Source organism: Opisthocomus hoazin, chromosome 3 (assembly GCF_030867145.1).
Source record: "Opisthocomus hoazin isolate bOpiHoa1 chromosome 3, bOpiHoa1.hap1, whole genome shotgun sequence".
Taxonomy (NCBI): domain Eukaryota; kingdom Metazoa; phylum Chordata; class Aves; order Opisthocomiformes; family Opisthocomidae; genus Opisthocomus; species Opisthocomus hoazin.
The window spans coordinates 45,513,003-45,575,819 of NC_134416.1; the positions used below are offsets into that span (position 1 = coordinate 45,513,003).

At 43.9% G+C, this 62,817-nt stretch overlaps 2 protein-coding genes across 3 annotated transcripts; both read left to right on the top strand.

The window, feature by feature from the left end:
* Positions 1-3,775: 3,775 nt before the first annotated feature.
* LOC104332295 (DGAT1/2-independent enzyme synthesizing storage lipids) lies at positions 3,776-23,843 on the top strand. The gene is made up of 7 exons (XM_075415268.1): positions 3,776-3,844; positions 9,835-10,165; positions 11,724-11,888; positions 15,080-15,273; positions 20,181-20,241; positions 20,649-20,788; positions 22,647-23,843. The coding sequence occupies exons 2-7, from the start codon at positions 9,838-9,840 to the stop codon at positions 22,749-22,751; spliced, it is 993 nt and encodes a 330-aa protein (XP_075271383.1). The 5' UTR covers positions 3,776-3,844; positions 9,835-9,837; the 3' UTR covers positions 22,752-23,843.
* Positions 23,844-26,363: 2,520 nt separating this feature from the next.
* LOC104332294 (DGAT1/2-independent enzyme synthesizing storage lipids) lies at positions 26,364-48,193 on the top strand. Of its 2 annotated transcripts, none has more exons than XM_075416137.1 (7): positions 26,364-26,485; positions 30,865-31,195; positions 33,624-33,788; positions 39,688-39,881; positions 42,034-42,094; positions 43,818-43,957; positions 45,927-48,193. In XM_075416137.1, the coding sequence occupies exons 2-7, from the start codon at positions 30,868-30,870 to the stop codon at positions 46,029-46,031; spliced, it is 993 nt and encodes a 330-aa protein (XP_075272252.1). In that variant the 5' UTR covers positions 26,364-26,485; positions 30,865-30,867; the 3' UTR covers positions 46,032-48,193. The 2 variants fall into 2 exon arrangements, with proteins under 2 accessions (XP_075272252.1, XP_075272254.1); XM_075416139.1 differs by lacking the exon at positions 26,364-26,485 and adding an exon at positions 26,928-26,995.
* Positions 48,194-62,817: the final 14,624 nt, after the last annotated feature.

Below are 62,817 nucleotides of genomic sequence, written 5' to 3' on the forward strand. Positions count from 1 at the left end.
GCTTTCCAAGATTGTTATTGGGAGATGTTTCCTTCAGGATCTAAGGAAAAAGCAGTATCCTTTATCTGCTCCTTTTTCTTCATCTTCATCAGTGAAGCATCTCCGAGAAAATAAAAGGCAATTATTCTTTGTCTCAGTTCTCACCCCTACTGCTTGAAAGCCTGACTGCAAACAATCCTATAGCTGTGGTACTATCTTGATTCCCACATTTTAGCATTGGTGATTGAAATCTCTAGAATATCAATTCTGAAGGAAAAAAAAATGGGTTCAAGTTCAGCTTGTTGAGACTTGAGACCTCTAAGACAGCCATCTCTTCCCATCACTCTACAACATGACAGGCTGAAATAAGACCCAGTCCTAAGGACCCATGAAGGCCACCACTTGCTCCAGAATGGGTCAGTAGCAATTGCTAATAGTGTCTAGATCCTGGTGTTTATGCACATGCAAGTATCGAGACAGGAGCCAAGACTGAGGCCCTTTTTTTGAACCAGCACCAAGTAATCAGTTTCTTTTAGGTAAGAAACTTTCCAGCCTCCCAACCCAAATGGTCACTTTAGGCTAAGCATAGAACCATAGAATCATTTCAGTTGGAAAAGACACCTAAGATTACCGAATTGTACTGCAAACCTAACACTGCTGAGCCCACCACTAAACCGTGTCCCTAAGTGCCATATTATACGTCTCTTAAATACCTCCAGGGGTGGGGACTCCACCATTTCCTTGGGCAGCCTGTTCCTATAGTTGACAACCCTTTCGGTGAAAAAATTTTTCCTAATATCCAATCTAAATGTTCCCTGGTGCAACCTGAGGTGATTTCCTCTCACCCTATCACTAGTTACTTCGGACAAGGGACCGACACCTGCCTCACTACAACCTCCTTTCAGGTAGTTGTAGAAAGCAATAAGGTCTCCCCTCAGCCTCCTCTTCTCCAGACTAAACAGTCCCAGATCCCTCAGCCGCTCCTCATAAGATTTGTTCTCTAGACCCCTCACCAGCCTCGTTGCCCTTCTCTGGACATGCTCCAGAACCTCAATGTCCTTCTTGTAGTGAGGGGCCCAAAACTGAACACAGTACTCGAGGTGCGGCCTCACCAGTGCCAAGTACAGGGGCACGATCACCTCCCTACTCCTGCTGGCCACACTGTTCCTGATACAGGGCAGGATGTTGTTTGCCTTCTTGGCCACCTGGCTCATGTTCAGCCAGCTGTCGACCAGTCACCCCAAGGTCCTTTTCTGCCAGGCATCTTTCCAGCCTCTCCTCCTCAAGCCTGTAGCGTTGCATGGGGTTGTTGTGACTCAAGTGCAGGACGCGGCATTTGGCCTTGTTGAACCTCATACAGTTGGCCTTGTTGCATTGGTCCAGCCTGTCCAGATCTCTCTGCAGAGCCTTCCTAACCCTCAAGCAGATCAACACTCCCACCCAACTTGGTGTCATCTGCAAAATTCCCGAGGGAGCACTCAATCCCTTTGTCCAGATCATTGATAAAGATGTTAAACAGAACTGGCCCCAAAACAGAGTCCTGGGGAACACCACTTGTGACCGGCTGGATCAAACATTCCATGTTCTGCTGGAACTGTCCTTGGTGAAAGGGAGCCAGCTCCGAGCACAACTCATCTGCAGTGTTGTGCAACACCACACTGGGACCGCCAGCTTCCTGCAACCTATTTATTTCAACTTCCAAATAGCAGTAGAAACTCTATTACTTCTCTGGTACACAGATTCAGAACCTCTTTTTTCTTGCTAGAAATCTTATCTGAATATAAAATGATCTAAAGTTATAGACTGGCCATTGACACTCATTATTCTGTGCTTTGACTGACCTTTGAAGGAGTTACTTTTCTGCTTTCTTACCCCCAAAATTATTTAACAGCAACAGATATATCCCATTTGAAATTTCATTTTGCTAGGTTAAAAAAAAAGCCACATTCCTCTGTCTTATTCTCCTAAAAAGCGCTTGTGCATCTCTGTCATCCTTTGGACTCTTTTCTGTTGTTTTTTCTGTCTAAATCAATCACCTGTATAAACAAAAAAGAAATAGAATTAAATACAAAATTTCAAAGATGATCTCAGTAATGCCTTCTATGCTGGCTGTAACACTTCACTAATCGTAGCAGGAATTCTGTGAGACAGACCCTAATGTTATACTTACCCCTTCCATAGCTTCATCATGTTGGCGGGATTGCCTGGCAGGATTTAGTTAGAAAATGAAACATGAGTTTAGCATTTCTCCACATCTTGAACTACTATTTTCTTAACATGTGTTAGTCTGGAACACATTGTGAAGTGCAGAATACAGGAGACTCCTAATTGTTCTTACTTTCTCAAATATAGGTGCTACACCTACAACTCATTTTCTATCTGCACTGACCATCTAAATCTATTTTTGCCGCTTAAGGACATTATATCTGCATTCTGTTGACCTCTCTACTAGCAAAAGCACTTTTCCAATGATCTTGCTGCTTCACGCTAGGCAAGGAATATGAAGTTTTTCCTAAATGTCTTCCCTCATGAGAAAAGCTGTTACTGAACAAGCCCGCCTTGAGCAGTAAAAGCCAGCAGCCAGCAGGAAGGCATCACTGGTGGATGCTTTTTTGCAGGTTTGTGACTACCTCCCCTAAACCACACCTACAGCACAACGTGTGTGCGGGAAGAAATGTACTGCAGCCACGCATTTTATTTCATGGGAGCCATGCAAGGGCTGCAACTAGGATGAGTGTGGCTATAGGAGGAGATGCTCAGACTGGAGCGCTGCTTGCTAGCTTCCCCATCTTCTGAAGAGCAGGGGGCAAGCCCAATCTGCTCGTGTCAGCTGAATCGACTCTCAAAAGTTTGGAGGGAGTCCAGCTGTTGAAGAATCCTCTTTGGGTATAAATCCTGCCAGGCAATCACTGCGAGTCCCCTTTACGGTGGTGTTGAATCGGCTCTCTTAGTCCTCTGAGCATTGCCAAGTTTGGGTGAATCTCTCCTAGAGCGGAGTCACACTGTGAACAGCGGCTGGTGGACAAATCTGCCTTCCCTCAGGGCCTGTTGCAGCCCTGGACCAGCACGCTGTATCCCAGAAGAGACAAACTCCGAGTTCTCTCTCTCAGAAGCGGTTTCACCCTTACGAAGTTGCCTCTAACCAGGCACACATTTTTTTCTGGTGTTCACCTCCGAAGCTAGATTCTAGATTCCTCTCCTCTTTGCTTGCAAGTCACTTCTTCCTCAATTTCTTGTTCCGTATCAGATCAAATCAATGAAATTCTATCACCCGTCTTACACAGACCAGATGATTAACCCTTTCCTGAACTTAAAAATTGGTACCTGTTGGTCTTCTTAGTTAAAATCTGACCTCTGCCATACTAGCCATAGGGCGAACAGCAGTGCAGCACCAGGGCACTGCGTTTCTGGTCTCCTCCACTGCATTTAGCCGTGACAGCACGGCCTGGCTGCCTTCTGGTTAACAACGCCCCGGGTCTGTGTGACACCCTGCTCTCCTCAGCTTTTTAAACGGCTCCTGTCTCCCGGGCAGGGAGCGGGTCCGGCCTCACGGGCAGCGCTGGGAAGCGGTGCGGGGGCCGCAGCCCGCTGCCTGCCGCCGCTGGAGATCCCGTCTGCCCGCAGGACACGGTCCCTTCGCGGAGGGCTGCGACGCCCCCGCCCCGCGGCCCCCCGGGCCCGGCCACCGCCGCCCGTCCCGAGGTTTGTCCTCGCCGGGGACCCGAACCCGCAGCCCCGGGCGCGGACCCGCTGGGGCTGCCGAGCCCAGCCCCGCCCCCTCGGGCCCGGGCGCGGGGGCGGCCGCGCGCTTATCCCGGGACGGGCCCCACCCGCGGGGTCCTCGCGAGGCCGCCGCCGCGCGCAGGTGAGCGGGGCCGGGGCGGCCGCGACGAGAGGGGCTCGGTGCGCCGGGCCGGGTGCCCGCGGCGCGGGGGAAGCGGGGGGCCGGGCCGGGCCGGGCCGGGCGCCGGGGCTGCGGGCAGCTCCTGGTCTGGGGGGGCCCTTGGGTTTGGGGGTGGGCGTGCTGACAGCCCGCGGAGGTGGGGGGGCGGTGGAAGCCTGGCAGCGTCCGAGGCAGGGGGGTGTGGAGGCGGGCAGCCGCTGCCGGGACCAGCGAGAGCGTCGTTCTCCGTGGGGCTGCCGCGGAAAACTCTGGGAAAGGTAAAGCTGGGGTTTGGCGCGGAGCGGTGGCTGCGGGCCCGCTCCCCAGCGGCGCTGGACAGGGGGGAGGGCAGGGGCCCGCCACAAGGCAGCGGGCGTGACAGAACGCTCTGCAGAAGGGCCTCCGGCCGCTTTGCGCTCATCTTCCCGCCGCGCCCTGCTAAACCCTCTGCCAGGAGCGGACTGGTGGGCAGCAGCACCAAGATGGTCCATCCGCTCTGTAGCCACGGCTGGAAGCCGGCCGCAAGGTGTGGATTCTGACGTCTTGCAACAGCTTTGCTGTTGCGCTTCCCTTCCCGGGGTTTACAGCGTTGGGAAGATCATCCTTCTCCAGAAGCGGTGCCTCAGCAAGAGCTCGGGATCTGAGTGGCTGTGGCAGAGGAGACTTTTGTTGGAAGGGGAGCTCCCCTTGACGGAGGGGGATGTTAGTTCTGCCTCCCTCTGATGTCACCTGTGATTTCACACTGTAGATACAGCTATTACTCCGGAATCTGGTATGCGTTATAGGTGGAGCCCAAACAAACATCTCGTGTGTCGACACAGGTGTTCTTCTCTGGAAGATCACTCAGCGACACTGCAAGTCCATCACTAGATGAGATGTGAAAAATACAGGCGATTTAAAAAATGTTTGTTTGCAAAACACTATGCCTGCTTGGTAACCTTTCGTGGGATGTTCAGTACTGAAGAACGTGGGAGCTGCTCCTGGCTCAGATTTGATAAAAGCAGAGTAGAAGTTTCTCTCTTAAACTTTGAGACTTGGGGCAAACCAGAGCAGTTATGAGTAAACATGTTGCGGTAACACTCTTGCATTGTTTTCCAGTGCATAGTCAAGCAGGTCTTTAGTAATAGCCTGCCAGTAGGCACTCAGGTAGCTATGTAATAATTTCCTATATGGTGTTTGATAGAAAGGATGCTTCAAAACTGTATTTGTGGTCTCAACAAGGGGCTGGTGAGAGATAACCAGCAGAACATGGCAAAAATAGAAGTTCTGTCCCATTGTAGTCCTTTGATGTTGTCCTGACAGCACAAAGAGATGCATTTATGCTGTTGGACTCACATCACATGGCCCAAAATCCAGGGTTACAGTTCAATGATCAGAGTCCCCTTTTTCCTTAGAAACTGCTGGTGGTAGATGTACAATTCAACTGTGGGAACAGGAACTGACACCTGGTTGAGCACCCTACCTACCTGAAAAATCCATGCTGCTGTGATTTTTTTTTTTTTCTCAGTCTTTTAGCTTTTTCTCTAATCATTTATTCTTTCTCCACTCTGGCTTGGATTCAACTGGCATGATGTTGAAATTAGCTTTTATTGCACCCATTCAGCTAGCTGTGTAAAGTGAACTCACTCCATGTGTACCCAACTACTTTCATATGTCCTCAGTCAAATCTGTAGTGTTAATACCTGTTTTGTAGGTTTTATAAAAAATACTTTTGGACATTTAGGTATTTAAATTTCTTTCTGAACTGGGTTTTTTTTTTTAGTGTTTATATTGAACTTAAAATCAGAAATTAGTAAGTTACTACATTCATTTGTACTGTAGTCTGTGAGCAAACAAGGTAAAACGTAGTGGTCTTCCAGCCAGCAAATAATTTTCTGTTACATAAATACTGGGATGGAGGAAGAGGAATTGGTGGGGTGTTACATTGTTTACATTGATCAATGTAACATCCCATTCATATTAGGAGAAGACCCTGAAAATGCTGAATAACATAGGACATAGACTCAGTTCTCATTTGATGGGGATTCCACCACTGATGGATACTTTTTTGTCATGTCAGTTGATGACATCATTCATTTTATATGTTCTCCATTATAAAAGCTCTATTCTTTAATCAAAATGTCAAGTGGCATTGGTAACATACTTTCATAATCCCCACAGTCCAACTTAAGTCTGGGCTGTTCCCAAGAGTGGTTTTCTTGTGCCAGCATTTTCAGTCATCTTGTTAGCAGGGACACCAGGCTGGTGGTGAGAACGTATGGTGAGGGTCTGGTGGAAGGGCGAGTTCCAGGTAGCAGCTCACGTGTGGCTTACAGTGACTCTTTAACAAGACCCTAGTAAAACTGTATGTGCACGACACTTGCACAAGCTACTAAACCTCCAATTTCCTCAAAGAATGGAGGTGCACTTGTTTACAGAATTATAATAGGTGGCATCAGTTACCTTCATCACATACCACTGCTTCAGTAATCTTGCGTCATGAAGTTCAGCAAGGCCAAGTGTAAGGTCCTGCACCTGGGTTGGGGCAATCTGAAACATGGATACAGGCTGGGGGATGAAGGGATTGAGAGCAGCCCTGCCGAGAAGGACTTGGGGATACTGGTGGGTGAAAAGCTGAACATGAGTCACCAATGTGCACTTGCAGCCCAGAAAGCCAGCCATATCCTGGGCTGCACCAAAAGCAGCGTGGCCAGCAGGTCGAGAGAGGGGATTCTGCCCCTCTGCTCTGCACTGGTGAGATCCCACCTGGAGTCCTGTGTCCAGCTCTGGAGCCCTCAGCACCAGAAAGACATGGAACTGTTGGAGTGGGTCCAGAGGAGGGCCACAAAGAAGATCTGAGGGCTGGAGCACCTCTGCTATGAGGAAAGGCTGGGAGAGTTGGGGCTGTTCAGCCTGGAGAAGAGAAGGCTCTAGGGAGACCTTACTGTGGCCTTACAGCATCTTTATCACCAGGTTCCAGTCAGTGATCAATACATCCAAATTAACCCCCATATCATATAGGGGTTACTGTTGGTACATTTCCTATCAGTATGGACATTTTATCTGCAATTGTAAGCCACTTTTGCTACTGGCTGTAGTAGCCTGTGTTCCCAGTCTGAAGGTCCAATAACAACACAACATCCACTCCCTTCCTTCACCCCGTGTTTCAGGCTGAATGAGTTATTCTAAGGACTGCTCAGTATTTCTGATTCAGTAGCCTGAGGCAAGGCTATAACATGGCCTTCTCCCAGGCTCTGTCAGCACAGCATGCTTCGCAGGCATTGAGGATTTGTAGATCTTATCAGACCTCTCATCAGAAACTTTAAACAATTAATAACTTCTTTACTATACAGTAGCACCACACCATCAGCTTTATCCTTCTTAAACGTCTTCAATGCAAAGATTTTAATACCCACGTCATGCAGACTATTCCTTTTATTTCTTTTGTGTTATTCGTAAAATCTCTTTTCAGTGGGAACTTCCAGATATGCCTATATCTTAGTCACGCACCAGTCACCAGGATATAAACAATTCCATATTAATTCTTGTCAGGTTCTTTGCCACATTGGTTTTGTTTGTTTGTGCCATGCTGAGCATCATTGAATACAACGTTTGCTTCCTTTGAGCTCCTAGGTTACTATCCTTCCAGCCTGTTCTCTACCTGTTACGCTGTCTCTATCTCAATCCTTGAGTTTTTGCACTTTTACCCTTCCGATTCTCTCCCCCATCCCTCTGCAGAGGGGAGTGAGTGAGAGGCTATGTGGGGCTCAGCCACCTACTGGGGTTAAACCACGACAGTCCTTTTTGGTGCCCAACGTAGAGTTCAAAGGGTTTAAGATGAGGATAGATTTGATTGGAGTGTGTGCAAGACCAAATTTATAGGTGTTACAGCTGCTCATTGGCAGGGCTTGCCACAGGGCTTGCTTGCCCTACTGCGTGTTAGTCTGGTGCTTGGTTGTGGCTGCTCTTTGATTTGGCTGTCTGCTGTGCTCCGTGTCATCCATAACTCTGAACGGAGCTCTGCTTTAGGCCAGCCCACCCCTATATTCTACCCAAGGCTTCAAGGAAGAAAAACAAAAGTGGAGTGGATGGGTGTAATGGTTCAGTTCAGTTCACAGGGTGGCAGTGAGCAGAGCGGCAGATGCGCTCTGTCCACCTCTGCTCACCACCGTGGGAGGGGAAGGAGGAGAACAAGGGAGAGAGGCTTACAAATTGGATATTAAAACAGCTTTACTAATAACACTAATAATGTTAGTAATCAGAGAAATGAAACGAAACACACAAGGCCGAAACGGATCTCCCCGGGGCTGGGTGCCGCGGGCTCCCGCCAGCAGCTGCCGGGCAGCACCAGGCAGTCCCGGACTGGCCCCAGCAACAGACAGGGACTGGACTCAGGGATGCACGGATCAGGATCAGCATCAGGATCGCAGGCAGGACAAGGAGCAGGGCCCTCTTCAGAAGGCGGCCATGGACGAAGACAGCGAGCCCGTCATCATCCCCCAGCTTTAATCAGAGTGTGACGTGGGTGGCATGGCACACCGCGCTGGTCATATCGGGTCCCCTGTCCTGTCCGCCCCTCCCTGCAAGTGTGGCCCTTTACGACTCCTCGCTTGTGGAACTTAAAAGGTCTATCGGTGACCTTGGATGCTGTAGTGATAATTATAAAGAAGGGCCTTTTTCTGTATTCCTTCCCTACCGTTAGCTCAGTGTAACTATAAACATTAGGTGTTATCAGCTTTGGAGTGGACACTGTCTGTAAAATATGCAGCCAGCTTCAGAAAAATGCAGTTATTTAGAAGAACTTTGCTGTAAGGAAGATTCAGTGAAAGGGAATTGGTTCTGTTTTAACCAAAACCAGGGCAGCAGCGTATAACTGGTTTGCTTATATAGGTATGCAGCTGAAGACATAAAGTCAGAAAAGTCTGGACTTGCTGTACTTTATGATCTTGGCACTGACTGTGGCAATTGTGATTTGTTTCTTGTAGGTACTTGTTCTGGTGTTGGAGCAGAAAAATTTATTCATTAAACAAGTAGTAACCTGGTTGAGACAAATAAAAGCTGTATTCAGTTATGGATTACTGAACCTGATTGCAATGTTTAAATCTCTGGCTAATGCTCAAGAATCATAAAATCAGCCAGCGATGCTGGAGTGCTCTTATGTTCCAGAGAAACCACTACCTGCTGTCAGGCAGGCAGGGTCAGCTGTAGGAGCAGACTAAGCAGGGAGCTGCATGTGGCAAACCTATTGCTAGGGCCATGGAGCCCACTTGGCCTTTGCCAGGGCTGGAAAATCTGAAAGAAGGGTGTGTTGGCATGGTTGTGTGGATGAGGGGTGAAGAGCTGCTTGTCCTGGTGCTGCCAGCAGTACCAGACGCTGTCCCAGGCACCTCCAGGCCTCAGGAAGGAGCCACGGGTGCCCAGGTTTTGCCTACCGGCTCTTGGTCTAGGTCAGCTCCTCATGCCCCTGGTCATTCCCCTCGCTGCCAGCTGCTGCCAAACAGACAGGGACCTGGAGACCCGGCTGGACTCTCTGCAGGGGATTGGGAGAGTCCAGACATCTGGCAGCAGGCTTCTTGGCTAATGCTGCTGAGAACAATTATTGCTTGCTCTCTTTTTAGCTTCTAAAAAGTAAGCCATACTTCTGCAGTGAAATCATCTGATAAATGGCTTTGACAGTGAATGAGCTCTGCGTTGCATGGATGCTGAGGCTTCCCTGGACCCCAGCCCTCGTCCTTTCAGCCCCTATTATCTGGCTACATAAAAAAGCTCCATGAATACATAGGATAATCTCATCAGCCTTTACAGGCAGTAGTGGATGGCAATTGCCAGCAGCTATCTTAACATGACAGAGAGAGACAAAATGTTTGACACTGTGCTATACCGAAATAGGCATCAGGTATGTCTACAGAAAGCTTTTTTCCTAAACTGAGAAACTTCCATGATTAGAGAAATTAGAGCTGGTTTGTTTTGTTTTGTTTTTCTCTTCCATGCAGGGCATGATAGATAGAAAAGAATCCTGCACTTCAGGACGGATACTGATGACCGACCTAAGCTGCCTTGCCTATGTACTGGAAGAATGGACAGTTGTGGAGTACCTGAAGAAATACCTTTTTCATGTGCTCATCATCTCACTGGCAATTAGTGCAATATTAGTTTTTTTTATAGTTCCTTTAACAATTGTCTTTTTCATTTACCTTAGTAATATTTTGCTTTTAATATATCAGAGGAGTGGTGAGGTAAAAGCAGATCCCTTGAGTGATGTTTGGGATAGTGCAAGGAAAGCCATAGCAAGCTTTTGGGATGTATGTGCAAGAATATGGCATGGTGAGTATGACATAACTTGTCTGAAGGTTTGAATGACAATAAATAGTAAATACACATAAGTTTTATTTATTTTTTATTTCTTCCAAATGGATGCAAAGAAATGACATTTACTATACTTTGTATGGCCTCTAGCACAAAAATTTCTGCCGCAAAGATGGATTGCAATAATAAGCAGAATGAAAGGGAGAAATTATTTTTTGTAGGGTGAATTTCTCTTAAATGGATAGGCAGGTGCACTTCTCTGTATATGGTATCAGAGTGAAGTGCAGTGTTAATCTTAATTCTAGTAACGTCACTGCGAGGGAGATGTGTGATTTATTCTTTACCTTAGTAGCCGTTTAAAACCCACTTAATAAATGATCAAAACACAACAACTAGTTGGAAGTGTAATTAGTTTATTTTTAGTTGGCAAAAACAACTTTGTGTTATGACAATTGAAAATAATTTTAAGAGCTGTATGGTCAAAGAAATAATTAGATACCACACTTAAGTTTATACTGCGGTAGAATTTAAAATTAACCTGATTTTTCAGTTTCATTACACTCAACTTCATATACTTTCAACACACCCTGTTCCCTAGGAAAATCCTCAGCTGCACACTAGGCATTTCTTCTTCTCACAGATGTAGTTTAAGGCAATCAGCAAGGCTTAACTTTGCTGCCCTAAGGGTGAAGAATATCAGGTTGTTTTCTATGTTGCTGTCGTTCCTCACAGCTTTTTCCCTTAATCTTTGATCATCCTGCAGTATAAAACTTTCTCCCCTTCTTCCTAGGACTCTGCCTGCTCCATCCCCATCCTTCTCCCTCAGTGGCTCATGACAGGAGCAGGCAGGGATGGAGATGAAGGCTGAGGAAGTGGAATAGAGCTCTTAGTTGGCAGAAGCTTTCCCAAGCCTTTGTATACATTAGTCTCCTACTGTGGCTCCAACAAAAACCTAAATCAAAGGTGGGATTTACAGAAGTCCATGTCTGTGAGGAAATTTCACTTCCACTATGAAGCGAATATATTTAACTGTTGTGGAGAGAACCTCTCTTTGGAATTCTTATGGATTCTGGTCTGGACTTAAACATCTCAACCAGAGAAACTTTTTATTATGTAAAATCCCAAACCTTTAATTGTCTGACATAGAATGGAGATTCATACTTCCATGTTTCAGGAAAGCATCCTGACTGGTTGTTTGCCTCTCATTCTGCTGATGAAGCAGTTTCACACCAGTCTAGTAATTTTTTTTCTTAATTATTGTGCTTTGGACTGGGAAAAGTTCCTAATGGGAAATAATTAATTTAGTCCCCTCGCTGCGCAAAATGTCAGGTTTGGGTCTGATCTAGTGATTAAACTGACCAACAAATTATTCCACCAATGAACTGCAGTGTTTGAGGGACTTTGTCTTTGCTATTGACCAAAAGTTCCATCCAGAACTTAATTAATTTAAAAGCTACTGCAGAGGCTTTCACAACTCTCTGAAAGTCATTTAACCAAGGACAGTAAACAGTTTTCTTTAAATTGCTGGATGATTTACAGTTATAACTGTCAGTGTATTGCTTTCCATCCCAAACAGGTTATGAGCTTCATGGTGTGGAAAACCTACCAGAAGGACCGGGCATTCTTGTATATTACCATGGAGCTATTCCTATAGACTACCTTTACTTTTTGTCTAGGCTGTTTCTCCAGAAGAAAAGACTTTGTCTGTCAGTAGCTGATCATTTTGTCTTTCGTTTACCAGGTAAGAACTTGTTCTTTTGTATTTGAGCATCCTGGATTCACTCAACCTGTTGGTGGTTTTGGTGAAATTTAGATTTATTCCACTTTCAAGAGAGCTTTTAAATTGAAAGACTGCTTTTAGACTTTTAAACTAAAAGCCAGTAGATGCAGAAGGGCAAACAGGGTAGAATATCCTGTCTTCAGTGAAAGGTCAAAAAACCACTGGTAGACCCTCCAAAGCCAACAAAGAGACATTATATGGCCTGTCAGCAATGGGCTGTGAGTGCAGAAGACCCCAGTAAATGGTAGGGTATCAATTACCTCTTGTCCTCTACACTGAGTAGCCCTTGCAGGGGGGTATGACATCAAATCAATCTTTTGATCAAAGCCTGGAGCAGGGCACAAAGCTGGTTTGAAGATCTTGCTGTTGAACAGAGCGCTGTAATACTGACCACTGCAACACATTCAACACGTGGTAGACTGAGGGAGAAATAAATAATTCCATTGTGAGAAGGAGAAGGTACAGGAAAGCAAACCTCATTCATTTTTAGAAAAACAAGTCATAAAGAAGGAGCATTCAGAAGGAATAGCACGGAGATTATTTAAAGGCACCTTTATACCACTTATATTAAAAATTATTATAACACTAAGGAATAAAGGAAGCTATTTAAAGATAGAAGAGCGTTCTTCAGAAAAAGTAAGTTGTGTTCAAACACTGAAAACAAAGAGCATGCACTCAGGCAAGTTTAATGCAAGAACGTATTGAGGCATCTCTAGAAAGATGGTGAGGAAGAATTTGCTAAAGGCATACTTAGTAAATACTGCGTAGTATGAAACATGTCAGAAGCATGAAGTCATCAAGAGACGATTGGCTTTTGAGAGGACCCCTAAGGGAAGATAAAGCTTAGCAGAATGTTGCAAAGGAGACTTTTTTTTAAGGGATAAATGAGAGGGTACTGTTTCAAATTGAAGTGTCTGTAGCACAGATTTTTATTACAAATGTATAGTAAACTATTGTCAAGACCAAGCAACACTCTGTTCTGTGCAATTTCTGAACTTCTGATGTGTACAGACGACATTGCTTGAATTATGTTCATGCTAGAGGAACAGCAGGTGGCAAATATGGTATCAATCTATAAAAAGGCTCCCAAAAAAGGAATCTGGTAAAAAAGACCACAAATAATGGAGATTAGGCCCCCTCATTTGCTGCATTAGTAGAAAATGTGGCTGAAATTTTCTGCTACTAGACTGAGTGAAAATTTTCCCTAACCTCTTGCTCTACCATACTGACCTCCTTTTTGAAGAGAAACGTTACACTTCACAGATTGTTTCTTTAAAGAATGCTCATGACCGTATGCTGAACCTCAGTCTGTTGGATTAATTAATGGGAGAAGTCTTCTTGTGAATGAATAACTGGTTAAAAGGCAGGAAATAAAGGGTATAAATAAATGGCTCATTTTCACAAAGAAGCAGAATTCACTAGGTATATTTATGAAGATCAGTGCTGGCACCTATATTGTTCAAAATAATCATAATCTAGATTAGTAGTGAGGTGATAAAGCTTCATACTAGCCATTTTTTTCAAGACAGTGAAAGCCCACACAGAGAGTACGGTTATCTACCAGTACCGAATCACTGGCTGATTAAATGGCAGATGAAACTCAGTATTAGTTATAATGCAGTGCAGAAGCAAAGAAAAACATATAAACATGTAATTAGGCTTTATTTAGTCATTTTCTAGATGACTTTAGGAATATGTCAGCTTAAGTCTCAGCAATCGCCAAAAGGCAAACAGAATTTTAGGCTTATGATGGAAAAAAGAAGAAACAGGAAATACTGTTATGTACTCAAAATGCATATGGTGCCCACATCTTGAGTACTGCGTAGAATTCTGGTCTCCCTGTCTCAGAAAAGCTGCAAAGTAATAAAGATACAAAACGGGACAGGACGATCAGAGGCCTGGCACGGCTTCCTTTGAAGAGCCAGTACGTAGGCCGGAAATCTTGCATGACTGAGGGATATAAAATTCTGCGTGACCTAGAAAAGGGGAATAAGAAGTGATTCATGTGATACAGCGTAATTCTTAACAGGCAAAATTTTCAAAGCCAGCAAAGGAAGTACCTATCCACTTAATAAGGATATGGCATTCATGGCTGCAGGATAAAACAAGAATACATGAGAGTTCACAAAGGGATTAAACAAAGTCCAGCATCTGTTTTTGAGAGAAAGAACTATCAAACACGATGCCTTGAATAAGATGAAATACAGTTCAATTACAAGATGTGGCACTGTTTGCCACTGTCTTCCAAAATTTCTGTTGCAGACCTTTGTCAAAGTTGCAGTGCTAGGCACCGGTTCTGGCAGACCATAGTTGTTGTGTACGTTTATTAATAGAAACAATTTCTTTTCAAACTGTGCTGTTGGGACAGTGAATTTGAAGACTGGGGACACTCATTTGCTGAAGCTCTCTGTGGGAGGTCAAAACTGGTAGATTTAAAATGAGAGGATAATATGAGAAAGCATAGAGTGCTTCTATGGTTCTCACTTTGTCTTTTGGAGAAAGCCCAGTTATGGAAACAAAGGAAGGCGATTCATTGCACTGTTCACGCAGTGCTGAAACTGCCCTGCTAACTTCTGCCATTCATGCATCTTAAGAGTCATACAGCAGTCCAATTTGATCCATGTAGTTTGCAATTTAACCACAAAATATTCAATTTAACAACTCAAAACCCCAACATTTAAAATGTTAAACATCACATTTTAAAAGAACACTAAAAATAGTTGCTTGTCAGGCATTTATTTTTGTAGTAATCTTTATTGTACTGAAAATTTCTATTTTTTTACCTAAAATATTTAAAAAGGAGGAAGGAGGAATAGCTTTATATTTTCAGATTTCTAGCTATGATGCACAAGTTTAGGTTGCGTGGCTGGTGTTTTGATAATTATAGAAAATAGCATGTGGAGGCATTAGTTTACTTAGATGCTCCTGATAAGCTGGTGCTTCTTTGTAACATTTGGGCAAAAACACTGTCTCGTATTTGTCATTTTGCCAATATTTACTCTGTATGGGTTTTTACTTCCTTTGCACAAATTTGCCTTAGTCTAAATATGTAGCTATTAGATTTTAACTTAGCTGTAATCTTGTTCCTACATGCAAGCAGTATTTGTGATATATTGTTATAATAATATGTATTTGCTACTTATTTATTGCAGGCCTTAAATTATTATTGGAAGTGACAGGTATTATGCCAGGTACAAGGGAAGAGTGTCTCATTGCACTGAAGAATGGACACTTGGTGTCCATCTCACCAGGTGGAGTTAGAGAAGCACTATTCAGTGACGAAAGTTATCAACTCTTGTGGGGAAATCGAAAAGGGTTTGCTCAGGTCGCTCTAGATGCAAAAGTGGTGAGTGTTATATGTTACCAATCGCAGTTTATGCTTATTGCATACATACTTCATTATACAATGCAGCTTAGGAGTGTTTGTTGGAAAATCTTCCAGACAGAAGAAAAGGTTTGGGAGTAAAGATTTCTTTGCCTTTCCCACCACTTCCCTCAAGCACATTAATCCAGTAGGGAGCAAGGATTTCATGGAACTGTAAGGCTTTTTCTTGACTGTTGCAAGGCACCCATCTCTACGATTCCATGTCTACAGTTCTATCATGCAGGCATCCAATTTCTTGACTGTATTTCAGGAATCTTCATCGTGGTCCTTCTCCATATTGCCGTAAGGTTTCATTCTTTTTTTCTCATCCTACTGGACTTATGTCTTTATATTACTTCTACATATCCGGTCATTTTCTTATGGCTCTTTATTGTATTATCTTTCTTTCTTCTCATATATTCTGGGAGCGTCCAGGATTTTGTTCTTACGCTTACTTTTCTTGATGTTTGTGAAACATTGCATCAGCTAACACAAGGTGTGTCTACGTCAGTGTCTGAGTTTGAATCGTGTGCACTTTTGAAGTACTTTCTCCAACTCCCTCACCATGCTTTCATTCACATCATGGAACATGTTAGAATACCTGAGCTGCATTCCTTTTGGCTGAAAGTAGACCAGAAGTGGGACCTAATACTCTCCAGTTGCAAATGGACATTTGGTCAATGGTACCAGACAAGAATTAGTTCTACTGAGAACAGAGCACTGGAATGTGTTCAGTGTCGAAGACATATCCTCAGCATCCTCTAGAGATGTTCTTCTATTGGTTTGTACTCCACTAATGTACACATGGCCACAGTTTCAGTTACATTTTCCATATGGATGATGATCAACAAATACAAACTTCTACCACTGGCTCTGACCTGTTCCATTTAATTCCACATGTGAGACTGTTTCTTTGATATAGTCTCTGGGAAATAATTTTGAGATGGCCTGCAGCCGAGAGAGCTGCAACCCTGTCTTGTTCCTACCTGCCACTTATCATCATCACCACTAGAGATGAGTTTTCAGTCTTAATTTAGACTTGGCACACGTAGCGCTCTTTGTGTCTGACAATACTGGTACACATCCAGGCTTCATCTGTTCTGCCATGAGCTTTCTGCTGCTTTCTCATGAATTGCACAGCTGTCATTTTTCTTTGCATTCTTGTGAATATCTTATCAGTTGCTGTGCTCTTCTTTGCCTGCCACATAAACGTAATCCTTTTCTGTCTATATAGGAGAACCTCTACAAGGAGCTGAGTTCTTCCTAGGAAACTTGAATTTCTTACCACCCCTTTCAGGTTTTTTGTGCAGTTGTATCTCTTTCTCACCCCATCAATCTGTTCTTTTGCAAACTTTGCTTTGGTCTCTCATGCTAAAGCTCCTACTACAAAGTACCTAGGGTTGCAAAATGCATGATTTGGGTTAATATTTCTTCATAATTTTATTGTCTGTGAAATCCTGTGGGGAGATAACTGAACACTAGAATAAATTTAGGGGCATTTACCCAATGGATAAACTAATTTTAGGCTGGGAGTCCTATTTCCACCTCTTTGTTTGTTTTGCTATGTGGCCTTTTAAAAGTTGTGTTTTATGCGATTCTGTTCCTTCTCTTGTGCTTTTACTCAAAAGCGTGGGCTGGTAAATGTTAGTGACAATACTTCATATATGGCCTGTACACCACCACTACTAGGAAAATAACAGTGTGAATAGGATAAACCCAGTCAAATTCATATGGGCATTTTGAATTCCTTTATAGTCTTTCCTCTTGTGTATTAATTTAATAATATACTTGAGCAGTCATAAAGAGGTGTCACTTCAACAACTCGAGTTATTTCTAATCATTTTGCTTTCATATTTGCCTTTCAAGCTACTTCAAACATTTGAACAATCTTTTGCCAGATGTTTTCACTTCAGCTGAAACCTTATAGTGTAATTCTACAATGTAATAAAAGATTTTTTAAATAAAAATTGAATTAAAAAATCTGAGTGCCCCTAATACAGAGTGCCACCCTAATCAAAACTTATCACAAAAATCCTTGCTGGTAATCCTCTTAATCCTCCCAGTCTTCATAATTTAGAAACACACTGAAATAGCTGAACAGTAGTACCTAAAATTGCTAGCGCCTTCTATTGACAGGGTTTGTGGATTTTTTTTATTTAATGAGTTGGGTATTCATGGAGGATAAGTTTCTTGCAGTGTGAAAGGTTCTTGTGGTCATTTTTATAACGTTTGGTAAAACAGACACTACACAGGATTATCTGTTACCTGGAGGGCAGAGAGAATATTTTCTCCTCTGACATCTACTGGCCTGAGCTCACCTTTACAGTGCTCCTGGCTCTTGTGTCACTTATTGTTACACTCATTCAGGCTTGTGGGTTTTTTATGATCAGGAAGTCTGAATGGGTCCCAGTGCAGTGGGCATCACTGTAATTAGCTTGCAGGCTCCACTGAATTTTGAGCGTCTTTGATATTTTTCTGGAAATCTGTCATCAGACACAATATAAATAAAAGACTTAAAAAAAGAAATGCTGTGCATTTATCAGTATAGGGGGCAATATTAACTATATATACCTTTTCTTATCTAAAGTTAGGCCCATAGTAGTAACTGGATTCCATCTTTGACAAATTTAGAGTTTGATTGTTTCTGTTTGTTCTTGCTGCATCATTTTCAGTACTGGCCAAACCAGTCTTGTAGGTTGACTGAAGATTGGAGATAGACTCATCTAAACTATCAGAACTTGCTCTATAATGTAGCAATTCATGTATATGTTTTGCTAATACTTATTTGGATCCTGGGTGAAGGCAAGAGAGGACTGTAAGTGCCTTTTTTTGAATTTATGCTACTTGCAGTGTAGCCATGAACCAAAGAACCACACACTCTTTACAGTATTCAAAATGACTACATGGTGCTTCGTAACCTGCCACAGAGGACTTGAATGGGGATTTCAAGACAAAAACAACTTTACATATGAATAGACATTCCCATTCTTCTTACAGTTTTATGAAAGTTCAACAGTTCTGCCACTGAAAAAGCTGAAGAAAATTAAGCAAGGAATGTAGTTTCCACCTACAGGTTTCCACTTCATCTTATGTAACTACTCTGCTTACTTGGGGTCAGAGAAGAAGAGCATTATTATTTAATGTTATGACTCAATGAACTTCTGGAACATATATTTGTCTCAGTTTAATTTATGTATGAGTTTCAGAAATACCCTCTGCCTGTGGCTGGAGTTTGACAGGCTAATGGGGTGGAGTCATCGTTTCTGAAGATCCCTGCATTATATATGTGCCAATAAAATTATTCAAGTCTAGTTAGGTAAAAGATAAACGGGGACTATGGTTTGTAAAATTCTTATGTATGAGCAAGAGGTTTGAACTAGATGATCTCCAGGGGTCCCTTCCAACCTCAACTGTCCTGTGATTCTGTGATTTTCAAGCTGGCCGGGTGTGATCCATCTCAGTCCCAGCACAGCAAATCTAAATCCGTGGGTTACTGCAGATCTGATCGTGCTGCTTTACAGACGCAAGCTTTTGTATGTACCTGTGTTTATCAGCCTAGGGACTGGACATTGCTTCCCACTCTGTACTTCACCGGCTGATCATTGTGTGCGAGTAACTTCTGTAGCTGCCACATTTCTTTATAGCCTAAGATAAGCTTCTCTTGCACTATTCCTAAAATTTAAAGGTTTTTTTTTCCTGTATGATATGTAGGTTTCAAACATTTTAAATGTTAGACATACAGTATTTGATCAGTAGCTGAAGCTGTGTGGTATTTTTAGTGCCCAGTAGTTATATGCTTTTAAAAGATATTACTTTTTATTTTTTTTAAGGGCTTATTTCTAATAATTTCCCACAATTTCTCGTTCTGAATGGTTTACTCTTACAAATTTATGTATGTTTGATATTTTTGTTATCTGTCAGGGGTTTTTTTCCTTTAAATGGTTTCCATTGCTTTGAGTTGTTAGGCTCTAGTTAGGTCTTCTTCTTACTTGCTTTTTTTCTCGTCCTGTGGTTTCTGTTCTGTGGTAGTGATTACTAACAGCAGAGAGGTGTTCTTTCATCACCTTCTGGAAAAGTAATTCCAACAACATGCTTAAAGTAAAGTTTCAAAAAAATGAAAAGGGACAATGAGGGGGAAAAGTCATTGAATGTATAGATAAAATCACTGTTAGTTTGTCAACAAACAATGAAATCTTACCTCAGGCTATAAGACATGACTGTTTTAAGTTCAGGTATCTCAAGTGTCTTTCTTTTTAGTCACAATAATGGAGTGAACTTGTTCTGTAACTGCCTAAGGATCTGCCCCCAAGAAGTGCAGGTCAATGAGGATGTACAATTGCCTTATTTATCCAAGGGATCTGCATTAGTTTTTTCCAGTGGGGTATTATCCAAACATTACTGCTTCAGTGAGACCTTACTTTGAGGAGAAGATAAGGGAAGCCAAACATGAATGTCTGCTTGCTTTCTGCAAGACTTCACGAACTGAATACTTTCCTATTCACCACACAGGATGTAAGCTTTAGACAGAGAAACTGCAAAACTTCACTTTATGTTTCAGTCAGTGATACTGCAATAAATATATAACACCCAAGTTAGTTTTTTTAGTATCTCACTCAACTTTTATAATGTACATTCAAAATGAAAGGTATAAACCTCTAATACAATGTAATTTTCCTTACAGATGGAACATTGCTGTTTGTGGGAGCTGAGAAACAGAATTTGATTTCTGTTCTGGAATTTATTTTTTATAACAAGATTCCTTGTTTGCTACCTGACTGATAATTATCCTCTGTAGTCAAGTGATTTTCTTAGCTGCATCAACAGGCACTAAAACATAAATTCAAACTTGGTATAACATTTCCACCTTTTTGTATTTTGTGATTCCTTAGCCCATCATTCCAATGTATACTCAAAATGTCCGGGAAGGATACAGGATGTTTAAAGAAAGAAGTAAGAACTTTAAAATGTATTTTAAGTATCTGGAATTTTTTCCTCCACTTTCCTCTCAGATTTCTCTCCCTTTTCTCTTAGATTTTTCTTTTCAGACTTCTGCTTACTTTGGATTCTCCAACACACTTGCTGTGGGTCAGAAATATCTCAGATACGGAAATAGCTTGTGTCTAACTGGTTTGTGCTGTGTGATTTCGTTCTTTAATGCAGTCTTATTTCAGTGACCTATTAAGTCTATTGAGCTTTGCTTTGCTGGACAGTTAACCTAAATACTGTCATTTCTTCTTGACTGTCAGATAAAGCATGCATTTTTAAGAAGTCTTCTGTACTAGTCAAGCTTAATTTCAAGTTTAGATTTTGTTTTCTGTGACTATAATCTCACTTTTTCCTCCCTTAAACTATTTCAGGATTTTTTAGACAGTTGTATGAAAGTACTCGATTGCCATTTACTCCTCCATATGGAGGACTTCCAGTTAAATTTCGCACGTACATTGGGGAGCCAATCCCTTATGATCCGAATATAACTACAGAGGAATTAGTTGAAAAGGTAAGTTAGCTCTCCTTGGAATATTGAACTACACACTTTGCCCTCTATTATGTATGCACTTGAAACTGGTTTTGTATGCTTTAATAGAGACAAATACACTTTTACTAGCTTGTTAAAGCAATGGGCAGTTGAGCTCCAGGATTATTTAATGTATGGATCCCTACAAGTACATATTGGCATAGTAATAGTTGACTGGGGTGTCCTCATCCTTTCAGAATGTGTGAGCTCTGTCTTCTTGAGATGCTATCTTTGTTTCTCCCATGCCTTTGATAACTTTGATAACTGAAATGATGTAAACTATGTTTTAAGTTCAATTTTCAGTAACTAGGAAAATAAATTTCATATATAACAAACACCTTTGAGAATCTTCTCTAAATAACATAGCGCTCTAGAAACAAAGTTCTACAAGAGCTTCAGTCTTATTGTCAAAAGGAAAACATTAAAAAAATAATTTGCCTCCAAAATATAAAAATATTTTCAGCATCTACAGCTTGGTGAGATCAGTGGTGCCCCGGAGCACAAAAATATTTATAGATCCAGAGTTTAGGCATTTTTCAAACTACTAATCTATACAGAAAATGCACTTTTAAAAATTTTTCATAGAAGATAAAAGGAGGGCTTTATGCCAAAAAAAATCTGCTATGGCCTAGGAATACACAGATAAATACATTTGTTAGGAATCACTGATGTAAAAAACACCTTGCTGCCCCCCAAAAGATGCGAGAAGGCTAGCTTTTTTTTTTTTAAAGGATCTACTGCAAATTGTTCTGGGCTTCACGGCAGTGAAACCAGAAAGATTTGGTCCATTACAAGTGAACTGCACCAGCAAGCTGCAGAGTTTGGTCTTTGCAGGTTTAGGTGGCTGAAAGCAGTATTAGTGCTAACATTGCCCTTATGGTTATCCATATTATTGGATTTTGGGAGAACAATATTTTGTGCAAAACTGAAATTGAAATTTCCCATTACATTGGTTTGCTTTACTAAGTCAAGCCTTTGACCACTCGCTTCAGTGCGAGGCTGGTTAGGTCTTCTGTTGCTCATATTAGTTAAAAAAAACACCAAACAACAAAAAAACCCCCAAAACCCAAAAAAACTTAAATGGCGTTTGAGATGAGTAGTGGCCTGGCTGACCTCTGTCTGATCCTGCCCTAGAAAGGAGTCGGGACAGGAATCTGTCAGGAAAGGTTTGGCCATGCTTTTCTTATATTCCCTGTGATATTCTACCATCACTCTGGGGGAGACCACTGGAGTATGTAGCTACCCTTATTTCAAGTTTAAATACATGAGGAAAAACTAAGACAGATTATTTCTTATCCCTAGTAGAAATACAGAATATTTTGTGCATTCTTTTCACAAACTTGCATTTGAATCTCATGTAGAGGAAAAATGAACAGAATTTAGATACAAATTCTCTTTTTATGTGCATGCTGTATATGATTCAATTACAGAAGAATTCATGTTGGGAAGGACAGGCAGAGGTCCCCAGTCCCCGCAAGGTCAGCTATGAGATCAGACGAGGTTAGTCAGGCTTTATCCACTGCTTTTGATGAAAACCTTCAGGGATGGAGAGCACAAGTTTAATGTCTGCACGTGTTGAAGGCTACTTGGACTTAGTAATGACCAGGTTTGATGAATCACAATAATTTGAGCCTATCCAAACTGCAAAAATGTTTTTATTCCTTTCCAAGGAAACTGTTGTTAGGACAACTAGCTAATAAAAAAGACAACTTTTTTCTTAAAGTAGATCTTATATGTGAATTTCCCAATACCTCTTGAACCTCTGAGAAGATGTCTGTGATTATACTGTTCTTCCTTGCATAAGCAGGTCTGTAAAGGCAACTTTTTCTTCTCTTTTCAGACAAAGACTGCTGTCCAGACTCTCATAAGCAAGCACCAAACAATCCCAGGCAGCATGTGGAAGGCTTTATTGGAGCGGTTTGACAAATGTCGTAAAAGTGATTAGAATGTTTACATTTATTTCATTGTTTTTACAGCATACAGTAAAAAACCAATGTCCTACGGCAATGATGACTAATAACTGGTGTTCAACCAGTTTAATTTACAAGTTTCTACAGATTTGACAGAAGAAAACAATTAACCTCTTGAAGGTTAATTGTGTTTTTGAGGATAATCTGAAGTCAGAAAGACTGAAGAAGAATACTTTTGTATAATAGCAGTGCAACAGCTAAATTCCCCAAAAGGAAATCATGAAGCTAGGATTTGCCTGGTTCCTAAAACAACTGTGTACAGACATCTGAGAGCCTCAGAAGTTTTGGCTAGATCTGTGGTTTTATGTTTTGAGTGGTTCACGGTCCAGCCTTGTAGCAGAACCTCAGAGTTGGTGTTGTCCCACCAGAGTCCACTGCTTGGTGGGCACCGTCCCTGTCAGACCCCACGCAAGGCGGTGTCAGAAGAGAAACTGTCTCACTTTAGCTAATGATCTACTGCTTAGGCCATTTTTCTAGAGAGACTATACAAAGAGAAATAATCCCATGAAACTAGATATTAGACTCCTACAAACACATCAGCTTAGTGGTTTGGTACCCTGGAAAGTAGGAATGCTACATCCAAGACTTTGCCCCAACAGAAAAAGTCTCTCAAAGAGAGGAAAAAAGCTTTAGTTAAGTGTAGCACTATGCAAATACACATAGGAAGTAGTTTCAAGCCTGAGCTGGTACATTCATGTGCTATTGCACCATATAATACTGGTTTAGTGGCGGAGGCTGCCTGAGAATCCCCGTGTCATCATGTGTGCTGTGCTGTGCTCACCCAGGTCTCCCGTGGAGCTGGGAGAGGGCTCGGGGGGAACTTACGTAGCTAATGCAGCCCTGAGGTTTATCGTTGCTGGTGGTCTGCCCAAAAATGCGGTTCTGCAACGCTGCCATCCCCATACGGATTGAAGCGAAACACCTGTTTGGAACGGTGGAGGTAGGCAGCGTTGTCTTCCCAATGCAGCTTGGAGCATACTGAAACTTGCTGCAAAGCAGGATGTGTTTTTATGAGGTGTGGGATGTTGTTACTGGTGGGAGTGGGAGAACTTTGTGTGATCTATCCAATATGCCATTAAATGCAACCAACTCTGTTAACTTCAAACACGAAGAAAGGTGATTTTTGTGCCTTGTTTTTCCTTCTTGTACTTTTAATACTTATATAATCTTTCCCCTCAACATCCTAAAACTTTGTGGCATCTAAGGAAATATATACAACATTTACCCATTTTCACTAGAAAACTAAATCTGCTCTTTGGATTAAAATAAATCCCTCATCCCTCCTCTTGCCATGCTGCTTCTCCACAAATATTTCTTGCACATCTGAAGAAGGGAGCAGGACAGACAGATGAATTATTTCCCTGGAGCAAAAAGACAAGAATCCTGTCCTGAAAAAAAAAAAAATCTCAAATCTGTCCTAATGTAGTCTATTGAACTTAGCATTATACAAGTATCCATAAAAGGTCAGTCTGACCCAGCTATTTAGCTAGAATATGTAGGCTAGGATTAACAGAAGGCCAAGATGTTGACAAGAGCGGCTGATAGGGAGTGTCTAATCAGGAACTACTGTCCTTGGGATGAAGTATATCTTGGAAGAAGATGTAAGCTAAATAAGATGTTTTTGAACAGTTAGGAACTAACAGCAGAATAATGATAAAGAGTGCCCTTAAATGAACTATCCCCTCATTATAATACTAAAAATCACATCCCCTGAGTTGGAGACCCCAGGCCAAGCAGAGACCCTTATTTACTGAATGCGTGCAGTAAAAAGGGAGGATGCTGTGACTTTAAGTGGAGACGAGACATGTAAAGGCCAACGGGGAAAGAGGGTGATTAAGGGTAACTGTAAAAGTACTGATAACCATTGCTCAAAATGTGTAAATGTTTACAGCATGTTAGCCAAAGCGTGCTAGCCTTGTGGAGTTACCACCTAGCACCCATCTCTGCGCAGACACAAAGTTAACGGGTACCTCAGCTCTGCGTATGTAATGGATGTTGCACACCAGGTAACAAACTGCATTTATGAGACAACACTGTGACACAGGAATGTTTACCTGAGCACCTTAATTATAATTGCTCTATACAAGCAGAAAGATTTTTCTCCCAGCAGAGACTTGACATACATAGGAGATGATAAACTAAACCAAGTCAAGATGCTCATACGCCTGGACATGAACAGGAATTCAAACGGTGCAATCCTGCATAGTGCATTCTGACAATAATAACTAAAATTCAAAGCCTGAGCTTAAGCTGAGTGAGAAAAGGAACAAAAAGAAAGGGCTGTCAAATACCAAAATGGACACAGACGAAGAAACAAGAGGAAGTCAGAGTAACCAGAATCTGAAGGCCTTCCTTGTATTGCAGAAACCAGGCAGAAGGACTGGACAACACCATTCTCTGACTGTTTTATCCTATTTTTCAAGCACATTAGCATGATCAGTTAAAACACTTTAGTCAGCTGAATTTGCACAACCTTGCTAACTCTGTGCCCTTTGATAGCTGCTGCTGGGGGCAATGCTGTGACTCGGAACAGAGCACTAGCCTTGGGTAGGGGATAGGTAATCAGAGCACTGAGGATCTTCCAAAGTGGGGAACTGAGCCTACATCCCCCGTATCTCAGACAGCTGCCAGCAGTTTGCTACCAAAGTTCAAGTTTTTCCTGGGATGCTTCATCTTACAGCCGCATCCCTGTATTATCTGCAGCTTAGCTGGAGTAAAAATCAATTTCTATCCCTTGTCTGCCGTCACAGTTGTCTTAAGTGTTTTCTGGGGTCTCAAGGCGATGGACAAAACTATTACTGAAACATGTGGTTTTGAATGATGTGCAAGAGTGATTTTTCAAATTAAAAAATTGAAACCATTTTTTTCCAGAAACATTATAATCCTACTCCAGTAAAGAGCAGTTATTATAATACTATTTTAGAGGACCCCTCTAAATTTTTACTCTTTTTAGAGCAGTATTATAGAAACCAGAACTAGAAGCAGGTGTTGGAGGAACCAGTTTCTTTCCACACAAACAGAATCCTGATTGCGGCTCAGATTCGGCCCCCCCCCGCTATTTTCTAGCCTCTCCGTCCCACTGCAATAGAAAGAAACGAAAACCAGCGAAAGCGAGCGGCCTGCGCCTGCCGCGAAACGCCAGCAGCGTCCGGAGAGCCCGAGCCCCTCGGTGAAGAGCCCGCCGCCACGGGCAAAGGCCTGCAAGAGGGGCCTGCAGCCAGCCCGGGCGGCGCCGGTCCCCCCGGCAGGCGGGGCACAGCCCCGGGCAGCGCTGCCCGCCGGGCCGGCCGGTAGGGCAGCCGCGCCGGCGGCCGGAACCGCCATAGCCCCGGACCGGCACGGCCCAACCGCACCGGGCCAGGCGTGAGCCCGCTCCTCTCCCGCCGGAAGCGCCGGGCGGTGCGTGCCGGACGCGGTCCGGGCGGCTCCTGCGGCCCCGGCGGCACGGAGTTCCCCCCTCACTTTCCCTCCGCCGCCGCCGCCGCCCTCCTCGTTCGCCCCGCGGCCCCCCCCGGCCCCCGCCGCCGCCTCCGCTCCCGCCCGCCGGCGGCACGGTGCCCTGCCGCCTCCGCCCCGCCGCGGGGAGCCGCCCTAGCCCGGCCGCCCCGCGGGCACCCGGCCTCCGCGGGGGCGGCGGCGGGCGGGGAAGTAAAACCGGGCCCCGGCAGGGACGCGGGGCCGGAGTCGGAGCTGCTGCTGCCAGGGGAAGGTGAGCGGGCGCTGCCGGGCGCGCTGGGGGTTCCCCGTCCCGGGCCTGGCCCCGGGCGGGCGGGGGCTCCCCTCGGCCGGCACCGAGCGCCGGGCCTTGCCTTAGCCGTGCTGCGGAGCGGGACGCTGCGGGGCCGGGGCCGGGGCCGGGGCCGTGCCCTTCCTGTCGGGAAACGGAGCGCCGGCCCCCGGTGCGGCCCGCCGCAGCCGGCGCCGAGGCCCTGCCGCCCGGCAGCGAGGGGTCGGCGGCCCTCGCCTCGCCGCGGGGCCGGGCCGGCCCTCGGGCTCCCGGGGCCTCCCCGGCCGCAGCGGTGCTTCCCGTAACGCTTCTTCCATCGCCGTCAGCAGGGTCTGGGCTCGGCCGTGTCTGCTGGGCGCAGCGGAAGGCCCCTGTCGTCGCTTAGCGAAGGGCTCGTCTGGGCCGTGGGCCAGAGGCCGGTGGAAGGAGTTGCGCGTTAGCCGTGTTTCCACCTCGCCGTCAGCGTGGAGCCTGAGGCGTCAGCACGAGTTGGTGTGCACTGGCATGAGTCGAATGGGCCTGCAGCGATAGGACGAGGGGTAGTGTTTTAAACTAAAAGAGGGCAGATTTAGACTAGATATAAGCAAGAAATGTTTTACAGTGAGGGTGGTGAAACGCCTGGACAGGTTGCCCAGAGAGGTAGTGGAGGCCCCATCCCTGGAAACATTCGAGGCCAGGTTGGACAGGGCTCTGAGCAACCTGGTCTGGTTGAAGATGTCCCTGCTGACTGCAGGGGGGTTGGGCTAGGTGACCTCTAAAGGTCCCTTGCAACCCAAAGCATTCTATGATTCTGAATGAGAAATTCCATCTTTTTCATCTAGTAAAGATGTATGTAAGCTGCTCTATTAGGAAGTTAGAACTTAAATTAGAAATATTTAGTTTGAACTGCACAAGAGGAAATGTGTTGGTGATGTCAGTTAAAATAAGAAGTTCTCCAAGGGTATGCTCCTATTGCAGAGCGTGTACCCTTACATTACCTGTAAGCTGGCTAACAGTGAGGATTAGTCGTGCTGCACCCCACTACAGTTTTTAGATTTGGATGGTGGCAGATGTCAGAAAACCTCTGACAAGGAGGGAAGGATAGTTCTCTTTGCCTGGATGAGGTCCTAATGAGAGTGACATTGCTGGTGTTTCTCGAAGACAGACAGTCTGCTTTATCTTGTATTTTTAACTGCTCTGGGCAGTCATAGAGTAGGCAGTTGGAACAGACAAAAATGACATTATCTAGCATATATGAGCTGTATTGGACTCTTACTCAGTGTGGAGCATCCTGTGCTTTTTTTGACCGTGGAGACAGAATCTGTCTTCCCTTCTTCACTGCCATTGCCTTTGGTAGAGTCTTTCAGTGTGGCAGTAACATAAATCACGCTTGGGCTTGGATACAGAGTATTGCTGTGGACACACCATGGGTGATGAGGCAAATGCTGGACTTGTTACGGGGGGAGCAACATTATAGGAGATAAAGGCCTGGAGGAGGCTGTTCTTTGTCAGACAGCAAGTCAAATATGAGTGAGGATGGCTATCTGCATTTTAGGCTACGTTAGCAAGGCCATGGCTATTAGATCGAGGAACTATTTGTTACCCTCTTTTTGGCACTTTTGAGACCACAGGTCCAGTTTAGAGGCCCACAGTGCAAGAAAGATGCTGACGAACTGGAAGGGGTGCAGAGGAGGGCCACTGACACTGTTAGGTGGCTGGAGCACGTGATGTTGGTGGAGAGGCTGGGGAGGCTGTGCCTGTTTAGCCCGAAGAAGAGAGATCTCAGAGGCAGTCCTACCGCTGCTCTGAATGACTGATTATAGGGAGGGGGGAGTTAGAGTCTTCTTAGCAAAGGGACAGGAGGCAACAGGCACAAATTGCAGTAAGGGGAATTCTAATGAGAATAAGGAAAAACATTTTCACCGTGAGGGTGGCCAGGCACTGGATTAGGGTGGGATCTCCGTCAGTGGAGATACTACAAACTGGACTGGATATGGCCCTGAGCAACCCGATGTCATTCCTTAGTTAGCAAGAGGTTGAACAAGTGCTGTCCAGTGAGTCTGTTTTCCAGGATAAATTGTTCTATGATTCCCTTGAAGATAAGGAAACAATGTTGTTCAGACTAGAGTTGACTGTCCCTAAGAGCAGGCAGTACTTTAGATGTTACCTCAGTGGTTGGCAGAAAAGTCAGATTTCAGTTTCTATTGCAGGTTGCAATAGTGCACAGATGTGCAAGTAAGCTTATAAAACTGTGATGATTGCATTTGAAGTATTGCAGCTAACATTACAGGCAAAAGGGTAAATATTTTGCAAGGCTGACATGTGTGGACAGGACTTAAAATTTACTTGATGAGGATTTTGTGTTTGGAGAAAGCCGTGAGCAATTAAAAATATAATAGGTGGGAGAGTAGAAGTTTAAGTAACCTTTGAAGTTATATAATCACCTCTGAGTTTTGGAAAATGTTTCTGTGCCATAACCCGTGCTCTGTATTGTTCTCTAGCTAGTAGGTGGAACTGCTGGAGAGGTCCCAGCATAACAATCTGATAAATATTGTCATGTTAAGTGCTACTCCTAAATCCTGCTTGGTCTCACAAGTTGTGTTTCTTGTGCTTGCTGTGGGTGTTTGCTGCTTGACAGGTTCTGGAGTTCGAATCTGACAACTGCAGTGAGAAAGAGCTTTCTCGTGCTCTCCCACACGCTACTCTCCCATCCTTTCCCCCTAATTCACACCCCCAAACACATGTGCATGAAATCGGTGAAGTGTGTGTCACTAATGCTACGTGCTGATACATTGCTGAAGATAAATCAGCTGCTCATCACACTGTCCTCAAGAACACGCTGAGGAGCAAAATGTTATAAGCTTGAGTTAGTGGAACAGACATGGATTGTGGGAGCAAAGCCCTTGTCACGAGATCAGCTTTCTTCTCATTAACAGGAGTTATCTTGAGCAATGTGGGTAGAGGCCAATTTCAAAACAGAAGGGAAAGAAGCATCTGTGCTCTGTCGGAATGAGAGGAGAAATTGAGACAGGAAAAGAAGTGAGATGAGTCCTGCTCTAGTACCTGTTTTAACACCTCATAGGAAATGTGGAGTAAAACTGATCTGCTACGTAGTTTCTGTTGTCATTGGGGCTCTGATAGTGTTAGCAAAATTATCTTCTGAATTTCAGTCACTTGTTGCTTGTGAAAACAGAGGAAGAGTAAAGGAGTGATAAACATATGTCTATCTCAGCATAGGAACTCTGAAATTGTACATGCTGTAAGTCACATTTTAATGCAATTTTCAATTTAAAAAAACACAACAACCCCAAGCTTAGATTTTTTTCAGAAATAATTGTTCTTGATCTGTTTCCCTCTACAAGGCTACCTTATAGTTGCAAAATGTTTTTCTCCTTGGTCCTGAGTAACAGTTACTGACCAAAACTTTTCTAGACTAGGATAATTTTCTTCCCCCAAGGTATTGTCTGTGTTGTTCTAGAACTGTAGCTGAGATAGTCAAGCATACAGGTTGTCTCATGTTTGTAAGATGAAGTGCGTAGTAAGTTTTCCCCTAAATTCTACAAAGCTAAGAAAAAAATATTGCTCCAGAATTATAGAAAGGCTGAAATATCAGCCCAGAGAGGTCTAGCTGTGAAACATCCTGGGAACTGGCATGGGAGAAGAACGATTCTTGTACATGGACACAGTAAAGCTGGAGCAGTCAAAACTTTTTAGAGGACTCTCTTGTGATCTTTTTTCCTTGCCCTTTCTGCTGCCTCTCTGTGTTGTGCTCTGGGACTTGTTGTTTTGCTACCTGTAAATTTCCAGGTACAGGTAAAGGTCTCTACAGGAGTGAGGCTTGCTTATTTGAGACCCTCTTCTTCCTGAGTCAGTGTATGCTTGTGGTTAGTGGAAGTGTTCAGCAGGTTGTTTTGTAGCACTGCATTTGATATGGTGTTGTATCCTGCTGTTGTAAGTGCTTGGGAGGGGGTTTTGAGTGTACTGTGTATTGTGTAGAACAATAAATTAGGGTAATCAATACACCTTTCTGAAAATCGAAAATGCAGTATAGGTTGGTATTGGTAACACTATAAATGTTCTGGATCTACAGAAGTTGAACAGTTTTTAATGAGATAAAACCTTAGCCTGAGATTAAGCAATTGCACTGTCTTTCTCAATTAGAATTGTCAACATTTCCACTACACATAAGAAAAGGACTGAAAAAAATCAAACAAGCGTTCTGCTGTGTGAACTGTTATGTTTCTAATGGGTGCTGCTGAGATGTGGGGTAAATGGTATGTGAATAAAATGCAGCAGAGAGGTTTGGTGTATGATTAAACAGTATAGGCAGGTCTGTCTTTTTTTTTTTTATTCATCTGCCTTTTTTATTTTTAATTAAACAGGAGATGATAGGTGGAAATGAATCCTGTACTGGAGGACCGATCCCTATGTCCTACTTAACCTGCCTGACTTACATTCTGGGAGAATGGACTGGCGTGGAGCACATTGAAGATTATCTGAGTTACGCAGTCTACCTCTTATGGGTGCTTTTTCCACTCGCAGTAGTTTTTCTCCTTCCGGGAGTTGTCATCGTTCTCTTCTACCTTTCTGCTCTCTTTCTGCATATTTACAAGAGGAAGAATGAACTAAAGCAAGCTTATTCGAATGACTTTTGGGATGGTGCAAAACAGATGTTGGCTACCCTATGGGATGGACATGGAAGAATATGGCATGGTAAGTGAGATCTGACTTTTCATTGAAGACTGCTGAGGCTCTTGTTCCTGGTTTAGCTTTCAGGATTATCAGTATATATCTGATTGTTGCTGCTGTTGTATGAAATCTAAAATTCAGGCCAATTCTTTTCCCATTTTGTCCCTGACTGCCAGTGGTGCTTGGGAGGAAAAAAGCCACTGAGACTTTTTTGGATGTAAAATTTTTTGTCTTATGCATCTATTCCTTTGCTGCTGCAAAATCCAGTAATTCAGTGGAATATATATGCAATTTTTAAAAATGGTTTAATTTTTTTGTTCTTTTTTACTTTTTATAACTACTCCTGGATTTTGTCGTTCCAGGAGGACCTGCAATGATTGCTATGTTAAAAATTAGATCAATTAACTATATTATTTCAGGGTCAGTACGTGAACACTGGACCAGTTCCCTGATAGCTAGTGTATCACCACATGTTAGCATAATTTAATTGCGCTTAACCAGTCTTTTACATATAATGTCAAATGATGGCTAAAAGGAGCACTTAGTGTCAGTTCATTCACTAGTTGCTACTTCACATTGACTTTAGAGCCCAAACCTGTTACAAACCCCTACTTTTAAAATTTTCTTTCTGTCTATGTATTTTTGACAGCTACTTTCTCTACTAGAATGTCAAAACTAAGGGCTTGGTTCCTTGTCCTTCTACTATTATTTCTTTTATAAGGACAGACTTAATAAATGATTTGGCTTTCTTACTAAGAAAATCATAAGCCTCTTTCAGAACCATTCAGTCTAGATGCAGCTAAAGGAGAAAGAGATGTTTAAGAGCAATTTACATAAAGAACAAATCCTTCTTGAAAATCATCTCTATTTGTTCTCTAGTCAAAGGGAAGTGGGTTTTCAAGACATTGATAACCAGATGGTGCAGCGGCTGGATCAGATAGGCTTTGTGAGACTGAGATGTAACTTTCAAATCTAGGAAAGTACACTACATCAAAATCAACAGCTACATCAAAGAGCTTAAAATGCTCACTTCACAATAAAAAGCTATTTACTTTTTTTCATAAGAAAATGATTTTTTAAGGCTTTGGCTCTTTTCATCCTTAGTAACTTTTTCTTTTAAGGTCTAACTTTTTATTTACGCAGAAAAGATTCTTATCCAGTCCCTTGTCGACAGTTGTGAATTTTTCTGCCCTGCCAGCTGCTTCCATGTTCTCCATACACTTCTCTTGCTAAAGAATGAAATGTTTTGTGATCATTCTCCTCCCCACTTGATTAATCAGTGTATCGTAGGAAGAACTTTTCATGCTGGAATGTCATGGCATCGGAAACTCCCCGTCCTCCTTCCCCCCCCCCCCCCCCCCCCCCGAAATCAACCCTGTGACCAAAAAGCCCAAAACTAAACCCCTGAACTGATGTGTGGTACCTGTAACTTTACATATATTGTGCAAATGCTAGATGTAGGTACCATTCTGGTACCACTGGCCAGCAAGGAGCACAGTTAGGGGTCACATGGGACTGTACAGATGATATGCTTGCAATATGTTGCAGCTCCACAGGAAAGTAAAACAGAAGGAGACGAGCCAAGAGTACCTTCAGAATTAAAAAAAAATAAATAATAGAATGGGAATTGCAGGCCTGATTAACTTTGGAAGAAGTCACAGGGCTTGGTTTTCTGTTTTTTGTTTGTTTGTTTACTTTTTAAAATAAACACACAAACAAGATAGTGTAACAATAGTGCTCAGTATTAACTGAACATGTTCTACACTGGTGCATTTTGATATTTTCTGTTAACTGAATATATTGTGCACTGTTAACTGAATTAGAAATGTAAGTTCAGGAAGAAAATTGTGTGTCTTTATGTATGTTTCAGTTAAGCATATAAAGCCCCAAATAGCTTTTAATACTTAGTGATGGAAAAATGGAGCAAGCATGACTCTGAGGGAAATAAAAGATAAGCTCCATACCCTGGAGTTAAAGGAGACATGTGAATGGATGTTGTCACGTCAAATCTTCTTAAACAGTTACTGGTGGCAATGAACTCTGAAAGGTAAATAATAGCTTGAAATAGTTGTGTTTCACCACCCCAATCCTAATTTTGATTTCTCTTGAATGATTGATTCAGAGGACTCTCAGCCTTGAAGACAGTAAACTGAAAAAAAATAAGGAAAAGTTATATAGTTCAAGACAGTGAGACTCGATGTTTTGTTTTTAGGGTTTTTTTGTTGTTCTTTTTTCTTTAAATGTGGCTCTTCTGCTTTAAATGAAACTTGTTTTTCCTGTGAAAGCAACTTGGTAAATGCTCCAGGTCACCTCTTGACTTTTTAGCAGTCACTTTGCTCTTACCACTTCTCAGTAGCTATGGGTTTCAGTTCGCTAACTTGCTGCAAGCTAGTTTCTTTGGGGTAGAATGGTATCAGACTTTGACTGCTGTTATGCATTTAACTCCTAACAGGTTATGAACTTCATGGTGCCGAAAAGATTCCTGAAGGACCAGGTCTTGTTGTGTTTTATCATGGAGCTACTCCTGCTGACTGCATCTATTTCATGGCTAGACTTTTTATACAAAGGAAGATATACTGCAGGGCAATAGCTGATCATTTCGTCTTTAGGTTACCAGGTAACATATTTCATTAAAAACAATTAGTTTGAGAACTCACCTCTTTTTTTTCTTTTTTTTTTTTTTTCAATGGAGTTAATAAAAATTGTGCCACAGGAACACAGCTCTCAGAACAGACATTCAGACAAATTTAGTGAAAGTGCTGAGTACAGCTGTCTCTAATACGTTCTTTACAAATAAGAATGAGTTTGAGACTGGCCCATGCAAGGATGGATCATACTCCTGGCTGGGCAACACCTTCCAACAACTCTAAGGTGTTTAGAAACAAAGAGATCACAGGAGAAACAGTCGTCTCTGGACTAATAGGTAGCAAGGACTTCAATAAGAGGTTTCTCTTTTTGTTAATATAGGCAGAATGAGTGGTGTAAGCTGATTAAGAAATAAACTGTTTGGAAGCAATGCCCTTAAAATTGACAGTGTTGGTCTGGGGGGATGATACATTTTTGAATCCCTCTCAGCTAAGTGTGGTGGGCAGTGGAACCTGTACCCAGGAAGACTGTTCCATGTAGATTCTTTTTTGGAGGAAAGCGATAGGAAGTGTCCAACAAGTCTGTGTGAAACATGAGGTGAAGCATGAAGAAAATGAAAAAATCTGTTTAGGGCAAGATTTTGGCTGGACAGCCTAGTGAAAAACACTGCTGACTGGTGAAATTAATTATGTGAGGGGTTTGGTTTTTGTGCGTGTGAAATACAGTAGTACCCAGTTCTTTTCCCAAGTTCAGTTTGTGACTAAAAACTTTGTAGTTCATTTTGTGAATTTGCAAGAGTGTTCTGTAGTGCACTGATACTTTTAGTGGAAACAACTTGTATCAGAAAACTGTCCTTTTGGCAGTATAGTTTTATTTCAGCTTAATCCTTAAAAACTGAACTTTTTTGTGCTGGTGACAGCATGGCTTTGCCGCTACAACTGTTTTTGCCAACAGACTAGAATTTGTCAGTTGATTATCAAATCTTTTGCATACAGCTGACATAACCTATTTTGTAATTTAGATTTGACTCCATATTATATCTATTAATACTTATGCACAGTTGTTTATTAAATGGGAGATTACTTTGTTTTTCTCCATTTCTGCTTTAAAATAAGGTTCTAAGTGTGAGTATACTTACGAGTCCCCCAAATATCGTTTAGTAGCATCGCAGAGACGTCTGGCTGAATGGCTGGTCTCGAAGAATTGGGTTCAGCAGTACAATGCCTAGCTAACAGCTGGTTTCTGCAGGCATTCCTCAGGGATTGACACTGGGACCAGCAGTGCTTAATGTTTTTATTACACACCTGGATTGGGGGTTGGAGTGTGCGTGCAGGAAGTTCACTGATGATACCAAACTGGGGGACCAGTCAGTACACTGGGGGGTAGAGCTGGTATTTAGAGTGCCTTCACAGAAATGAACTGGTAGAAACATCACAAAGTTCAGAAAAAGCAAATGTGAAGTTGTGCATCTGGGATGGAGCAATCCCATGCGACAGTACCCTGGGTGGAAGGTGGCTCTGCAGGAAAGGACTTTGGCATTCTAGTGGACAAGTTGAATGTGAGTCGGCAGCGTGTCCTTGCAGCAAAGAAGGTGAACTGCACGGTGAGCCTGTTGTAGCGTGAATGTAGCCAGCAGGTTGAGTGAAAACTACTTTTCCTTTGGCTTGGCGCCTGTGCAAGCACATCTCGCAGTGTGGTGTCCAGTTCTGGACTTCCCAGTACAAAACAGACACTGACACACTAGAGTGTGTTTGGTGAATGATGTGGGGCTGGAGCACACAGTGTGTGAGAAGAGGCCGAGAGAACTGGATTTGTTTGGTCTGTACCAGAGAAGAGTCGGGGAATTTAACATTGCTGTCTTTAGCGACCTAATGGGAGGATGCAGAAGGGAGGGAGTCGGACCCTTCTCACAGGTGCACAGAAATAGAAGGAGAAGCAACAGAGACAAGTTGCCACATAGGAAATTTTGATTAGGTGTGTGGAAAGGTGTTTTACCATGAGGGTGATCAGACATCTGAACAGATTGCCTAGACAAGTTGGGGAATCTCCATCCCTGGAGACTTTCAAAACTCTGCTGGGTGAGGCCCTGAGCAACCTGATCTAGTTAGACTGGCTTTGAGTGGGAGGCTGGGCTAGACGACCTTCAGAGTTCCCTTCCAACCTACATAATTCGTGTTTCAGTGAAAGAATTAAGGCTATTCAGGGAAGACAAGCCCAAAGAGCCTGGATAACGTTCTGGATTGTGTTTCAAAATCTGCACAACAATCTATGACTGGCAGCCCAAATGGATGCCTCTTCTCTTGTGAATCAAACCAGGAAGACTGCCATAATTTTATGCTAGCACTAAGACTGCCTAATCTTGTTTCGGTCTTCAGATGAACTTGGATGTCTTTTCAGAAGAAGTTTTAGTTTACCAAAAGTTATTATGCTTAATGCAGGAGAAATGGGGGAGTGGGGTCGGGGGTGGGTTTGAAGAGTGTGTAGCCTGTTAGATACACTTGGATTAGATAATGTAATGATCCTTCAGTTTCTATAATTATTGAATCTACTATGAATAGCTGTGAGGAGTGGCTTGTCCTGTGAATCTGAATCTTGGGTCCATGCCAGTATGCGATTGCCAGTACGCAGTCTCATTGCGTCCTCTGCACTGGGCACTGCTGTCCTGAATTAACTGCAATTAACTGGAGCGTGCTGTACCTCCTAAGGGATGCATGAGCCTACAAGGGGCCAAACATGCCTCTCCATACTCCTTAGTCTTGAAAGATACAGCTTGATGACTTATGGAAAGGAGTCTAACCTAACGGGAGACCTCCTATAGATATCTGGAGATTCATTTTGAACATTCCCTAATGTATCTTTCATGTTGATGCAAAAGGATATTATTTCATTGTCTCAATTCATACTGTGTCAATACTATGTATGCTTCTGTTGCTTGCGTTTGGGGGCAGAAGGATAAGAAATATGGTTCTGTGGCTTCTCTTTTTCTTTTTTCTTTTAAATACTGGAGGTTAGTCACAGAAGAAAAACACATTCCAATGGTTTCTAGTTCTTTTAGATTCTTAGCTGTGTAATGATCAGGAATACATTGATTTCTCTAAGGTTAAGCTAAGAGAAAATAAGAGTGAAGTGAGGACTGGGATTTCACTTGCGTTCTGCTCCATCACCCTGTCCTGTGGTATGGGCCATGTTTGCTTTCTAGAGTCATCTGGGAGCCCTCTTTAAAAGGTTGCCTGCTGTTTTAGGGATCTCAGACAGTCCCTCTCCTGTAATGTCCCAGAGGAACATGCTTCTTGTCTGTTGCATACATAAGGAGTTGCAAAGTGTCCTGTGGGCTAGATGTTCTGCAGGTATACATGCATGGTTACCTACAATTGTGGAAGGTTGGATTCGTGGTCTAAATGATTCCTCTCTGTCTGTGGTCCTAAAGCTCAACTGTAGAAGAAAGGTGATGTGCTTGCCATCTTGCTACTAGGTAGCTGACAGCCCCTAACTTGCATTCACTGGGGCTAAGTTAGAGAAATGCATATAGTGCACTTAAGTGTTAAATGCGTTACTGACTACTCTCCAAAGGGTTTTCAAACATGGATATGGACACAGTGTTGTGGAGAATAGGTGAAGAGTGTGCTGGGGCAAAGGATAGACTCCAGGTTGAACTGTGGAACAAAATTAGGTTTTAACTTCTTGGTATTTGGAAAAATTAGAATCCCTACATGTTCTGGAAGGCTGAAAAACTGTGTTAAAGATAATTTTGAGAGGGTTTTTTTCTGTTTGTTTGTTTAAACCGGAAAAATAGATTCTTGGTCACGTTCATGCAACAGCCAGGTACTACCCAAATGTTTCTTCTGACTCCTTGGTGGCATTTGCCTTGGGCACGGAGTACCCTGGCTGTCCCTGTAGGGCCACTGTGCTGTTGTCTGTCTTTCTGCTGCTCTGATGAAGCCAGGCTCTTCCTCTTTGCTGCTGGAGCAGATGTATTGATAGGAATGTATGACCTGCTGGCTAGGCTGTGAGGTACAGCTCACAATATAAAGTTTATGCTAAAAGTTAAGGAGGGAAATACGACTGAGAAATTTTGTGAAGACTTGAAACCCCACCCCACCGCTATTCTGTATTACAAATTTTTGCCTGTATTCTGTCTATATTCTGTTCTTCTTTTTTGCCCTTGAACTGGGCAGACTCAGGGTTTTGCTCTATCATGCACCACATGCTTGCCCTGCCCCCTCCCCCTGCCCCAGTGTGTCCAATGCAGAAAGGAAAACCACCTTCACAGCTTCTGCTTCCTTGGAGTCACTTTTCCTGCTCACTCTCTATGCTTCCCATGACTGTTTTGTTCCTCTCCTGAACTTGCTGACAGAAAGGACTTAGGGACAGGCAGCTTCCTACCACCAAGTACATTCCAGAGAGCTTTAATTAGCTTGGGAATGTAAAATGTTGTAAAATCCAGCTATTTAAGATCCCACAAACAAAGCACCTGAGAGAAATTAAATTACTTTCAGAAAACTCTGTTTCAGATGTCCTCTGTGCAAGTGCTACTAGATGAAGACTGCTAGTGTCAGCAGCAGCGTGTGAGGCAGGCACAGCAGAATGTAAGACAGGTATAAGGGAGCTTGTGTTCTGTTGTCATGTTTACTGGCAGATCCCGATTGTGTATAGATACCAATCAGGAGTAATTATATTCACACCAGCTACAAAGAGGAGTTAGAGATCGAAGTTGAGTTAAGAATAAACTGATGATATGCTGCCTCGTGCTCTCCTTCCCAAGCCCTTAGTTTATGCGGGCTATAAGAGAAGGCAGATCTCTATCTTCTCAACTATATTTGGACTCTTATTCAGTGTCTATGTGTGTGTAACAAATGTGTGTTCATAGTAACAACTGTTCATGGTTAACATAAGGTTAAAAAATGAAGATCTGTTATTGAGGGGCAAACTCAACTAAATCAGTTCTGTGTCCTTGTAATGGCTGATAAGGTTGTTTGCCTCAGTGGCAAATTTCAAGGAAGAGGAGTAATGTTTCCCATACTGCTCAGTCATCTGAAGTTCCCATTTTGATATGCAGTGCTCCTAAATACTGTGTAAATCTAAAATTTATTGAATCAAGTGAACGTGATTGACTTCCTGAAAACAGAGGTTTATGCTGGTTATGTTCTTTTGCATTACACTAGTTGTCTAAATTGATCAGGTATGGGGCCATTTGATGCTTGTGAGCAAATTTTTGATGTTCTGCTGTTTCTTGAAGATTAGGGTCAGTATGACATCTCAAATTCAAGATGATATGAGGAATTTATGTAACTTACAGTTAAAAACTTCAGTAAGTGAAAAATCGTAATCTATGATGAATATAGGCAGTCCAGGCTTGCCAAATGCCACTGTGTGTGAAAGGCCATCCGGGTACTTGCAGGCTGAGCCAGGGAGTCAATTCCCGCAGTGATCTGTAGCACAGGGAGTGCTGCATTTTCTTTGCCATCCTTCTTGTGCACAGATGGCTCTTTGTTTGCCAAAGTTAACAACACAAAAACCCACAACAATTTGCTGGTATTTTCTCTTGTTACACTTTATTAGGACTGTGCTATGTTTGACAAGTGAAGCTTGGGCAAGGAGACAGTGCCCTGGAGCCAACTTAACTCCTTTGGAGGGACATGTGAAAGATGGTACAGAGTGCTTGCCGTTTTTTTTCCAGTTTAGTCCTGATTGTGAGATAGCACCTGACTTTACTATGACAAAAATCCTCACTGAAAACCCTAAATGTTCAACTTTTTAGATCAAAATTTATAAGTGGGACTTAATGCTTCAGTCTCTCTAGAAACATCTTTGGTTTGGGGTTACAGGTTATTAGATAAGTAAGTTTTAGCCGTTGTGTTCTGTGTTGGGAATCTGTACTGAATGGTAGTATGAAATAACGCTTTCTGAATTGATATTATCTTACCCTACAGGTGTTAAATTATTACTTGATGTACATGGAATTATACATGGACCAAAAGAAGAATGTGTCAACGCTCTGAAGAAGGGCTGTCTGATAGCCGTTGCCCCAGGTGGAGTTCGGGAAGCACTCTTTAGTGATGAAATGTATACTATTATCTGGGGTAATCGGAAGGGCTTTGCTCGGGTGGCCATTGATGCAAAAGTGGTAAGTATGACAGATCAGAGGAGAATCAAAGAATGCTGACGTATTAGTATTTTCTTCCAGGGAAGGCTGTTTTGATTATCATATATTTGGTTTTACATTGCTGAGTGTCATGAGTATGGTCTACTTTCTCTTATAACTACATTTCAAGACTTTGGTTGCTTTCAGTGAGAAGGTTTTGAGGTCAGCTAGGAACAGTGTGATCAGGAAATCCAGAGCTTAAAAAAATAAGAGATAAAGTCCAGGGTGGTTTCTGCATGGCAGGCTTGTGCTGTTTTACACATATCTGGTCAGGGTTGTGATGGCTCAACCGCTGACCAGGATGGTTGGGAAGCAACCGTACATCAGCATTTCTGTTTCCCCTGTGGTGAAGTGTACTGTGAAGCCAGCACAGTATAGACTCCCTGGCACTGTGTACTGTATTGCCATTTTTATGGTTGTAAGGGATGTCTAGGGCGTACAGCAGCAGCAGGAGATGCTGTTCACTAATGTGAACTGTTTCTCTTCAATTCTAGTAGATAGCATTGTGCTTGGTCAGCAGGCAGATAATTATTTATACAGGACCAACTGTGAAAGGCACACAGGTGTATGATATATTTGAATTACAGCTATTTTAATAATCCTTTCAGAGTCCCTTTCGTTCTATATTTGTACTTAAAAGATGTGTGCATAGGTCTGCATAGACCTAATTTGAAAGTAAGTCTTACGCCAAGAGTTTTAGATTTAGGTACTGTCATAGATACTAGTTAAATTTCTGGATTTTATACAGAAATAGAATACTTCTAAGACCCAATTTTAAGTGTGTGTCACTTTTCTCAGGAGGAAGTTAACACAGTTTATACAGGATATTTTAAACAGATTTAGATTTTACTAATGTATTGTAATAACATATGAAAAGCCATACTTGAGATTTAGCTATGGGTATACTAGTTATATTTATTTTATAGAATGTGTGTTCAGTTCCTTTTGTGCACCCACAAAGATCTTGCAGCTTCATCTCCCTGCCCAAAAAAACCCCCTGAGAGATGCAGTAGAATAGGAGCAGTGTTAGAGGCAGGCTACAAGTGCGAAAAATACTTTTATTTAGGTTTAAGATGAACTTTAAGTCACCCTTAATCATGAGCATAACTCCTCATGGAAAGAAAAATGTGTCTAAAACATCAGAAAAAGGTGTCTGAAACTGGGACCTTCAGCTTCTTGAGGTTGTCTCATTTCAGCACTTTGTTTGCCAGAATATTTCTCATATAAACAAACTTGGCACATGCAAAAATCTGTACCTGTGTGTCAAAATTAAAATGTTCCAAAGAAGATGGTTCTACAATAAAGAAATTCGTTACCATTCAGTTTAGGCAACTACACTTTTTTTTATTCTCTGTAGTTGCCTTGGATTATTTACAGACTTTTTTTCTTTCCCCAAAAAATCAACTTCATACCTGTCTGAAAAGTTTCATTTACTAGCTCATCTCCATGCTTGTTTAAAATAAGTGTGAAAGAATCTGAAAATCCCATAAAGACTTCTGGATTTTTGATGATGCTATGTACAGTGAGTACATACTATAAAATGACATTAAAAAAACTTTGTGTAGTAGTTGACCCCATGCTAGTTCTTGTAAATCTTGACAGCTGCTTGCGAGTTCAAAAACAGCAATAAAAAATTGAAATATTAGCACCATTCCAAATATTCATCAGCCAAAATAAATTGTGGATATGTATTGAATATGACACGTCATGTGTGAAGCAGTACAATCGGCATAACAGAGAAGAATCGGACAAGTTTAAGTTCCCAGTCCAGTAAATTCTTCCCTTTGAGCACAACTACAAATCAGGCGAGAGGTTTAACCACTGAAGTCACAAATGTGCAAGCACTGCTACAGGAGGGGACGCCTAAATGCTCTATAGGTTCTGAAATCCTGCAGTGCTTGGAGAAAATGGATTTGCTGAAAAGGTGACTTGCTGAAATCTCATGGTAGTCTCCAGCCTGAAACCTCATGGCAGAAAGTGGCAGAAGAACTTATGAGTCTGTGTTTTGCTCCCTCTATGTCCTTGTCTGACAAACACTTCTGAAATTAATTTTCATGTTGGGTTTAAGTGAGGTAGAAGTTTTTCAGATAGTGCTATCTTCATCAAATTCTAAATTATTTTTTTTCCCTCCTAGCCCATCATTCCTATGTTTACACAAAATGTTCGAGAAGGCGTTAGGACATTAGGAGGAATAAGTAAGATATTTTCTATTATTTTTTTAGTTTATTTTTCCATATGTGTTTAGCATATCTCTGTAGAAATAATCCCTATAGGAAGTTGAGATCTGACACAGCCTTGTTTCTGAAGGTTTACTCTCTGGTAGAGTTCAGGGAAATTGTTAGGATTTAATATCAGCATTAGATATGGTATTGTCTCATCAAAGTTGCTCTCCACACAAGAGTGTGCCTTCAGAGAAGCAGCAGAAGAAAGGAAAAGGGAGCCAGAAAAAGGCAACTGTTTTTCTCTGCTTAGTCTGCTAGGCCAGCTGTAAGTTTTCTGCTGTCTGTTAAGAAGCAAAGCAAACAGGGGTTTGTAACTGACACGTTATTTCTTTAAATGTCCTCCTAAAGCTCTGTGCTTACACCTTTACTTAAGCTTTGAGTGGTTTGAAATATATTTAGTGTATAGTTGGCTTACTATTCAGCACAAAACCTGTGGTTCCGCACAAAACCTTGCATTTGCCTGCTCTCACTCCTCCTCTCTTTGGGACTTTCAGCCAGAGCAGGAGTAGATGGGTACATGTCTGAAGGGCCCACCTCTGGGATGATTAGATACTCACATCTCTGCTGATCTGCTAGTGTTAAACACCCTTTTTTATATTCTCCAACTTAGTATGAAGCAGAAGGGGCCTGAACAGCCTCCTCCACGCCATGTGTTCGGCCTCAAGTATGGCATCATCATCTTCATCAGAGGACTGCAGTGCAAAACAGTTTTGTTTCTTTCCCCCTCTAATTAAAAGCTTGGAGAAAGCTTGGCTTTGCATGGGGAAAGCCAGGGCATCAGATTTAGACTCGCAGAATAATTCATACATTTGTCAGATAGTGCAGAAATTAATTGTTGCTATGTTCAGGAGAATCTTCCCAAACAAGCAGAAATTTAAGACCAAATCATTCATGTTACTTGTATTCTGCGGCAGAGGTGCAAGAGGAATTTAATTCTGTTGATCACTGGAGGCGTTGCTGCAGTTTCAGTAGTTTTGGATATTCTTTGTTCTTACAGGTTGTGTACGGAATGTTCCACGTCTTAGTAAGGATTTTCTTATGCCAATGCCTCATTTAAAGGAATTTCTTGTCTAAAATTGACAGAGAGTAGTAGTACCCACTCTGCAAGGAATCTGTTCTGGGTGCATTTGGGCTAGATGCTTAGAAGGTGGCATGTGGGAAAAAGATGTATCTTCTTAGAGTTGATTGAAATAGCTGGTTTTTCTCTCTTTTTGTATTGTTTCACTGTGACCAGTGTGTGATCTGAAAGAGCAATTCAGCATTTTAGCATGACTATCCTTTAGGCAGTTAAGACTGTTTATGATCCTCTAGACCTCAGTGGGACTGAACAGAAGAGTCTTCCAATACTGGTTTCTTTTGCTAACTTGTAAAACTAGCTGAACTGTAACCTGTATTGTGTAGCCTTCCCTTCCTCTCCAGAGAGGCAGCTAGTGGGTTTTGCTCCTCTTCTTGCTTCTCTTTGCAGCTGCTCTTTGCAGGAGAGATTTCACACCAAGTGAAATCCGACATTAGCATATTTGAGAATCTGGGTCAGGGACTGGATTACTTGCCAAGCCAGTTTCAGTTTTAAGACATACTGGGAAAACAGCTTTACAGAAAAATCTCAGTTTCTTTCTCTCTCTCTCTCTCTCTCTCTCTCTCTCTTCCCCCCCCCCCCCCCCGCTTTCCCCCTTGCCCCTACATTTTTTTACATTAGAAATACTTAGGTCACTGTATGAACGTATTAGACTGCCAATAGTTCCTTTGTACGGTGGGTTTCCAGTCAAGCTTCGTACATTTATCGGAGAGCCCATTCCATATGATCCAAATATAACTGCTGAAGAACTAACTGAGAAGGTAAGATAGATATGCTTATATATATATATATATTTAAAATATTGACTGTTCTGATAGAAAACACTGGAATATTTTTACAAGTAAGGACAAGGGGTAATGGCTTTAAACTGAAAGAAAGTAGATTAGCTAGAAAAGAGAAATTCTTCACTGTGAGGGCAGTGAGGCACTGGACCAGGTTCCTCAGAGAAGCTGTGGTAGCCCCCTCCCTGGCGGTGTTCAAGGCTGGGTTGGATGGGGCTTTGAGCAACCTGGCCTAGTGGAAGGTGTCGCCGCCCATGGCAGGGGCGTTGGAACTAGGTGATCTTTAGAGCTGCCTTCCAACCCAAACCATTCTGTGATTCTGTGAAGTGATTTCTGCCTTGGAGCTAGTTATAGAAGTTGGTGGATCGTGTTAAGATTTGGACTTGGTTAACTCTGAATGCCTTGCTTAAATGCTATCATTTTATTACTACACCTGTTAAAGTCAGTACTGCACCCTGTATTTGCTTTGAGAAACAACTTGCTTTAGGGACTAAAGAAGTTCGGCCGTATAAGACTGGTCTGGGTTGATAAAGTCATATGCACTTCATCCAGAGAAAGTGTTCTGGTCCTTGTTCTTTTCAGAAATATACTAATGAAGCCTTTCAAATATAGCAAATCTGTGAAGAGGAAATGTTTCTCTTTGACCATGCAGGTGTCAGTTCAGTTGTCTCTCCTCATCTGTTTGCCGTCTGATTAGATCTCTGCAAAATGACATCTTAAAATGTTTATCTGCATGATCTTATGCCCCAGTTGTGAAGACTGATTGTTTCTTGTGGGGGTTCAGTCTGACAGGACTTCGGAATGGTTGGCTAACAGGAAAGCATGTATGTTTAAATGACTTTCAGACATGCTTTGGCATCTTACATTTGTGCCAACCCTCTCTTGCTTCTAACTTAAGGGCAAATTCTGCTAGAGAAGGCCCCTAGAATGTGAATCCCCTAAAACTGAGTGATTTTAATGGTTTACCTCATGTTTCTGTCTATGGCACAGTGTGCATTTTCCTGTTTTATATACATATATAAAATTAAGCTCACGGTTTTTACCTAATAGAAATTTTAGATCTGTAGAGACACTTGGGACCAGATCTGTGAAGAGATGTGGGCAGGACCCTTCTCAGTGGACTCAATGGTTGATCGCCTATTTCATATAAACAGTGGGAGCTTGCACCAAGAATCAGTTTCCCCCTTGCTGACCGCTGGTTTAAAAGGCAGAAGAGTTCCCTGTGCTGTCTCTAGCCTTAAGAGCTCAGTAGTCTGTGCTTCTCTAGGCAGAACAGGAAGGTTATGGCATGTCGTAACCGTAGCTTTTGCATATTGTCCTGGTTTTGAATGTTCCCCGTCGAGCTTTTATGTAATAACAATGGCTGCTGTTAGCTTCTTGGCTGCTGCATTTTTGAGTGAAAGTGAATGCTGCTGTCATGTGCAGTATTTTAGGTGTGATCTAAGCATGCTTTACAGGACGAGGTCATGTAGGGGACTTGGGTGCAGGGATAATTACTTTGTACAAGCCAAATGCGCTGGGACACAACTGTGTTTCCAGTGCTGCTTCTGAGCATGTGTAGAAGCAAAGGTCTTGCGTACTGGAAGAGTGTTGCTGATGCAAAATGGGCACAGGGAGAAGTTTGAGTTGCACTACAGCACACAGGCACTGACATGCTTTGTAGATCTAGATCTCTTCATTGATTTACTCTATTGTCCTCTTACCGTTGCGTATGGCTAATAGAGCTTGTGAACACAGCTACCAGAGACAAAAGATACTAGTTTCTTGGTCTGTTTCTTGGCCGTGATCCCGCAAAAACATCCTGTGGGCTTAAATATTGAAAAATAGTATTTGAACTTGCAGTAGTTCTGCGGCATTTGAAAGGATGAAAAAGAGCCTAGAAAATGTGTTAATGTGTGAACAATATAAAGATGACTTAATCTGACCAAAAATTTTTCTTTCCCTACAGACAAAAGCAGCACTCCAAGCTCTAATAGAAAAACATCAGAAAATACCAGGAAATATATTTAGGGCTTTAATGGAACGATTTCAAACACAAAAGAAAGAAGATTAAGGGCTTCTGAAAAAACTACTATTTAGTTGTAATATTCTTAAAGTCATATTTGTAACTTATTCATTCTTCTAATAATAGGTTTTAAATACTGTCCTAATGATACTGCTGTATAATTTAAGATGTAAGACACTTTCCATTGCCCTTCTCCCTGTCTGGTACCAAGCTCAGGAACCCAAACTTCAAATCATTTGTAATGGGGCAAAGCTTAGTTTTTGATAAATGCATTCCTACCTTGAAAAAGGTGGTTTTTGTTTGTTCTTTTTTTTTTTTCTTCAGAACTGACACTGCAAGTCTTTATTATGTGGTCTCTTGTCTTTTTCTTTTGGTTCCCCCCTTGTGGTTGCTCTTTAACCTGAACGTTAGACCTGCTGTAGAGCTGGAGTCTTAAGTCTTGTTCATAGTGTAACTAGGTTTTGCAGGCTAGATTAATGCTGTACAGCATTTATGAAAACTTTCTTTAGGATGTTACTCTTGTACTGCTGGAAAACAGTCAGCCTTCTGTGGTCTGCAGAGCCTCTGGCTATGCCTGCAAAAGCTATGGTGGAAAGCACTTAGTTTTACTGCGGTAAGCACAGAAAGAGTTTGCAGGAGTGAAAACTGATTAGAGAACTGCAGTGAACCAAGGAAGTTTGTCACAGAAGCCACTCCGACGCGGTGAATGAGAACTCTACAGCACAGCTGCTACTCGAAGCTGAGCCATGTTGGCTGTCTGCCCATGGGGAGAGAGTTGTCCCGTCTACTTCTCAGTGAATCTGCAGTTTCTCCTTTGAAAGAATGAGCCAAGCATTTAAACTTTAAGAAGTGGAAATGAGAGCGTTGTTTAGTAACATGAGCTCATAAAGCTTTATTTTGAAGGAAGGAAAAAATTAGTACAGCACTCCTTTTAAAAGTGGTAGTTCTTTTGAAAAACAGATAGGCGTTCCCAAATACCCTTTGAATCTACTACATGTGTAGACTGTTAAATATCCTTGTTCTTCAAACACAGTTATTGATGTAAGTTATTAAACCAGGATTGAGAGGGAAATCCTATATACTTTCTTTAAGTTAAAATAATTGAATGAACAGGAAAGAGTTGCAGGATTTGGCTTTTGTGCACTTACAGTAAACTATATATTTTTTTTCCTGAACTAAAGTCTACGCTTTTATTGTCCAAATAGGAAATGTCTGGCATATTTCTTCTGATTGCCAGCAAGTTTAATCTACATATTTTAAATTAACATATGGAAACTCTCTAGTTTTGGGATGAGGACAAATTCCTTAAGGAAAGATAGAAGAGGTTTTTGCTATATTACTTGGCCTCCTTGCAATATTGTTGGGGTTTGAACATTTATTTAAAAAAAAAACCAAAAAACAAAAACAAGAAACCAAAAAAAACTTTGGAAAGAGCAGTTGTATTCAATTTAGTATCCATTCCTCCCATTATTTAAGCACATGCTTTATGCTCTTTTAAATGTGTAAATTAATGAGATTACCTAAGTCCGTGTGGATGATGCCCTATGTTAGAAAAATACCACTTTATGGGGAAGAGTCTCTAAATTATGGTTTGCAAAAAGCTTACTTATGATGTTATTTTATACCAAAAGCATTTTATGTCATGTTGAATTAATTTTTTTAAAGCTTGGGGAAGATTCATGTTATATAAAAGCAAATGCCCATTCTGTTTTTTTTTTTAAATGACTTGGGTTTTATTTGAAGGCAAGGTTATGTCCTTTTTAATTTATCGGAATGTTGTGAAAAAATACTATGTTCATATAGTATGTCATTAAAAGTGGTAATGCCAAATTCCTACATCTGAGCATGCAGGAATTTACAACTTAGGTCTGATTTTGTTCTTACTGTCCATCTCGAGGAAAATGTCATTGTGAAATTCTCAAAGGCAGCTGAACATATTTTGTGTTGAGGTTACATATATGTAAAAGAAAACTCAGTCTAAAAGGTTCTGTAACATGTGAACAGACCTTTGTGATCTGAGATTTTGTAAACTTTACCAAATATGCGGGCTGTTTGATGCAGTTTTGTCCCTTTAAGTATTGGAAGATGCGTAGAAAAAATGAAGGGCAGTATTGGTACTCTTTAAGTGTTCATATTTGTATAGACCTTTCATATTTATTTCTATACATAATGTATAGAAGACACCTTTCAAATAAAATTGACAACTGGAACAGGCTTCTGAAGTTTTGTGTTGCCTTTGAACGAACTGAAATTACACGTGGCCTGCCCTGCTGAACCTTCAGTGGTTTTGAGCAGCCCCTAATACCCTTGAGGAGCTCTTCTTGCCTGGAGTCTGAGTAAGGGGTGGAAGGACCAGAGCCCCAGAAGGAATGAATTACCGGAAAAATAATTCAGACGACAGGGGGATGAAGGACGAAAGTCATGTAAGCAATAAGATCCAAGTTTTAATAGTTGTAATCAGTGCTGCAGGATGCCTGAACAGGCACTGCAATACCACTATAGTTACATTTAAGATTCAACAACAGAAAATATGTTACAAATACTGACTGGTAAGGTTTATTTGTACATGTTTGGTGTGTGAATGATTACCTACTTTATTTCCTTGAAAAGGGAGCAGATCTGGATAGTGACTCTTGCAAGTAAGGCTACAGACCAGGCTTCCTTTTAGCTGATTTGGTTTGCTGTGTGTTAGGCAGAAGTATGTAAAGGAAATTCTAGCAGCATCAGACTAAACTGCCGATTGCATGGTTGGTCTTTGGATATGCTGAAGGAGTTCAAGGTTTCTCCATGCGAATAGTACCAGAATGTGCATTTTTAGGTTGTTTGGAAGTAGAAACAGACTGACAGCTACACTGACAGGTATTTGCCATTATCTCTTCCCAAGACCCAGATCTCCTACTGGCCAATTTACTGTCCTGTGGTGTAATGGCAGAGCTCAGTCTGAACATCTCTTATTAGGATGCTTTCATGCGAAATTAGTCACTGCAAATGCAAGGTAGAGCAGTTAATCAGCATCGTCAGCGCAATTGTGTGGTTCATCCAGTATTTGTTTTGCTACACAAGTATACCAGTATGTTGCTTCATCATGTTACTCTGTAGAGAAAGATTCAGCTATGGTGACACTTACTGTGTTAGCTCTGCAACACTTAACTGTGTTAGCTCTGTGACACTTAATGTGTTAGCTCTACAGTGCTTAATCCCAGTTAAGCCTGTCATAGATGCTAGCCTGCTTTTTTGTGGGCTCTTTTTCACTAAAAAATGAGGGTGCCTGGAGACCTGGTTACCCAGGATGTGGAGAAAGCTGAGGTGCTGAACGACTTTTTTGCCGCAGTCTTGAACAGCAAGTGCTCTAGCCACACTGCCCAAATTGCAGAAGGCAAAGGTGGGGACTGGGAGAATGAAGAACCGCCCACTGTAGGAGAAGACCAGGTTTGAGACTGCCTAAGGAACCTGAAGGTGCACAAGTCCATGGGGACTGATGACATGCATCCGCAGGTCCTGAGGGAACTGGCGAATAAAGTTGCCAAACCACTTTCCATCATATTTGAGAGGTCGTGGCGGTCTGGGGAGGTCCCCACCAACTGGAGAAGGGGCAACATCAACCCCATTTTTAAAAAGGGAAAAAAGGAAGACCCAGGGAACTACAGGCGAGTCAGCCTCACCTCTGCCTGGCAAAATGATGGAGCAGATCCCGCTCAAAACCACACTACGGCACATGGATAACAAGGAGGTGATTGGGGACAGCCAACATGGCTTCACCGAGGGCAAGTCGTGCCTGACCAACTTGGTATCCTTCTGTGATGGGGTTACAGTGTTGTTGGACAAAGGGCAGACAACTGACATAGTCTACCTGGACTCGTGCAAGGCATTCGACACTGTACCGCGTGATGTCCTTATCTCTAAATTGTAAGGACATGGATTTGACCGATGGACCACTCGTTGGGTAAGGATCTGGCTCAATGGACGCAGTCAAAAGAGTTGCAGTCAATGGCTCAATGTCCAGATGGAGACCAGTGACGAGTGGTGTGCCTCATGGGTTGGTACTGGGGCCGGTGCTGTTCGATATCTTTGTCGGCGACATGGACAGCGGGACTGAGTGCACCCTCAGCAAGTTTGCTGACGACACCAATCTGTGTGGTGTGGTTGACACGCTGGAGGGAAGGGATGCCATCCAGAGGGACCTTGTCAGGCTGGAGAGGGGGGCCTGCGTGAACCCCATTTCGGCGAAGCTACTGAAGGTGAAGGGCTCTGGAGCAGAGGCTCGCGCCGAGGGACCCTTTCTCCGGTGGCAAAACCGCAGCGGCGAGGCGGCAAAAAGCGCCGAGAGAGAGAGGAGACCCCGGCCCCCCCCCCTCAGCGGGAAAGCGGGAGGTGCCAACGAGCGGCAGCTCTGACTCAGCGGGGGCGGAGTCGAGTGTGACAGCGGCCAAACCCCCTCAGGGATAAGAGCAGCCCCCAGGGAGCGCGGGCGAACAGAGCCGGCAAACAGAGGCGGCGCAGCAGCCCGGGAGCGGCGCAGCAGCCTGCGCGGCAGTTCGCGCGGCAGTTCGCGCGGGCAGGGCGAGCGGGGAAGGCGACTGGCAGGGTACAGCCGCCCCTCCTGGCAACTCAAGTAGTGGGCATCGCTCTTCCAGGAGATATGCTAGCCATGGTTTCCACCCGTGGTAAAGGTGTTGCTCGAAGGAGTGTGGGGACCCAGACGGAGGCCCCACGCAAGAACGCGGGTGTCCAGGTCTCTGGCTGCAGGGAGTGCCTGAGCCTGGCGCTCATACCGGAGGACGGCAGAGACAACGGCTGTGTTCGGTGCGAGCAGGTGAATGACCTGCTCAGCCTGGTGGCAGAGCTGAAGGAGGAAGTGGAGAGGCTGAGGAGCATCCGGGAGTGTGAGAGGGAGATCGACTGGTGGAGCCGCACCCTGCCCTCCCTGAGGCAGAGGCAGCAGGAGGCGGCTCCACAGAAAGCAGAGAACCCCCATCCCTCTTGCCACCGAGCAGAAAGAGGGGGCCTAAGAGATGGGGGGGAATGGAAACAGGTCCCTGCTCGGGGAGGCAAGCGAATTTCCCCCCGGCCTCCCTCACCTGCTCAGTTGCCCTTAAGCAACAGGTATGGAGCTCTGGAATGTGAGGGACTGGCCACAGAGGATGTGGGTGAAGGTGAGGCTCCATCCAGGGGGTTGCCTAGAACGAGTCAGACAGCCCTACGTATTACAACTGCCTCAACTAAGAAAAAAAGGAGGGTCATTGTCATAGGTGATTCCCTTCTGAGGGGAACAGAGGGCCCGATCTGCCGACCGGACCCATCCCACAGGGAAGTCTGCTGCCTCCCTGGGGCCCGGGTTAGGGATGTTGCGAAGAAACTCCCTGGTCTGGTGCGACCTTCTGATTACTACCCCCTCTTGGTAATGCAGGTTGGCGGGGACGAGGTAGCAGAAAGAAGTCCCAAGGCCATCAAAAGGGACTTCAGGGCACTAGGGCGACTGGTTGAGGGATCAGGGGCGCAGGTGGTGTTTTCCTCCATCCCATCAGTGGCAGGGGACAGCACTGAAAGGGGCAGGAAAACTCACCTGGTTAACAGGTGGCTCAGGGACTGGTGCCATCGGTCAAATTTTGGCTTTTTTGATCATGGGGAGGTATACACAGCACCGGGCCTGCTGGCAACAAGTGGAGCTCAGCTATCACAAAGGGGGAAAAGAATTCTTGGCCACGAGCTGGCGGGGCTCATTGAGAGGGCTTTAAACTAGGTTCGAAGGGGGAAGGGGATATTGCCCAGCTCACTAGGGATGAGCCCAGGCTTGGAGCGCCAAGGCCAGGGGTGAGATTGACAGCCCAGCTCAAGTGTGTTTACACCAATGCACGTAGTATGGCCAATAAACAGGAGGAGCTGGAAGCCATTATACAGCAGGACGGCTACGACTTGGTCGCCATCACAGAAACGTGGTGGGACAACTCGCATGACTGGCATGCTGTCATAGATGGCTACAGACTCTTTAGGAAAGACAGGTCAACAAGGAGAGGTGGGGGAGTTGCTCTATATGTGAGGGAGCAACTGGAATGCATTGAGCTTGGCCTGGGGGCAAGTGAAGAAGGAGTTGAAAGCTTGTGGGTTAGAATTAAGGGACAGGCTCACACGGGTGACATTACGGTGGGTGTATACTACAGGCCACCCGACCAGGAGGAGGAGGTTGATGAAGCCTTCTACAGGCAGCTGCAAGCAGCCTCACAGTCACAGGCTCTGGTTCTCATGGGGGACTTCAACCACCCTGACATCAGCTGGGAGGACCATACAGCTAGGCAGGCGCAATCCAGGAGGTTCCTACAGAGCATCGATGATAACTTTCTGATGCAAGTGGTGGAGGAACCAACAAGGAAAGGCGCGCTGCTGGACCTCGTGTTAACAAACAAGGAGGGACTGGTGGAGGACGTGAAGGTTGGAGGTAGACTCGGCTGCAGTGACCATGAAATGGTCGAGTTCAGGATCCTGCGTGGAGGAAGCAGGGCGATAAGCAGGATCAAAACCCTGGACCTCAGGAGGGCTGACTTTGCCCTCTTCAAGGAGCTACTGGGAAGAATCCCGTGGGCCAGGGCTCTCGAAGGCAGGGGGGTCCATGAGTGCTGGTCGCTCTTTAAACAACACTTCTTCCATGCTAAGGAGCAATGCATCCCCCTGAGAAAGAAATTTAGCAAAGGAGGCAGGAGACCTGCATGGTTAAACAAGGAGCTTCTAGCGGAGATCAGGCAGAAGAGAAAGGTGCATGGCATGTGGAAAGAGGGACAGGCCACTTGGGAAGAGTACAGAAACGTAGTGAGAGCATGCAGGGATGCGACGAGGAAGGCCAAGGCTCACCTGGAATTGAAGCTGGCAAGGGATGTCAAAAACAACAAGAAGGGCTTCTTCAACTACATCAGCAGCAAAAGGAAGGCTAGGGACAACGTGGGGCCGCTGCTGAATGAGGCGGGTGTCCTGGTGACGGAGGATGCGGAGAAGGCAGAGCTAATGAATGCCTTCTTTGCTTCAGTCTTCAGTGCTAAGACTGGCCCTCAGGAATCCCAGGCCCGGGAGGTAAGAGAAGGTACAGAGAGGACGACTTTCCCTTGGTCGAGGAGGACTGTGTGAGGGATCGCTTAAGCGATCTGGATGTCCACAAATCCATGGGCCCCGATGGAATGCACCCACGAGTGCTGAGGGAGCTGGCGGATGTCATTGCTGAGCCACTCTCCATCATCTTTGAGAGGTCCTGGAGGACTGGAGAGGTGCCCGAGGACTGGAGAAAGGCCAATGTCACTCCAATCTTCAAAAAGGGCAAGAAGGAGGACCCAGGGAACTACAGGCCGGTCAGCCTCACCTCCATCCCGGGAAAGGTGATGGAGCAGCTTATCCTGGAGGCCATCATCAAGCAAGTGGAAGAAAAGAAGGTTATCAGGAGTAGTCAGCATGGATTCACCAAGGGGAAATCATGCCTGACCAATCTGATAGCTTTCTACGATGACATGACTGGCTGGGTAGACGAAGGGAGAGCTGTGGATGTTATCTACCTTGACTTCAGCAAGGCTTTCGACACAGTCTCCCATGATATCCTCCTGGGGAAGCTGAGGAAGTGTGGGCTGGATGAGTGGTCGGTGAAGTGGATAGAGAACTGGCTGAATGGCAGAACTCAGAGGGTTGTCATCAGCGGCGCTGAGTCTAGTTGGAGGCTGGTGACAAGTGGTGTCCCTCAGGGGTCAGTACTGGGCCCAGTCTTGTTTAACTTCTTCATCAACGACCTGGATGAAGAGTTAGAATGTACCCTCAGCAAGTTTGCTGACGACACCAAACTGGGAGGTGTGGTAGATACACCAGAAGGCTGTGCTGCCATTCAGCGTGACCTGGATAGGCTGGAGAGCTGGGCAGAGAGGAACCTGATGAGGTTCAACAAGGGCAAGTGCAGGGTCCTGCACCTGGGGAGGAACAACCTCATGCACCAGTACAGGCTTGGGGTGGACCTGCTGCAGAGCAGCTCTGCGGAGAGGGACCTGGGTGTCCTGGTGGACGACAGGTTAACTATGAGCCAGCAGTGTGCCCTGGCTGCCAAGAAGGCCAATGGGATCCTGGGGTGCATCAAGAAGAGTGTGGCCAGCAGGACGAGGGAGGTTCTCCTTCCCCTCTACACTACCCTGGTGAGGCCTCATCTGGAGTACTGTGTCCAGTTCTGGGCTCCCCAGTTCAAGAAGGATGAAGAGCTACTGGAGAGAGTCCAGCGGAGGGCTACGAGGATGGTGAGGGGACTGGAACATCTCCACTACGAGGAGAGGTTGAGGGAACTGGGCTTGTTCAGCCTGAAGAAGAGAAGGCTGCGAGGGGACCTTATAAATGCCTACAAATATCTGAAGGGTGGGTGTCAGGAGGATGGGGCCAAGCTCTTTTCAGTGGTGCCCAGTGACAGGACAAGGGGTAATGGGCACAAACTGAGGCACAGGAAGTTCCGTCTGAACATGAGGAGGAACTTCTTCTCTCTGAGGGTGACGGAGCACTGGAACAGGCTGCCCAGGGAGGTTGTGGAGTCTCCTTCTCTGGAGATATTCAAGACCCGCCTGGACAAGGTCCTGTGCAGCCTGCTGTAGGTGACCCTGCTTCGGCGGGGGGGTTGGACTAGATGACCCACAGAGGTCCCTTCCAACCCCTACTATTCTGTGATTCTGTGATTCTGTAACCGCATGAACTGCAACAAGGCCAAGTGCAAGGTCCTGCACGTGGGTTGGGGTAATCCCAAAGTACAGGCTGGGTGGAGAGTGGCTCGAGAGCAGCCCTCAGGAGAAGGACTTGGGGGTACTCGTGGGTGAGAAGCTCAACATGAGCCGGCAATGTGCGCTTGCAGACCAGAAAGCCAGTCGTATCCTGGGATGCATCAAGAGCAGCGTGGCCAGCAGGTCGAGGGAGATGATTCTGCCCCTTTACTCTGCTCTCGTGAGACCCCACCTGGAGTACTGCATCCAGCTCTGGAGCCCCCAACATAAGACGGACATGGATGTGTTCGAGCAGGTCCAGAGGAGTGCCATGAAGATGATCAGAGGGATGGAGTACCTCTCCTACGAGGACAGGCCAAGGGAGTTGGGGCTGTTCAGCCTGGAGAAGAGAAGGCTCCGGGCTGACCTTAGAGCAGCCTTCCAGTACTTGAAGGGGGACTACAGGAAGGATGGAGAGGGACTTTTCACAAGGGTGTGTAGTGATAGGACAAGAGGGAATGGCCCTAAACTAAAAGAGGGTAGATCTAGATTAGATATTAGGAAGAAATTCTTCACCATGAGGGTGGTGAAACACTGGAACAGGTTGCCCAGAGAAGCTGTGGCTGCCCCCTGCCTGGAAGCGTTCAAGGCCAGGTTGGATGGAGCTCTGAGCAACCTGGTCAAGTGAAAGATGTCCCTGCTCACGGCAGGGGGGTTGGAACCAGATGATCTTTAAGGTTCCTTCCAACCCAAACCATTCTATGATTCTAAGTGTGTAGAATTGCTACACAAGTGTAGCAGCACCGAAGAGACATGTTCAGTGAGATAATCCTCCAAAACGTGTCTGCTGAAACTTCATGAGACAATCCAATGTCACTTAGTTTATTCACTTCGTGTTTGTGAAGGTCCTTGCCAGCGACAGTGTGTTTCTACAATGCAGATCAATAATGCTCATGCCTTTTTGTGTGTATATATATATTTTAAATTCAGGACTAGCCAACGTGAATGGTAGTCTCAACACTAATTATGTTTCTCATCATGGGTTATTTGCAGTATTTGCTTGTCTGCATTTTTTTGAGTAGTTTTGTTTTGCACAGACGGCTGCAAATTTACCTCTTACTACCTTGCATTTTGTCACTGTGTAGAGTAAGTGCATGCCATATATTGCTTCCTGAAACATTTTAAATTGGTATAATGGTCTCTTCTTGTAAGAAAATTGGTCGGGAAAGTGTAATAAACTTTTGAACTGTAGGGAGAATATTTTTTAAGAACAGAAGTATTTGCTCACACTTCTCACTTGCGTGTGTGTGTCTGAAACATTGCAAGAAGGTAAGATGCCATTTGGAATTAGCATTAGGCTGCATATATAAGGCAGACCCAATATTTTTTTCCCCTCTGTGGAGCCGAAGTGGCTGTTGCGGAGCAGATCCGATTCCACCAGGCCCTGTGCTGCAGCCATCGGGTGGGAGCAAGTCCACCGCTCCCTGCTGTCCGTACAAGTTGCTAGCATGAGAGAACGCAGCACGGTCCTTCAGATCACCTTTGGCTCCTGCTTTCTAGCGAAACCCCTGCGTGCTCTGGAAACATGAGATGCCAAAGTTCTAAAATACAGAGAGGGGAGTATTGCATTACTGAGAGAAGATCTTAATAGAAGTAAAGTTAAAAGGTAAGAAATTAAACCATTTTTACCTAATTCCTTTTAATGGGAAACAGAATGCGCCTAACATCAGGGGGGGAAGGAATTTACAATTCTGTGTCATCTTTACAGGGAATTTGTGGCAGATGAATTGGGATGAGTCCTGTTGTAGATGTGGCTGATCTTCATATATTCCAGACTGGGGTTTGCTTTTATTTTTCTTCCAATAGTGTTTTCTAATGGCCAGGTCTACACTGTGCTCAGACCAGCTCCAGTCTTCAGTTACTTCTTAAGTGGGAACAGAAATGGAGACCCCAATGAACGTTTGTTCTCTTTGATCTGTTTGAAGTCTACCAAGGGTACCTAGAAATATTTCTGAGCTCCTATTTCAGCTGCTGTGGTGGAGCTGTCAGATCTCCAGACGCTTCTTTAATGATCAGATTTTGCCTTACCATATAAAAACCACCCCTGACGGATCCACCAAAGCTTTTGAAGTGTCCTGTCCGTTTGGAAATGGATTAATTTTCTTTTGCCCATCATGCAGTGGATTAATTTTCTTAACTAGCTGGCACAGCAGTTGCAGGCTTGCTTGTTTGATTTTTTTTTTTCCGCCCCGTAGATTTCCACATTCCAGACAGGCTTTTTGGTATCTTGATCTTTGTGAGAACAAGCTTGAGGGAAATGCAGCTTGGCTCAGTCCCTGAAGGCATTAATGAAAATATAAACCAAGCCCCACAACTGAAACAAGTGCACCCAAGCCCCAGACTAGTTTTGGAATCCTAATTCTGGACACTCTTGAGTCACATTTATAGAAACAAAACTTCCTGGCTCCTTTTTCTCCTTGCAAAGACCTGGCACCAGTGCAGAAACGTAGTAGCTCTTCCAGGACCAAAGCTGCCATCTCAGTTGAGCAGTGGCAGGGGTGCTTGTTTGGCAGGAGCAGCCTCAGGAGAAGACCTCAGTGGCCCTCAGGGCCTGATGAGAGCAAACTGTAAGTCGAGAGCAAGCTGTTAGCCAGTAGACTTTGTACTAGACTTGCGCATCAGGTAGGAGCACTTGAAGGGTTGTTGTCTCTCTTCAAAAGCAAGCTAGCAGTCATGCTTGCTACCCAATTCCTCTCCCCGTCACTTGTCTCAAGTGCCCTGAAATATCTTACTTGGCCCAGGTGTGGCCAAACAGACACAAGAAGTTACAGCTGAGGAGCGAATGTGGTTAAGTTCTGGTCTTTGTGGACATCGCACCACCACCATGAAGCTCCCCACAGAGAGCAAACCTTGTAAAGGAAGACTGCTGTCCTAGCAGGTGAGAAAGCTTTGTATAAAGAGCCCCTGGTATTTTTCTGTCATACGCACAGCATCCACAAGTCCCATTTCTGGGAGGCAATAAGCTTTCTGCATAGCAGCTGTAATAAATGAACCAACAGATGCTCTTACATTATGCAATTTATTCCACCCTTCTGGTGCAGCAACCGGGTCGTACATGGCTCTGAAGTCGTGCTGAACGCACCACTGTCAAGTTGCTTTGGTTACTCCATGCCCGGTGCCTCATTTGCAAAGCTCCATTCATGTGCCAGGGGATGCACAGTTTGACAAGCATTTCGAATTGGAGGATGGCTTTTGTTGCTGTCTGCGGTGAAGTGAGGCGGGAGAACTCGGCGCGTGGGCAGCTAAGCACCCACGAGTGACCAAAAACACTCTTCAAGGAGCAATGGGAGTAGTGAGCTGACCTAAAAAGGCAGCCAGAAAATCTCAGCCATTGGAATGCATTAAACTGTCTGTCTTTATTTTCTTAACTCTTAACATCTTCTGACCATTAATGGCTACAGGACCAGATGCTGCCTGGCGTTATTATTTACGCAGCAGCATAGAGATGTACATGTGTGTGTAGGCATGATGCCCTGTTTCTTTGGTATAAACAGGAGCCTGGGACCTACTTTAGCTGCTGTAGCAAATAGCAGACCATTATTATTCAATCCACCTGTAAATTTGCAAATCTCAAGATGATATCTTTCATGCTTGCTTCATCATTATTATGCTTAATCATTTTTTATTAGCTGGTGAACCAAGTAGTTTCTGTAGATGTGCTGATTTCTAACAGATCGTCTCTTCGAACCATGCAGCAAAACATGGATACAAATAATGATTTCCGGAGCCTGAGCTCCTGATTTTAATGCAGATTTCTGCAAGTGTAGGAACTAAGTCTGTAGAAATATTTTCATCAACAAGGAATTTGCCCACCTTTGAGGATCTGGGGCCCATTTCCAACGTCTAAAGTAGGAGACAGCATCTGTGTTAGCACTGCTCACAGCGGGGCAAATAAAGCCAGAAACATGCAGGTTCCAAAACAGCGTTACAACCTCAACAAATATTTGCAATCCCAATATTCCTGAGCTCCAGAGTAAAACACAGAGGACAAGCAAGTTTGGCAATGAGGAAAACCGATGCACTCAAATATAAAGGTGCAATTTCACCTGTAGAGGCGGGACCTGCTGAAAAAGACTGAAAATTTTATACTGGGCTTGTCCTGTGGAAGGAGCTGTGTTTCTCTGGCAAGCTGTCCTGTTTCAGCACTCCCTCCACCTTTCCAGGCAGTGCGCCAGGCAAGAGACGGTAGCGGAGACAGGCAGTCAAAGGAAAATGTGAGCCTGTACTGTTGGCCCTTTTGGGACAGAATGAGGACCTGCTTCCATCAGCTTCAATCAGATTTAATACTCAGCTGCTGGGAACAGCTATTATTTTGCAACTGGGGAGAGGAAAAGACGTTTGGCTGGGCACAGGCAGGCTGCGCAGGGAGAAAGTAGTGGTGATTCATCCCAATATAAATGTGCTGCTGCTAGGGTGGGGCAAAGTCAATTTTAAGAGGTGCAGCAAATGTTGGCAGCTGTGTGAAATAAATGAATAAATCAAATGAAGAAAACATTACTGGCTCCAGGTAATTCATATATACATGGTCCACATTTCTTGTCCTGGGATCCCATACTGTTCTGTGCACGTGCTGGGTTTACCTTATATTTCAGCAGAAGAAACTGAAGGTTTATTTGTCTCGGGGATCCACATGTCTTGCAACAGCCCATCTGTAATGGAAATGTTTGATCCTGCACAGGGTGTTGGGCTGTGTTTTGTTTTGTTTTGTTTGTTTTTTTCCTTTCCGTTACATAAATTCTGCCCCTTGGTTTAGTGAGCAGTGCTGCCCCATTGCAGCCATTGTAAATAAAATCACCAATATTTCAGCTGCCACCAGCACAGAGATGGGTTAATATTTACCAAGGCAGTTTATCTTCAGGTAGCAAAGTTGTCAAAATGCAAGATGGCTCAGCGTGCCTCGGAGAGTACAGTTATGTCCCTGTTTAAGATGAAAGGAAAACATTTTTTATTTGCCTGATCCCTAAAGACGCTTGCCCTGGCTGTCCCAAAAGCAGCTGTGTCTGCCCACCTCTTGGAGTTACGTCTGCTTCTTTCACACTTACAGGTGCTGTAACACATAGCATGGAAAAACCCAAACATTGCGTCACCTCCACAGGCACCCGAGGGCAATCGAAGGAAGGATCTTTGCACGGGGAAGTTTACAGCATGAAAAGGGATGGTTTACTAACATTCTGGCCCACGATTTTTCATTCCACCCCCCCCCCCCCCCCAACCCAGGCATGTTGGCTGGAAGTCTGCAGTGTTTCCGATGTCAGAAACAATAAGGGCACGGGGAACTGAAAAGCATTGCTGCCTTGGCACAGGTGGAAAACCACACTTCTCAAGCAGAGGTTGTTCCTCTCAACGCTTCAGCTGAGCATCTCTGAGCACTCCCACCAAACCCTGCTTCCGTGTCCCGACGGCTCGCAGGAGGAGCTCAGCACAGCGCTGTGTGCCCTCTAAGACAGCAGCAATGCAAGCTGGCACACAGGGAGCGAGTCACTGCTGCAGCCTGATGTGCTCTGAAAAAGCCAGTATGAAAAAGTCCTCTTCACAGCCTCTGCTTAAAAATACGGACATGTGGGTCCTGGAAAGTGCCAGGACGTGGAGCGTTGCCTGACCGTGGGTAAAGGCTCAGCTCTTGCAAGGCAGGAGGTGATGGTGCCCAACTCTGTTACGCACCCTTCCTACCACCTCTGACTGGCTGTATCTCCTCGCCGGCTCTGCCTGCTCCTGCTGCACGATCTGATCTGTACGCTCACACCTTGACCCCTAGGTACAGGCTCTTTGTACATTTGTCCCAGGCAGTTGTGAAGATAAATAAGAGAGAGTTCCTGTGCCCACAAGCTTCTCTGCTTTCTTCCCCCTACACCAGTTGCCTTCATAAGAGGCAAAGCATCTCCCTTGAGATCTGCCTTCCTGGATGAATTCGAATGGCATCTCTTTAGTACTTCTTTTGAATCGAGGTAGTAGATAATGCAGAGCAAATTACTGCTTCTGATAACTCAGGTTTCAGAGAAATGTCAGATAATGTCTTCAAGGCAAACTGTAATGAACACAAGACTTTTATGTTCTTCCAAGATTTTTTGTTTTTCTCTACGGCTGCCCTGTTTTTTCTTCCTCTTCCTTTAGGAAATATGAGAGCTATGATCTCAAAGATGTTGCATGTGTGCACGCCAGAAAAAGTACTCCAAAGGATAAAAGTGCAACCAAACACTTCGCTTCTTATTTTAATTCTGCTTCAGGCAGAAATAGAGAGTATATTATCTCTGTGCACAGTCAGAAGCATCCTGTGGCATAGACTGCTGGCAAAAATGAATTATCTATGCCAGAAAAATTAATTAAAGAAAAGGTTTTGTGAGATCTGTATTCAAAACAATGTTGAAAGAAGTTAAAAATGAGGTTTCTCATGTCCTACTTGCATGCACTACCAAGGAAATGGCATACCTGATTGGAAATACAGTGCAGTGACTTCCCAGCTGCCACTCAGGGAAGGGATGTGCCGTATTGGATCAGATCCTTAGCCCATATCACCATCTAAACCATGGCACACACTGCCAGTTCCTGCCAGACAGCTCGCCCTTGTGCAATTCCACAGGGCTGGGCAGCGGGTGAGACAAATCCAGACCAAGCAGCAAAGCCCCGGTTCTGAGCAGGAGGCACGAGAGCCTTTTACGTGGGCAGCAGCCACAGGTGACACCGTGTGGGTGGCTGGGTAACAGGATCAGGCAGGAGCAGAAATGTTCCTTTCCGTTCCCTGCTTCCCAGTCTGCATTTTAAAGTCTTACCATGATGAGGAAAAGCAAACGGTGTGCCAGAAATCCAGCTGAGCACTGAGAATAAATCCCAAGGACCACATTCTTTGGATCCCTACATTTCCAAGAGCATTTCTGGTTCAACTGCAGATTTTCTGAAGATGTCTGATTTTAGAAATCCATTCAGGGAAATGAAAACCAGAAGTTTTACTCTGTAATTCCTTCTGTAACAAAGCCTCACAGAGGTGCTCTACAGACAAGGTAAATTAATTTCATACTCTAGGTAATATGCTACTGCAATGAAATCCTGTCCCATTAGGGTCTTGAAGAAGCCATTATCACCGAAATCTTATGTTTTACCAGCATGGAGTAAGTTAAGGTGATGTGCTCAAATGTAAAAAAGCACTAACTGCATAAATAGTATAGAGTTGGATAGTTGCTAGATCAGATGGATCAAATATAGAAGCAAAAGCTGACCTAAAGGCTAAACTTGATTCATAGTTAGCTGCAAGTCACATGTAGGAGTTCATGCCACTTTAAACAAAGATATAACCATAAGGCATGTTTATTCTTAATTACCAATGATGTCCTGCCTGCTATCAGTTGAGGCTGAGAGGGGGGAGCTGTAGGGCCTGTGTGAGCACCAGTGCTTCTCGCAGCAGGCAAACCAGCCCGTTTCCACCTTTCTACCGTAACACAGAACTTAAGCTTCAACCTCGTTTTTCCTTTAGAAACACAGAATACACTGCACCGTGTATGCTGCTCACATGGGTGTGATATTTGTAGATGCTCATTGAGGGATATCATTAAGGCATGCTACGCGCTTGATGCTGTAGCAGAGTTTAAGCACATGGCTATTTTTTGCATTCCTTGGAAATGGTGAATGCTCCAGGACTTTATGGCCCAGCTAAGGCAAATTCCAAGTCAGCACAATAGATCCTGGTGTGAAATTGTTGGCAAAATATGTCACGGGGTACCTAACAAAAACACTGACCAGTCACAGAGGTTGAGAGATGGGTTAATTTTCCTGCTTTTATCAGGACATTGTTAGGACATTCCTCAGGACATCAGACTTCTGACGAAGCATCACACAGCTGTAATGTAACCACACAGCTCCTCTCCCACTGCTGCACCAACACAGTCAGCTGGAATCAAAATCGGCACAAAAAGGCGACAGCATTTGAAATGTAGACTCAAACATAACAGATGGCAAGCATAGCCCAAAGCAAAAATAAATCCCCAAAGGAAAATGCAAAAACAAATATGAGAGACAAACAGGCATTTAAAATAAATGAACAAATAAAGACGAAAAGAAAATGCCTTAAAGGGAGAATCTTGGAA

Bases quoted from the DNA above. Each gene is read 5' to 3' on its own strand.
- LOC104332295 (XM_075415268.1), top strand. From the start codon at position 9,838: ATGATAGATAGAAAAGAATCCTGCACTTCAGGACGGATACTGATGACC. The intron at 10,166-11,723 runs GTGAGTATGACA...CATCCCAAACAG, and splicing joins ATGTGCAAGAATATGGCATG to GTTATGAGCTTCATGGTGTG. The intron at 20,242-20,648 runs GTAAGAACTTTA...AAACTATTTCAG, and splicing joins CAGGATGTTTAAAGAAAGAA to GATTTTTTAGACAGTTGTAT.
- LOC104332294 (XM_075416137.1), top strand. From the start codon at position 30,868: ATGATAGGTGGAAATGAATCCTGTACTGGAGGACCGATCCCTATGTCC. The intron at 31,196-33,623 runs GTAAGTGAGATC...AACTCCTAACAG, and splicing joins ACATGGAAGAATATGGCATG to GTTATGAACTTCATGGTGCC. The intron at 42,095-43,817 runs GTAAGATATTTT...TTTTTACATTAG, and splicing joins TAGGACATTAGGAGGAATAA to AAATACTTAGGTCACTGTAT.